At 33.9% G+C, this 72,089-nt stretch overlaps 1 protein-coding gene, 1 long non-coding RNA gene and 1 other non-coding gene across 3 annotated transcripts; 2 read left to right on the plus strand and 1 right to left on the minus strand.

Moving 5' to 3' along the window:
- Window positions 1-12,472: 12,472 nt before the first annotated feature.
- Window positions 12,473-15,097, minus strand: LOC113356584. The gene is made up of 3 exons (XM_026599756.1): window positions 14,772-15,097; window positions 13,616-14,678; window positions 12,473-13,219 (listed from the first exon to the last, which is right to left on the minus strand). The coding sequence occupies exons 1-3, from the start codon at window positions 15,095-15,097 to the stop codon at window positions 12,473-12,475; spliced, it is 2,136 nt and encodes a 711-aa protein (XP_026455541.1).
- Window positions 15,098-20,189: 5,092 nt separating this feature from the next.
- On the plus strand, window positions 20,190-20,262 carry TRNAE-CUC. Its single transcript has one exon. It is a non-coding gene; the product is annotated as a tRNA-Glu (tRNA).
- Window positions 20,263-21,139: 877 nt separating this feature from the next.
- On the plus strand, window positions 21,140-22,331 carry LOC113334750. The gene is made up of 3 exons (XR_003352949.1): window positions 21,140-21,282; window positions 21,454-21,558; window positions 21,851-22,331. It is a non-coding gene; the product is annotated as an uncharacterized LOC113334750 (long non-coding RNA).
- The last annotated feature ends 49,758 nt before the right edge of the window (window positions 22,332-72,089 follow it).

Consider the following 72,089-nt stretch of genomic DNA (forward strand, 5'->3'; position numbering starts at 1 on the left):
ACTGAAAGTAACTTAATTCTTTATAAAGAATGATACTAACAGAATTCCCTACAATAATGAAGATTATCTTTGAATGTTTTCTAAAACCCCTAAAGAGCCCTGAGAAACTCTAAAAATCTCAGGAAGACTCCAAAAATCTTTGAAAAGCTTAAATTTAATTACTCCGTTGCACTGGGAATTACAATCTAGGAGATTGGTTAAAGAATGATAATAAAAAATCCCTACAATAGTGAATATCAACTTTGAATGTTCTCTAAAAAGCCTTGAAAACTCTAAAAAAACCTTGAAATCTCTAAAAAGCCGTAAAATATCGAAAGAGCTCTGAAAAATCTAAAGAACTCTGAAAAACTCTAAAAAGCTCAGAGAAAGCTTTAAGTTAATTATATTTCGCAACACTAGTATCTACTAGCCAGGGGATTCATTAAAGACAATTGAAATTAAATTAATTCTTTATAATGAATGATACTAACAAAATTCCCTACAATAATGAAGATTATCTTTGAATGTTTTCTAAAAACCCTAAAGATCCCTGAAAGAGCTCTGGGAAACTCTAAAAAGCTCAGGAAGACTCCAAAAAGCTTTGAAAATCTTAAATTTAATTATACTCCGTAGCACTAGGATCTACAAGCTAGGAGACTCGTTAAAGAATGATAATAATAAATCTTTATAATAGTGAAGATCAACTTTGAATGTTCTCTAACAAGCCTTGAAAACTCTTATAAACCCTGAAAACTCTAAATAGCCCTAAAATATCTAAAGAGCTCTGAAAAATCTGAAGAGCTCCGAAAAACTCCAAAAAGCTCTGAAAAAGCTTTAAGTTAATTATATTTCGTAACACTAGTATCTACTTGCCAGGGGATTCGTTAAAGCCAACCGAAAGTAACTTAATTCTTTATAAAGAATGATACTAACAAAATTCCCTGAAATATTGAAGATTATCTTTGAATGTTTCTTAAAAACCCTAAAAACACTAAAGAGCCCTGAAAGAGCTCTGAGAAACTCTAAAAAGCTCAGGAAGACTCCAAAAAGCTTTGAAAAGCTTAATTTAACTATACTCCGTAGCACTAGGATCTACAATCTAGGAGATTGGTTAAAGAATGATAATAAAAAATCCCTACAATAGTTAAGATCAACTTTGAATGTTCTCTAAAAAGCCTTTGGAACTCTAAAAAGCCTTTGGAACTCTAAAAAACCTTGAAAACTCTAAAAAGCACTAAAATATCTAAAGAGCTCTGAAAAATCTAAAGAGCTATGAAAAATTCTAAAAAGCTCTGAAAAAGCTTTGAGTTAATTGTATTTTGTAGCACTGATATCTACTAGCCAGGGGATTCGTTAAAGCCAACTGAAAGTAACTTAATTCTATATAAAGAATGATACCAACAAAATTCCTTACAATAATGAAGATTATCTTTTAATGTTTTCTAAAAACCCTAAAGAGCTCTGAGAAACCCTAAAAATCTCATGAAGACTCCAAAAAGCTTTGAAAAGCTTAAATTTAATTATACCTCGTGGCAATGGGATCTACAAGCAAGTAGATTGGTTAAAGAATGATAATAACAAATCCCTACAATAGTAAAGATCAACTTTGAATGTTCTCTAAAAAGCCTTGAAAACTCTAAAAAACCTTGAAAACTCTAAAAAGCCCTAAAATATCTAAAGAGCTCTGAAAGCTCTGAAAAACTCTAAAAAGCTCTGAAAAAACTTTAAGTTTATTATATTTCGTAGCACTAGTATCTACTAGCCAAGGGATTCATTAAAGCCAAGTGAAAGTTACTTAATTCTTTATAAAGAATGATACTAACAAAATTCTCTGCAATAATGAAGATTATCTTTGAATGTTTTCTAAAAACTCTAAAGAGCCCTGAAAGAACTCTGAGAAACTCTAAAAAGCTCTAAAATATCTAAAGAGCTCTGAAAAATTTAAAGAGCTCTGAAAAACTCTAAAAAGCTCTGAAAAACTTTAGGTTAATTATATTTCGTAGCACTAGTATCTACTAGCCAAGGGATTCGATAAAGCCAACTGAAAGTAACTTAATTCTTTATAAAGAATGATACTAACAAAATTCTCTGCAATAATGAAGATTATCTTTGAATGTTTTCTAAAAACCCTAAAGAGCCCTGAAAGAGCTCTGAGAAACTCTAAAAAGCTCATGAAGTCTCCAAAAATGTTTGAAAAGCTTAAATTTAATTATACTCCGTAGCACTGGGATGTACAAGCTTGGAGATTGGTTAAAGAATGATAATAAAAAATCCTTACAATAGTGAATATCAACTTTGAATGTTCTCTAAAAAGCCCTGAAAACTCTAAAAAAACCCTGAAAACTCTAATAAGCCGTAAAATATCTAAAGATCTCTGAAAAATATAAAGAACTCTGAAAAACTCTAAAAAGCTCAGAAAAAGCTTTAATTTAATTATATTTCGCAGCACTAGTATCTACTAGCCAGGGGATTCGTTAAACCAACTGAAAGTAACTTAATTCTTTATAAAGAATGATACTAACGAAATTCCCTACAATAATGAAGATTATATTTGAATGTTTTCTAAATACCCTAAAGAGCCCTGAAAGAGCTCTAGGAAACTCTAAAATGCTCAGGAAGACTCCAAAAAGCTTTGCAAAGCTTAAATATAATTATACTCCGTAGCACTAGGATCTACAATCTAGGAGATTCGTTAAAGAATGATAATAATAAATCCCTACATTAGTGAAAATCAACTTTGAATGTTCTCTAAAAAGCCTTGAAAACTCTAAAAGACCCTGAAAACTCTAAAAAGCCGTTAAATATCTAAAGAGCTCTGAAAAACTCTAAAAAGCTCTGAAAAAGCTTTAAGTTAATTATATTTCGTAGCACTAGTATCTACTAGCCAGGGGATTCGTTAAAGCCAACTTACAGAATGATAACTATAAGTCCCTAGAATAGTGAAGATCAACTTTGAATGTTTTCTAAAAAACCTTGAAAACTCTAAAAAACCTTGAAAACTCTAAAAATCCGTAAAATATCTAAAGAGCGCTGAAAAATCTAAAGAGCTCTGAAAAAATCTAGGCTCTGAAAAAGCTTTAAGTTAATTACATTTCGTAGCACTAGCCAGGGGATTCATTAAAGCCAACCGAAAGTAACTTAATTCTTTGTAAAGAATGATACTAACAAACTTCCCTGAAATATTGAAGATCATCTTTGAATGTTTCCTAAAAACAATAAAGAGCCCTGAAAGAGCTCTCACAAATAATAAAAAGCTCAGGAAGACTCCAAAAAGCTTTGAAAAGCTTAAATTTAATTATACTCCGTAGCACTGAAATCTACAAGCTAAGAGATATGTTAAAGAATGAAAATTACAAATCCCTACAATAGTGAAGATCAACTTTGAATGTTCCCTAAAAAGCCCTGAAAACTCTAAAAAGCCGTAAAATATCTAAAAAGCTCTGAAAAAGGTTTAAGTTAATTATATTTCGTAGCACTAGTAACTACTAGCCAGGGGATTCGTTAAAGCCAACTGAAAGTAACTTAATTCTTTATAAAGAATGATACTAACAGAATTCCCTACAATAATGAAGATTATCTTTGAATGTTTTCTAAAACCCCTAAAGAGCCCTGAGAAACTCTAAAAATCTCAGGAAGACTCCAAAAATCTTTGAAAATCTTAAATTTAATTACTCCGTTGCACTGGGATTTACAATCTAGGAGATTGGTTAAAGAATGATAATAACAAATCCCTACAATAGTGAATATCAACTTTGAATGTTCTCTAAAAAGCCTTGAAAACTCTAAAAAAAACCTTGAAATCTCTAAAAAGCCGTAAAATATCGAAAGAGCTCTGAAAAATCTAAAGAATGATACTAACAAAATTATATTTCGCAACACTAGTATCTACTAGCCAGGGGTTTCATTAAAGCCAACTGAAATTAACTTAATTCTTTATAATGAATGATACTAACAAAATTCCCTACAATAATGAAGATTATCTTTGAATGTTTTCTAAAAACCCTAAAGAGCCCTGAAAGAGCTCTGGGAAACTCTAAAATGCTTAGGAAGACTCCAAAAAGTTTGAAAAGATTAAATTTAATTATACTCCGTAGCACTAGGATCTGCAAGCTAGGAGACTCGTTAAAGAATGATAATAATAAATCCCTACATTAGTGAAGATCCACTTTGAATGTTCTCTAAAAAGCTTTGAAAACTCTAAAAAACCCTGAAAACTCTAAAAAGACCTAAAATATCTAAAGAGCCCTGAAAAATCTATAGAGCTCTGAAAAACTCTAGAAAGCTCTGAAAAATCTTTAAGTCAATTATATTTTGTAACACTAGTATCTCCTAGCCATGGGATTCGTTAATGCCAACCGAAAGTAACTTAATTCTTTATAAAGAATGATACTAAAAAAATTCTTTGCAATAATGAAGATTATCTTTGAATGTTTCCTAAAAACACTAAAGAGCCCTGAAAGAGCTCTGAGAAACTCTAAAAAGCTCAGGAAGACTCCAAAAAGCTTTGAAAAGCTTAAATTTGATTATACTGTATAGCACTGGGATCTACAAGTTAGGAGATTCGTTAAATAATGATAATTACAAATCCCTAGAATAGTGAAGATCAACTTTGAATGTTCTCTAAAAATCCTTGAAAACTCTAAAAAATCCTGAAAACTCTAAAAAGCCGTAAAATATCTAAAGATATCTGAAAAACTCTAAAAAGCTCTGAAAAAGCTTTAAGCTAATTATATGTCGTAGCACTAGTATCTACTAGCCAGGGGATTCGTTCAAGCCAACTGAAAGTAACTTAATTCTTTATAAAGAATGATACTAACAAAATTCTCTGCAATAATGAAGATTATCTTTGAATGATTTCTAAAAACCCTAAAGAGCCCTGAAAGAGCTCTGAGAAGCTCTAAAAAGCTCAGGAACACTCCAAAAAGCTTTGTCTTAAATTTAATTATACTCCATAGCACTGGGTCTACAAGCTAGGAGATTGGCTAAAGAACGATAATAACAAATCCATACAATAGTGAAGATCAACTTTGAATGTTCTCTAAAAAGCCTTGAAAACTCGAAAAAAAACCTTGAAAACTCTAAAAAGCCGTAAAATATCTAAAGAGATCTGAAAAATCTAAAGAACTCTGAAAAACTCTAAAAAGCTTTGAAAAAACTTTAAGTTAATTATATTTCGCAACACAAGTATCTACTAGCCACGGGATTCTTAAACCAACTGAAAGTAACTTAATTCTTTATAAAGAATGATACTAACAAAATTCCCTACAATAATGAAGATTATATTTGAATGTTTTCTAAAAACCCTAAAGAGCCCTGAAAGAGCTCTGGGAAACTCTAAAAAGCTCAGGAAGGCTCCAAAAAGCTTTGAAAAGCCCTGGCTAGGAGATACTAATGTTATGAAATATAATTGACTTAAACCTTTTTCAGAGCTTTTTAGAGTTTTTCAGAGCTCTATAGATTTTTCAAAGCTCTTTAGATATTTTAGGGCTTTTTAGAGTTTTCCGGGTTTTTTAGAGTTTTCAAGGCTTTTTGGAGAACATTCAAAGTTGATCTTCACTAATGTAGGGATTTATTATTATCATTCTTTAACGAATCTCCTAGCTTGTAGATCCTAGTGCTACGGAGTATAATTAAATTTAATTCGCTAAAGCCAACCGAAAGTAACTTAATTTTTTTATAAAGAATGATACTAACAAAATTCCTTGAAATATTGAAGATTATCTTTGAATGTTTCCTGGAAACCCTAAAAACACTAAAGAGCCCTGAAATAGCTCTGAGAAACTCTAAATAGCCCAAGAAGACTCCAAAAAGCTTTGAAAAGCTTAAATTTAATTATACTCCGTAACACTGGGATCTACAAGGTAGGAGATTCGTTAAAGAATGATAATTACAAATCCCTACAATAGTGAAGATCAACTTTGAATCCTTCCCTAAAAACACTAAAGAGCCCTGAAAGAGCTCTGAGAAACTCTAAAAAGCTCAGGAAGACTTCAAAAAGCTTGAAAAGCTTTAATTTAATTATACTCTGTAGCACTGGGATCTACAAGCCAGGAGATTCGTTAAATAATGATAATTACAAATCCTACAATAGTGAAGACCAACTTTGAGTGTTCTCTAAAAAGCCTTGAAAACTCTAAAAAAACCCTGAAAACTCTGAAAAGCCCTAACATATCTAAAGAGCTTTGAAAAGCTTCAAGTTTATTATATTTCGTAGCACTAGTATCTACTAGCCAGGGGATTCGTTAAAGCCAAGTGAAAGTAACTTAATTCGTTATAAAGAATGATACTAACAAAATTCCCTGCAATAATGAAGATTATCTTTGAATGTTTCCTAAAAACCCTAAAAACACAAAAGAGCCCTGAAAAAGCTCTGAGAAACTCTAAAAAGCTCAGGAAGAATCCAAAAACCTTTGAAAAGTTTAAATTCAATTATACTCCGAAGCAATGAGATCTACAAGCTAGGAGATTCGTTAAAGAATGATAATTACAAATCCCTACAATAGTGAAAATCTACTTTGAATGTTCTCTAAAAAGCCTTGAAAACTCTAAAAAACCCTGAAAACTCTAAAGAGTCCAAAAATATCTAAAGAGCTCTGAAAAATCTAAAGAGCTCTGAAAAACTATAAAAAGCTCTGAAAAACTTTGAGTTAATTGTATTTCGTAGCACTAGTATCTACTAGCCAGGGGATTCTTTAAAGCCAACTGAAAATAACTTAATTCTTTATAAAGAATGATAGTAACAAAATTCCCTACAATAATGAAGATGATCTTTGAATGTTTCCTAAAAACCCTATTGAGCCCTGAAAGAGTTTTGAGAAACTCTAAAAAGCTCAGGAAGACTCCAAAAAGCTTTGAAAAGCTTAAATTTAATTATACTCCATAGCACCGTGATCTACAAGCTAGGAGATTCGTTATAGAATGATAATAACAAATCTCTACAATAGTGAAGATCAATTTTGAATGTTCTCTAAAAAGCCTTGAAAACTCTAAAAAAACCTGGAAAACTCTGAAAAGCCCTAAAATATCTAAATAGCTCTGAAAAAGCTTTAAGTTAATTATATTTCGTAGCACTAGTATCTACTATCCAGGGGATTCGTTAAAGCCAACTGAAAGTATCTTAATTCTTTATAAAGAATGATACTAACAAAATTCCCAACAATAATGAAAATTATCTTTGAATGTTTCCTAAAAACCCTAAAGAGCCCTGGAAGAGCTCTGAGAAACTTTAAAAAGCTCAGGAAGACTCCAAAAAGCTTTGAAAAGCTTAAATTTAATTATACTCCGTAGCACTGTGATCTACAAGCTAGGAGATTCGTTCAAGAATGATAATTACAAATCCCTACAATAGTGAAATCAACTTGAATGTTCTCTAAAAATCCTTGAAAACTCTAAAAAACCCTGAAAACTCTAAAAAGCCGTAAAATATCTAAAGAATGATACTAACAAAATTCCCTGCAATAATGAAGATTATCTTTGAATGTTTTCAAGAAACCCTAAAAACACTAAAGAGCCCTGAAAGAGCTCTAAGAAACTCTAAAAAGCTCAGGAAGACTCCAAAAAGCTTTGAAAATCTTAAATTCAATTACACTCTGAAGCACTGGGATCTACAAGCTAGGAGATTCTTTAAAGAATGATAATTACAAATCCCTACAATAGTGAAAATCAACTTTGAATGTTATCTAAAAAGCCTTGAAAACTCTAAAAAACCCTGAAAACTCTAAAGAGCCCTAAAATATCTAAAGAGCTCTGAAAAATCTAAAGAGCTCTGAAAAACTCTAAAAAGTTCTGAAAAACTTTGAGTTAATTGTATTTCGTAGCACTAGTATCTACTAGCCAGGGGATTCTTTAAAGCCAACTGAAAATAACTTAATTCTTTATAAAGAATGATACTAACAAAATTCCCTACAATAATGAAGATGATCTTTGAATGTTTCCTAAAAACCCTATTGAGCCCTGAAAAAGCTTTGAGAAACTCTAAAAAGCTCAGGAAGACTCTAAAAAGCTTCGGAAAGTTTAAATTTAATTATACTCCGTAGCACCGTGATCTACAAGCTAGGAGATTCGTTATAGAATGATAATAACAAATCTCTACAATAGTGAAGATCAATTTTGAATGTTCTCTAAAAAGCCTTGAAAACTCTAAAAAAACCCTGAAAACTCTGAAAAGCCCTAAAATATCTAAAGAGCTCTGAAAAAGTTTTAAGTTAATTATATTTCGTAGCACTAGTATCTACTATCCAGGGGATTCGTTAAAGCCAACTGAAAGTAACTTAATTCTTTATAAAGAATGATACTAATAAAATTCCCAACAATAATGAAAATTATCTTTGAATGTTTCCAAAAAACCCTAAAGAGCCCTGGAAGAGCTCTGAGAAACTTTAAAAAGCTCAGGAAGACTCCAAAAAGCTTTGAAAAGCTTAAATTTAATTATACTCCGTAGCACTGTGATCTACAAGCTAGGAGATTCGTTCAAGAATGATAATTACAAATCCCTACAATAGTGAAATCAACTTGAATGTTCTCTAAAGAGCCTTGAAAACTCTAAAAAAACCCTGAAAACTCTAAAGAGCCCTAAAATATCTAAAGAGTTGTGGACCTACCATCCCCAACAAGAACTTTAGTGTTGCTTTCGAAAAGTTTATACACCCAACGAATACCCGGAAAAATTGTGGATTTATATCCATAATTCTTAACGCAACCATTTCTCCCAAAAAATTTAGCTCTTAGAAAACCTGCCCATTTCTTCTTCGAATTGCGAATACTCCACCACAAATTCATAATAAGAGCCTTGTTCATGGTATCCATGAGAGATAAACCTAAACCCCCCTCCTCAAAAGGGAAACAAACTTTGTCAAACGCCACCACCACAACACGGCTAATGTTAGAATCGCCCGACCAAATGAAGTTACGAATTGCCCTTTCACATTGCAAAGTAAACTTTCTAGGCCATTTATAGACTGCCATGTTGTGTATAGAGTAGCTAGCTATAACAGATTTAACAAGAACAATACGGTCATGAAAAGAAAGAAGTCTCCCTTTCCAACCAGCAAGTTGGGCTTTAATTTTCTCAATCACATTACAAATGTGATGATATCTAACCGTGCCAGGCATAATTTGAACTCCCAAATAACTATCCGGAAAGGTGGCCACACTCATACCCAAGAAATCAGCATGGTAAGTTCTTCTACTCAAAGATCCCCCTCTATAATATATCTTACTTTTTTGTCTACATACAATCTGACCCGAAGTAGCTTGGTATTTTCCCAACAAGTCAACAAGATTATGCATGCTTTTTAGATTTCCTTTGCAAAAAAATCATAATGTCATCAGCAAAAAAGAGATGAGTAGGAGAAATACCATTTCTAGTAACCATCAGAGTCATTTTCTTATCACGAAAGAGCTTCGTAATATTTCTGCTAAGAACATCTTCAATCAAAACAAAAATCAAAGGCGAAAGGGGATCACCTTGACGCAAACCTCTATTAATTTTGAAGTAACCCTCTGGATTGCCATTTAAGAGAATAGAGATTCTAGCAGAACTTAAAATATCAAACAACCACCTACACCACCAATCAAAAGCTCAGGAAGTCTCCAAAAAGCTTTGAAAAGCTTAAATTTAGTTATACTCCGTAGCACTGGGATCTACAAGCTAGGAGATTCGTTAAAGAATGATAATTACAAATCCCTACAATAATGAAGATCAACTTTGAATGTTCTCTAAAAAGCCTTGAAAACTCTAAAAAACCTTGAAAACTCAAAAAAGCCCTACAATATCTAAAGAGCTCTGAAAAATCTAAAGAGCTCTGAAAAACTCTAAAAAGCTCTAAAAAAGCTTTGAGTTAATTGTATTTCGTAGCACTAGTATCTGCTATCCAGGGGATTCGTTAAAGCCAATTGAAAGTAACTTAATTCTTTATAAAGAATGATACTAACAAAATTCCTTACAATAATGAAGATTATCTTTCAATGTTCCGAAAAACCCTAAAGAGGCCTGAAAGAGCTCTGAGAAACTTTAAAAACCTCAGGAAGACTCCAAAAAGCTTTGAAAAGCTTAAATTTAATTATACTCCATAGCATTGGGATCTACAAGCTAGGAGATTGGTTAAAGAATGATAATAAAAAATCCTTACAACAGTGAAGATCATCTTTGAATATTCTCTACAAAGCCTTGAAAACTCTAAAAAATCCTGAAAACTCTGAAAAGCCCTAAAATATCTAAGAGAACTCTGAAAAAGCTTTAAGTTAATTATATTTCGTAGCACTAGTATCTACTAGCCAGAGGATTCGTTAAAGCCAACTGAAAGTAACTTAATTCTTTATAAAGAATGATACTAACAAAATTCCCTAAAAAAATGAAGATTATCTTTGAATGTTTCCTAAAAACCCTAAAGAGCCCTGAAATAGCTCTGAGAAACTCTAAAACTCTCAGACTCCAAAAAGCTTTGAAAAGATTAAATTTAATTATACTCTGTAGCACCGTGATCTACAAGGTAGGAGATTCGTTATAGAATGATAATAACAAATCTCTACAATAGTGAAGATTAACTTTGAATGTTCTCTAAAAAGCCTTGAAAACTCTAAAAAACCCTGAAAACTCTAAAAAGCCAAAAAATATCTAAAGAGCTCTGAAAAACTCTAAAAAGATTTGAAAAAGCTTTAAGTTAATTATATTTCGTAGCACTAGTAACTACTATCCAGGGGATTCGTTAAAGCCAACTGAAAGTAACTTAATTCTTTATAAAGAATGGTACTAACAAAATTCCCTACAATAATGAAAATTACCTTTGAATGTTTTCTACAAACCCAAAAGAGCCCTGAAAGAGCTCTGAGAAACTCTAAAAAGCTCAAGAAGATTCCAAAAAGCTTTGAAAAGCTTAAATTTAATTATTCTCCCTAGCACTGGGATTTACAAGCTAGGAGATTCGTTCAAGAATGATAATTACAAATCCCTACAATAGTGAAATCAACTTTGAATATTCTCTAAATAGCCTTGAAAACTCTAGAAAACCCTGAAAACTATAAAAAGCCCTAAAATATCTAAAGAGCTCTGAAAAATCTAAAGAGCTCTGAAAAACTCTAAAAAGCTCTGAAAAAGCTTTGAGTTAATTGTATTTCGTAGCACTAGTATCTACTAGCCAGGGGATTCGTTAAAGCCAACTGAAAGTAACTTAATTCTTTATAAAGAATGATACTAACAAAATTCCATTTTTTTTGGTAAGTCAAAAAATATATTAATGAATAAAAATAATTACAAGATAGTGTGTAAGAAAAGAGGTCACAGCAACCCCAAAAAACTTACAAACTATTTAAAACGAATATATGATACATTTGGGAGTTCAATAGTTGGAAGAAAATGAGGACGACCCACATACTCTATGCCAACTTCACTAGCTTGATTACAACCTCTCTTTGCCAAATTATCTGCAGAAAAATTTGTTTCCCTAAAGGTATGACCAAAATTAATAACATCATAGTTGCCTTGAATTTCTCTCCAGCGAGCTCTAGCGAACCATGGTAAAGAATCATTGGTGAAAGAAGTCCTTGCTGCTTCCGAATCTGTTCGAACAGCTACTCTTCGCATCCTCCATTTAGTTGCCCACTCCATGCGCACGATGATCCCATATATCTCCGCCAAGTAGTTAGTTGTTATTCCAATACCAATCAAAATCGCTCCTAGCACAACACAACTTGCATCCCTTGCAACCAAACCAGCTCCCGCAATGACTGGATTTCCTTTCTCTGCGCCATCACAACAAAGAAGAAGCTCTCCAGCAATTGGTGGCTCCCAAAAACATTTTATAGCATGATGAAGCTTGACTTTTCTATGACGAACTCTAAAATAATCCAGAATTCTTACATTATCGCAACTGTTCTTCATATTTCCCTTCAGTCTTGTCGAATATTCCTGAATTTGATTCGGCACACGCTTGAAGAATAATGGCCAATTTGGGTTTTTATTTTCAAAGACCTTCTTGTTCCTAGTATACCACAGTTTTGCTCTAATCACCAAAATGGAGAGCAACCACAGATCTTGAATCATTCTACTTCTGTTCTTAGCCTCCTTATAAGACGTCACCAGATTTGGATGTGGCATTAACTCAAAAATATCCGCCAACCATGTACAGGCCTTCACATCAAACTTACAACTCCAAAGAATGTGGTCCAACGATTCATCAGCATCACAGCACAACACACATTTAGTAGGCATTTCTATTTTAAAATGAGAGCGTACCTTATCATGTATAACACAAGCGCCCCTTAAGATCTTCTAATTCTGAGCAGCTAAAGTAGGATGGATACAATTCCTGCAAAGAAGATTCGCACCTTCAAAAGCTCCAATTCTTGTTCTAATAATACTTCTTGCATATTTTACCATAAATTGGACCTTGTACTCAAGCTTCCAAATCCTGATATCTTCCCCTTCCGTCGGTCTTGGTAAATTATTGAGATCAATACCAGCAGCTTCAATCCGTTGTCTGTGTATGCCAGCAATTTACCAAGTCCCATCAACCAGCAGCTCACTAACTCGCACATTCTTGTCCAGTTCTTGGTTTTGAAGAATATTTGCAATACTCTCATATGCATACCAAATGTCAAAATACAAGGAAGTGGAGCGACCATCACCAATTAAGGCTTTGGTATTTTCCTCTACCTGATCATAAACCCAACGAATGCCCGGTAAAATTGTGGACTTAATACCAGTACGTTTCAAAGCTCCATTTCTGCCAAAGAACTTGGCAATGAGATATTTAGCCCATTTCTTTTTAGAAGTATTGATCTGCCACCAAAGCTTCATGATTAAAGATTTATTCATCATTGTCATACTAGTAAGACCAATACCACCTTCTTCATAAGATGTACAAACCTTATCGTAGCCAACCACAAAGGATCTTCTTGTATTAGCATCACCAGTCCAAATGAAATTTCTAATGGCTCTTTCACATTGTAAAACAAATTTTCGAGGCCACTTATAAACTGCCATATTATGGATAGAGTAGCCAGCAACGACAGATTTTACAAGCACAATTCTATCTTGAAAAGAGAGCAAACGACCTTTCCAACCAGCCAACTGATTTTTTATCTTGTCAATGATATTACTAATATGTCTATATCTAACCGTGCCTGGCATGACTTGAACTCCAAGATAACGATCCGGGAATATAGCAAAAGACATACCCAAGAAATCAGTAAGGTATCTACACTTGTTCAGCGAACCAACACTATAATAAACTTTGCTTTTCTGCCGACAAACAGTTTAACCAGAGGCTCTTTGATAAACGCCCAGCAAATCCGCGAGATTATGAACGTTATCTAAAGTACCTTTACAAAAAATCATAATATCATCAGCGAAGAATAAATAAGTAGGAGAAATGCCCTTACAAGTAACCATATGAATCATTTTTCCTTCATTGAACAATTTCAGAATATTCCTTCTTAAAATATCCTCTATCAAAACAAAAATAAGAGAAAGGGGATCCCCTTGATGGAGCCCCCTATTAATACTGAAAAAGCCTTCAGGACTACCATTCAAAAGAACAGAAATACGCGCTGATTGAAGAATATTCAAAATCCAAGAAGACCAATTTTACGAGAAAGCGTAACGTGTAAAGACTTCAAGAACAAACGACCAGCTTACCGTGTCAAAATCCTGAGATATATCAAGCTTCAAACCGATATTGCCATCTTTTCTCTTAATGTGCAGCTCATTAATCATCTCCGAAGCCAAAGTAATATTTTCATGGATGTTTCTACCTTTCATAAAGGAAACCTGTTCCTCCGAGACTAATTTATCCAAGACCTTACCCAAATGAGTAGCAAGGATTTTTGTAAAGATTTTGAAGAAAAATTTACTCAAACCAATTGGCCTAAAACTACGAAGAGAGTTAGCTCCACGTACCTTAGCCAAAAGAATCAAAAGACTAGAATTTGACCCATTAGGAATTTTTTTCACAGTCCAACAATAAGTAATAGCTTGAATAAGATCTTCTTGAATAACATCCCAGCATTGTTGATAAAAACACCCAGAAAAACCATCCGGCCCTGGCGCACTATCAGCACCCAAGTCCCAAACAACCTTTTTAATTTCTTCAGCATCCGGAATGGCATCCATCTCCAGACTTTCCTCCGGAGATATACTTTCATGATTATAATCGAACAAAGTGTCCTCAATAATATCCTCAGGCCCATTAAATTTATCCTCATAGTAGCTAACCACATGATCACGTAAAAGAACATTATCAGTAATGACGTTATCTACATTGTCAACCAATTCAGAAATAACGTTGCTACTTCTTCGAGTTCGAATGCAGTTATGAAAATAGGTCGTATTGCTAGCCCCATCCACCAACCAGTTATTCCTAGCTTTCTGCTTAAGCATAGTAATGTAATGCAAATTAGTATCATGAAGAGTAGACATGGCATCTTTCATGGAATTCAAATTTGGGATATTTGAAGGATCTTCATCAGAAATCCTAGCTGTCATCTCGAACCTGAGTTTGTCTTGCTTAAGCCGAGAATGAATGTTGCCAACAACCCGAAAATTCCAAGCCTTCATCTCTATTTTCAGCCTCTTTAATTTGAATGGGAAAATAAAGTCGGGATTACCAAAAACTGGCATATTCCAATTTTCAGTCACCATTCGCATCAAATCTGCGTGAAGAAACCACATTTTTTGGATGCGAAAAGGAGCACGCTGAGGCCTATCCACCACAAAAGGATAGCCAATTAAGGTAGAATGGTCAGAAACTTCTCTCGGGAGAGCTTTACACCGCCAATTCTCATATTTAGCTAACCAAGCTGGATTGATAATGGCACGATCTAACTTGCTAATAATTCTATGATGACCAGACTGTCCATTTGTCCAAGTGAAATTGCACCCCAACGAATCAGCCTCAAACAAATTATTGTTTTCCATCCAATCACTAAATTCATTGATGACTGAAGTCCTAGTTTCCAAGCCACCTTTTTTCTCCTCATTCCGCAGAATACAGTTGAAATTACCAATTACTAGCCACGGAACTTCATCATTAATACTCTCAAGCTGCTGCCAAAGTCTTCTTCTTGTCACTTGGAGGTAACTTGCATGAACAAAATAAATATGAACTCCATTCACATCCATCGTTATTGCCTGTCTATTCATATTAACAACCAAAGGATCATCAAACACTTCCAACCAGAAAATCCAAATATTTCCAATAGAGCCATTAGAAGTATTATGGATAACCTGTTTTTTAAAACCATTCAAGTTTAGACGAGATATGAAATTATTTGTACAACGAATTTTAGGCTAAGCAATACAAAGAACTTCAGGTTTAAACTCTTGAACTAACTCTCTAAGTTTAGGTTGTGCTTGTGGTTTCGCAACACCATTGATATTCCAAAAGATTATCTTTGAATGTTTCCTAAAAACCGTAAAGAGGCCTGAAAGAGCTCTAAGAAACTCTAAAAAGCTCAGGAAGACTCCAAAAAGCTTTGGTTAAAGAATGATAATAAAAATCCCTACAATAGTGAAGATCAACTTTGAATGTTCTCTAAAAAGCCTTGAAAACTCTAAAAAACCCTGAAAACTCAGAAAAGCCCTAAAATATCTAAAGAGCTCAGAAAAAGCTTTAAGTTGATTATATTTCGTAGCACTAGTATCTACTAGCCAGGGGATTCGTTAAGGCCAACTGAAAGTAACTTAATTTTTTTAAAGAATGATACTAACAAAATTCCCTGCAATAATGAAGATTAACTTAGAATGTTTCCTAAAAACCCTAAAAACCCTAAAGAGCCCTGAAAGAGCTCTGAGAAACTCTAAAAATCTCAGGAAGACTCCAAAAATCTTTGAAAAGCTTAAATTTAATTATACTCCGTAGCACTGGGATCTACAAGCTAGGAGATTCATTAAAGAATGATAATTACAAATCCCTACAATAGTGAAGATCAACTTTGAATGTTCTCTAAAAAGCCTTGAAAACTCTAAAAAACCCTGAAAACTCTAAAAAACCCCTAAAATATCTAAAGAGCTCTGAAAAATCTAAAGAGCTCTGAAAAACTCTAAAAAGCTCTGAAAAAGCTTTGAGTTAATTGTTTTTCGTAGCACTAGTATCTACTAGCCAGGGGATTCGTTAAATCCAACTGAAAGTAACTTAATTCTTTATAAAGAATGATACTAAAAAAATTCCCTATAATAATGCATATTATCTTTGAATGTTTCCTAAAACCCTATAGAGCCCTGAAAGAGCTTTGAGAAACTCTAAAAAGCTCAGAAAGACTCCAAAAAGCTTTGTAAAGCTTAAATTTAATTATACTACGTAGCACCGTGATCTACAAGCTAGGAGATTCATTATTGAATGATAATAACAAATCTCTACAATAGTGAAGATCAACTTTGAAAGTTCTCGAAAAAGCCTTGAAAACTCTAAAAAACCCTGAAAACTCTAGAAAGCCCAAAAATATCTAAAGAGCTCTGAAAAACTCTAAAAAGTTCTGAAAAAGCTTTAAGTTAATTATATTTCGTAGCACTAGTATCTACTATCCAGGGGATTCGTTAAAGCCAACTGAAAGTAACTTAATTCTTTATAAAGAATGATACTAACAAAATTTTCCCTACAATAATGAAGATTATCTTTTAATGTTTTCTAAAAACCCTAACGAGCCTTGAAAGAGCTTCGATAAACTCTAAAAAGCTCAGGAACACTCCAAAAAGCTTTGAAAGGCGTAAATTTAATTATACTCTGTACCACTAGGATCTACAAGCTAGGAGATTCGCTAAAGAATGATAATAACAAATCCCTGCAGCAGTGAAGATCAACTTTGAATATTCTCTAAAAAGCCTTTGAAACTCTAGAAAACCCTGAAAACTCTAAAAAGCCCTAAAATATCTTAAGAGCTCTGAAAAATCTAAAGAGCTCTGAAAAACTCTAAAACAATCTGAAAAAGTTTTGAGTTAATTATATTTCGTAGCACTAGTATCTACTAGCCAGGGGATTCGTTAAAGCCAACTAAAAGTAACTTAATTCTTTATAAAGAATGATACTAAAAAAATTCCCTACAATATTGAAGATTATGTTTGTATGTTTTCTAAAAACCCTAAAGATCCCTGAAAGAGCTCTGAAAAACTCTAAAAAGCTCAGGGAGACTCCAAAAAGCTTTGAAAAGCTTAAATTTAATTATACTCCGTAGCACTAGGATCTACAAGCTAGGAGATTCGTTAAAGAATAATAATAATAAATCACTACAATAGAGAAGATCAACTTTGAATATTCTCAAAAAGCCTTGAAAATCTAAAAAACCCTGAAAACTCTAAAAAGGCCTAAAATATCTAAAGAGCTCTGAAAAATCTAAAGACCTCTAAAAACTCTAAAAAAAATTTTGGTAAGTCCAAAATGTATTAATAAATAGCAAAAGTTACAACGTCATTTGTAAGAAAAGAAGCAAAGCACCCCAAAAAACTTACAAATTAAGTGAAACGAAAATAAGAAACATTAGGTAACTCAATAATTAAAAGGAAATCTGGTCTATTATCATAATTTAAACCTTCACCTTCCTCCAACAAACAACCTCTCTTGGCCATACAATCTGCCACAAAGTTAGCTTCTCTAGAGTGAATGAAACGAATCACATTATACCTTGCTCTCACCGCCATCCATCTAGCACGAAAAAGCTCTGAAAAAACTCTAAGTCAATTATATTTTATAGCACTAGTATCTACTAGCTAAGGGATTCGTTAAAGCCAACCGAAAGTAACTTAATTCTTTATAAAGAATGATACTAACAAAATTCCCTGAAATATTGAAGATTATCTTTGAATGTTTCCTAAAAATCCTAAAAACACTAAAGAGCCCTGAAAGAGCTCTGAGAAACTCTAAAAAGCTCAGAAAGACTCCAAAAAGCTTTGAAAAGCTTAAATTTAATTATACTCCATCACACTGTTAAAGAATGATAATTACAAATCTCTACAATAGTGAAGATCAACTTTGAATGTTCTCTAAAAAGCTTTGAAAACTCTAAAAAACCCTGAAAACTCTAAAAAGCCGTAAAATATCTAAAGAGCACTGAAAAACTCTAAAAAGCTCTGAAAAAGCTTTAAGTTAATTATATTTCGTAGCACTAGTATCTACTAGCCAGAGGATTCGTCAAAGCCAACTGAAAGTAACTTAATTCTTTATAAAGAATCATAGTTATAAAAAGACGTGGTAATTGACTCCTTGATCAAAAAGTCAAAGAGTGGACATGATTGGCCAAAAAGGGTCATCTCATGGTCATTATCGTTTGGATTTCGTTTGACTTGGACGGCTGGGAATGATGGGGGCCACACTTATTAAACCCAAGAGTTTAGCGTTTACTTATAAGTCTGTTTCCTCCCTACGAAGTATGAACAATCAAGATTTGTTAAAATTAAAATCGGTTCTTTCCCTGACTAATCCAGTTTCTTCTCTCCCAGCTTTCGGTACGAACCCTAAACCTTTCTTTTATTTAATTTTTTTTTGATTGTTTCTTTTATTTTGGTTCATATCGAATCAATCACGGTATTCTTTATTTGTTTTTGTTTGATTTCTCCCTATAAAGATCGCAGAAAAGAAAAAGAAAGAGAGGAACTGGTAATTAGGGTTAGCGAGGTATATTTTTACTTTCTCATATGATATATAGGGTTTTTGAGTTGCTCCTGGGTAAAAACACAAACTAACTGAATAGCTCACATTCGTATTATTTTTCTGTGTTCTTTGTTCCTGCTTCTTCGACGTAGTTTGCTGAATTTAATTGTATTGTTCAATTTAATTATTCGTTGAATTTAATTCTGTTACACTCTTCTTTTGTTCTAGCTTGCTTACAACAAAAAAATCGGTGAAACCCTTCTCCTTCATCCTTCATGATTCAGCAAATTCGATGTTCTCATTTTTCTGTCTTAATTCCTCCTACCTGCTCCGAATGGTCACGCACCAGACATATAATTCTGAGAGATGGATCCGTCTGTACGAATACGAGTTGGCGATATATTATTAGGTTTTCAGATGTAATTGTTTCTCAATCATATGTTCTTCATCTTCTCAAGCAGGTAAATCTTCAAGTTTGTTAATTTACTATGACACACTGTTCTGGCTCGAAGTAATTAGGCACGGATGGAAAGTTAAGCAACGTATATTAACAGATTTGTGTGTTTCATCATATAACTATGTATTGGTTAACCAGTTTTCTGTCAGCCACCTATATTAACAGATATTAGGGAAGAGACGGTTTCGTCTCCATCTCTGATGAGTTTCCACGGAAATTCTTACCGATTGAAAAGAAACTCGATTAAGTGTTGTCGCAAGTTCTTACGGAAATTCTGATTGGTAAAGGTTGTTGCAATTTAGATACGTCTTAGGTTTACGAAGAATTGGAATTTTATGGGTTTAGCAAATTTTAGGGTTCATAACTCCTTTGTCTCAGCCATTAACCGTTGGCATGGTTGAAACATCGTTGTGCTTAAAACAATTCAAAGCAGAGGCTTGAATTTTCTGCAATTCAAGGTGAGCTGCAATCATTTTTTTTACATGGATATTACTGGATGATGTGAAGACACCTGCAAAAAACTTGGATGATGCTATGCTGGTGTGAAGTGGTTAAGGGATGCAATCTCGCGTACAACAAGATACCTGCAACAAACTTGGATGATGCTATGCTAGGGCACATGAGTGTGTTTCTGGAGCTAATAGTCATTGGCCATTGCAGCGAATCACAATCCCTGAGATGTTGGAGATATGTGGCTCAAGAAAGTTTTCAAGCCACCGGTGTTTGTGGAGAGCTCTTACAAACCTTGATGATGTCGATACTCTTTTCGAGTGTTGGGAAGTGAGTCAGAGGTAATATTGATGGCATTTCATGTGATATTAATAATTTTTTGTTGACACTATTTAAGTTTCCAGTGGTATCATGCGACTGAAAAGATAGAAGAACAACCAGTAGCTATTAATGCCTTCGAATTCATTTGCATGTCAAAGGGTTTACATCTTGGAAATTAGTCTGGATAACAGGTGTGTTTCAGTCTTATTCTATTTGTAACATTTATTCATTCGCTATTAGGTAGGTGTACAAATGGCCATCATCAAGTCTGATCTAGGATCTAAGTAAATGTTTACGACTAGATGCTCAATCTACTTTATATTATTCATATTAAATTCCATTTAAACTGAAAACGGTATCTGCCGTCTTAGCTCAAAATTCCATTTAAACTGAAAACGGTATCTGCCGTCTTAGCTCAAATGGAAGAGCACATGGTTCTCAACCATGTAGTTGTGGGTTCGACTCCTACAGATGGTGTTAATGTTTGGTGGATTCACTAATCACTTCCTTCTACAAGTCAATAACATCTTCATAGCTTGAAATTCTGGAAAAGCATATATGATGGTTTTCATGCCAAGTTGTGCAGGGGTTGTTTAATCAACTGTAGTAGTTTTACTATGAGCCAAATTGTTGACAAACTGTATCGTATATTGGTATCAATTTAACTAATTGGCTATAACCTAGGAACCTTTAGAGGCAGTATTAGCATTTCTCAATGATTGGAACTTGGAAGTAAGCACCAACCTATTCTTCAGCTAAAAATCTTCTAATAGGATTCTTATTTAAGAAATCATGAAAATCTGGAGCTCTCTTAGGTGAATAGGAAAAGAATTTCCGCAGCATTTTGTGTGGAAGAATTTCCGTATCGGATGATTTATTTGAATAGGGTTTAATTGTCTCTATCCACTTTGCTTTCTTAGTTGAGGATGTCATGGTAATTGGGTGAGTCAGTTCTTTTTTTCTTTTCTTTTTTTTCTTTTTGATAATTGGGTGAAATCGGGATTTATGTTGAAGCCATTACTGCGTGCACTGAATCTCACAAAATCATTGCTGATTTACTTGCACGAAGGGTTGAGGAAGAAAGTAATGGATGTTGTGATAATAGTTCTATTAGTTGTTGCCAGTCTTGCTCATCTAGGCGAAATTCAGCTCCAAGGTAATATCTATGACAAATCACTGATTACTGCAACATTACATGAATAACGAGAAACTGACTTGGGTTTCATGTATCATTGTACGTAGATGAGGCTCATGAAAGAAACTTGAACATTGTTTTTTTGTTGGCCTTGACTGAAGGCTTATTACTCCACATATTTGTCCCCAGGTCCTTCACGATTCGTATGTTTATGTTTCTTGGATTTGTATGCAAGAAAAAGAAGGAATCCTACCTCTGTCTGTTGTAACTATTTAGCTTAATTGTTTTGATAGTTTACTTGATGCTGCTATTTTCCTTGCTTCTTTGCAGCTACAATAAGACTTCTCAAGCAATAACATAAAGTAATCATCTTTGGTGCTTTAATATTGTTTCACTTTCCCACAAGTAGTTATTGAATCTTACAGATGTTTTTATTGAATCTTTGGATGCCCAAAGCCTATTGATGGTCATTTGGATTCCAAGGAGTTTCCCACGAGTTTTGGATTTGACACATCTATGATATTGCATTGCAGGTGTACAGAGAGAACTTCATTTACCAGCTCGCGGTGGTTCTTCAGATTGTGTTCGAGAATCGCTTGCATGGGGAGTAGATCGAATTAAAAGAGATATATGCACGGGTAAGGAAAAATAACTATGAACAAAGTTACGCTACTCTTATTCCGAAGTATCGGTTGTTAGAGTTAATAGAAATTGCCTTTCTTCTTGACCGATATGGAAAGAGTAATCTGCACCGTTAGCAATGTGATTTTCTCATTGCTAACAGAAGTTCCAGAATTACGTGCGGGATCGTGAATATCTGGAATCCTTTTCAATTGCTGTTGAGACGTTTCTTCATGTTTTAACTTTTTGATATGCCTTAATTATTGAATATCCATTAGCGTAATATGGATTCATTGGTGAAATGTGTAGGACAATTTCATATGCTGTAACATTCAACTATAAGCACGGAGCATGTGCAGCACCACGAAACCCCTTCGTTGGCAGAGCCGCCTTAGGTCTGTCCTTTTTGAAGTTTATCTGTAAGCTTAATCCTAAAGCTAAAGTCCTGTTAAATGGGTAACTTATGGATGCTAACAATGAGCAAGAGAAAAAACGTTATGGTGCCCGCCGGTTTCATCCCATCAGCTACTGATACCGAAGATGACGACCATGTCATTAGGTGAGTTTTTGTTAATTTATGGCTTTCATTGACAACACAACAACGTTCTTCTTTTCTAGATATTGAGCTTAAAAGCTTCACCTCTGAACAGTGGAAATATGTGTGATGGCAAGGTCCAAAACCGTCGACTGATTTTAAGTGTATACCTAATTCTCAGTTGTGCCAGGAAACCGTATTGTTAGTCGCTAAGTGATGTCAAAGTAAAATTATTTTCCTTCACTTGCTACTGTTAGCATAATGAATTAGTTTAGTTTATATTGGTTGTACAGTGGTTGTTTATTCATTTAGGTTACTTTATTATTTTCCATTTTTCACAATTTGTCATCGACCCCTATATATCCGGCTACTATTAACCAACCACAAATGTTTACACATATGTATGACCCGACTAACTAACACACTATATTATGATACGACCAATTAAATACGTGGGCACTATATCTTACTTTAAATTTCTCAATGAAAAATTAAGAATTTTTACAGTTAAATATGATCCAAATTTCATTAGTAAGGTCCCATGCCTATCCAGCTACTATGTTTCAACTAATTAAACGTCCTACTGTCACCCGACTAACTAACCCATTATAATATGACACGACCAACTAAATATTGGGACCATTCTGCTATGACCCGACTAACTAAATATGTTCCCGACTATTATAGATAGGACCAATTAACATATTAATTTTAATTTGGGCACTACATCCGCTTTTAATTCTTCTCCACCCCCGAGGCCATAGGCCCCGGCCCTATCCTATTACTATAGTTCAACTAATTAACCACGCTATCATGACTCGACTACCTAACACACTATAATATGACACGAGCAACTAAATATTGGGATTGTTCTGTTATGACTCGACTAACTAAATAAGTTCCCGACTATTATATACATGACCAACTAACACACTAATTTTAATGTGGGCACTAAAATTGCCTTTAAATTTTCTCCACGGCCCGGCTATTATGATCCAACTGATTAAACACGATATTGTGACCTGACTAAGTAACACACTATAATATGACACGACCAACTAAATATGGGAAAAATAAGGTTTAGTCCAAATCCCATCCAAATATACTATTTAGTCCTAACCCATTCAACTAGGTACAAATTAGTCCTTTTTTAAGGAAAGTACACAAATAACTTTCTGGTTTACAATTTAATCCAAATATTTACAGTTTAGTCCAAAGTGACTCATGATGATGTCATCAGTTTTAATAATATAAAAAAATTAAAATCAATTTATCTGTGGAACCGTTCGTCCAAAATTCGCAAATTTTATATATTCGGAAAGCTCTTTCCGAGAGCTACAAAAAGAGTACCCATATGACTGGTGTACAAACATGTACACATCTACAAAAATCCAGAAAAATTGAATTAAATCATGGACATCTTGATCATGCCAGATCAAACCGAGTTCCGAGCTATGGTACAACTGTCTGCTCAAAAAAGAAAAGAAAAAGAGTTGTGAGTATCATCACTTTCACAATTTCACTAATATTTTTGGGTAAGAGTAAGTGATCAAAGCTAAGAAAGAACAAACCTTGCCTGGACGAATATCTTCAATTGCCTCATCCACGAAAGCAAATCCATCCGTTTGTGTATCCTAATCAGGCTCATCCTTGCGCATACACAAATCATCAGCTGTAGGAAGCATATCTGCTGCCAGCGTCTCGAATGCACCTGATAATTTAGCATGTTCATCCCTAGAAACAACTGCATCTCTAACTGTGCTGCCACCTTCACGTGAATTACTCAGTCTAATCATGGGAAAATTCGATTTGTTCCAAATGAGTTCTTACATCTTATCCCACTGAACCAGTTAAAATATTTCTTCCCTCATCATAACAAATAAAGGTAATCAGATTAGTTCCCAGAACAAACAAATTCAAATGAAACCCAAACCTATTTTAACAATTTCACAATACAAAGGCACGTGATACTAGTTGCAAACTCTTATAGAACTAGGCACTCATCTGTTTCACAAAGACATGCATATTTGCTATTTAGAGTTTAGTAAAAATGACATGTATGTTTATTTTGGGTTTAGTTAAAGAAAAATAAAATAGTCTTGTTTCTAGATGAGAATGGCAGTGAAATCCACCATCTCATATCCTAAATAGGCTTGTTTCTAGGATGAAAATAGCAGTGAAATCCACCTGCACTCATCTTGTTACAGGTGCACCAATATGTACACTTGTATTACAGGTGCACCAATATGTACACTTGTAGAAGGATGGTAACCTGAATGCCAACATTTCGTGAAAGTCTACTTCACAAAACATTATTACCCTTTCCTTGTGTTATTTTTATTTATTTTATCTTTATTCGAGTTGTTTGCTCGATGTTTACTAATAACAAAAAAATATATATATACTAAAGAAAAACTAAGGAAGAGAATTGAAAGAAATAAAAAACAATTTAATATCTTTTCAGTTTGATGCTGAAGAACAATTACAACATCCTTACTTGTCCAAACAACTTTCAATTAAAAGGTTCTCATCAATATTAGCCAGTGATAACACAAAGCTGCCAAGTAAAGATAATGTGAATCTTAGTTACAGCCGAAAATAATGCATTTAAATAGTATTATAACACACTAACTACAAAGATCATGTACATCAAAATATAGTTCTGCAAGTGTACAACTATGTACGCCTTAATAACATAACATGTGTACAACTATGTACACATTAGTGCCTTCCTTAATTTTTTAGGCTTCAAAATGAATAACATGTGTACAAGTATGTACACTTAAATACTTAACAAGTGTACAAATATGTACACATTAATAATTCAAAAACAAAATGTGTACAAACTAGTAAAGCAAAAAAGTACACACGCAAAGTTTTCATAACCTTATGCTGTCATTTTTTTTATGAGAATTACACTGGTGTACAACTACATACTTATCCACAAAAGCCTAGTAAATCTGACATTCATACTCACATAACAGACAATATATTCATGAGACGGGGTAATGGTGTACAACTATGTACACCACCATTAACTATGTTTACCTTCAAAAAGAATCAAAATGTGCAAAACTATATGCCCATTAACAAACAACAAGTGTACAACTATGTACACATGTGTACCAAAACATGTATACCTATCCAGTCTAGTTAACGTTTCTTGCACTAAGTTCTATCAAGACAAGGAAGCATCTATGTTGATGTTGAACTTCTTTGTGGCCATCAATTCGAGTTGGACTTTAAGAGCTTGAATGGGACAGACAAAGCATCTAACAATGGAAACTGATTACCTCCTTTAAGGCCAATGATTCTCTGTCATTCTCCAAATGCTTGATTTTCTCCTCCAAAGTGCCCTGCAAGTGAATTTCCAAAACATTTTCATGACTTGATTTGATTGGAAAAACAATATAGTAATACCATGAAAAATGGATATTTTGCCATTGAACATGATATAGCTACATGCATATCTAATCTAACAAATGAACCAACATAAGTAATACACTGACTACTTAACCAATTTCTTTATATTAGCTCGAAAATAGGCTAAAATATCCTAAGAATAGAAAGTACTTTTTTTTTGTGTATGGTACTATTATGTGCACATTAACGATTAACAGGTGTACAACTATGTACACATCAATGATCAACAGGTGTACAACTATGTACACATTAAAAGTGTAGAAGCAACCAGTTCAGCAGTTTATCAGCAAGAGAAGGTCTTCAACTAAACTAGACAATATAAAAATGCCTCCCCTAACACTTAATTAGAATAAACAAACACAAACAATGTGGATGCAACCAATTTTGCTGCTATAAATAAATTTAATAAGATAAAAGTACACAACTAATAGTTTAGACTAGCTAGCAATACAATAAACATCACATTTTCCACGGGAATATTACGACCACTTCTAAAATGAAAACATTAGCTTGCTTTTTGAGCGAGCATCAATAGTAAATCTTAATATACACATCAAAATCTAAGGAAAACGTTAGCATACCAAGACTTGTAGAAAATGAAAAACGAATGTTTACAACATTGAAAACAAAATAAAGAAATTAATTCCTATTGTTTTGTATTTTTTTCTTTCATAGGATATGATGTATATGTCATATACAAATACAATCCTAAAATACCTTTTGTCCACTAACCGCGGCTTAGATAATTAAGGGCACTAAATTAAGGAATTTCTAAATTAATTAATCAAACAAGATAAGTTCATAGACAAATTCCAAATGTTCTTCCTTTTTTGATTTCAAGGAACTGATCCCATCGTCCTCTACCTCCCTGCCATACTGGTATTTCTCTTTAATAGCGTTTACATGACAATAACTTTACAAAGAAAATGAAAATATAGATGATCATTTTGTTTCATCTTCTTATTAATTAGTGGGATCAAAAAAAAAACTTAACTATAACTAGTTCGATCTATGTACCACATTTCTACAGTCACTCAGCAACCATCAGTTGATTAGGACTTTCATCAAAACCGTGTACGTGCATTCAGTCGCAGAATGCGGTATACAGTATATGACTATTTCTTTGTCCCGCCAAAAATTTGCTTTTCTTTCATTTTTTTGATTATTTTTTGTTGGATGATCAACTGCAGTCACATTTTATAGACTTACACTTTATTTAGTGCATGAATGCACAAAAAGAAGCTTATTTTCCCATTTCTTTCTTTTCATTTTAATTATTCTTGGTTTTCCTGAGTCTTATTTCCGTAATCATGCATGGAAAATACTTTAAGAAACAATTCATGCTTTTAGATAGTAATGCACAACGGATCAACACGACACAGATTGGGTCATCAATTCTATATACAGACTGAAACTATGTTAGGACAAGGTAGTACTTACTTCAAGTTGCTTAGATGTCAAATATGACATACCCATTCAAGCATCAACAAATATCTTTTGCATTCTTTGGAACATTTTCGCAACCAATTGTTATGCACTAATGTGTGCTTGAGAAGGTGATTTTGCTGTGTGATTTGGATTCCTTTTTAAGCTTTCTTGACCTGCATCAGTATGTAATCAATATAAAACTTGACAATTGTGTAATACCAATAGATAGAAGCAAACACGTAATTAGTGTAGTATCAATCAATATTCATCATCGGTATTCAAATTGACAAAGCATCTAACTAGTACCAATTAGCAAATGCATAACTAAGTAAAATTGATGACCCAAAATATGGAGATGAATTTGAATTTTTCAGGTGAAAATGATATAGAATTAAAAAAAAGGAAGATGAACTGAGATTGTAGTTGATTGATGGAGTAAGTAAATCAATTTACCCAATGAATAAAAGGTTTCTCACAGTGTTTCCATGGATCGATTATAAAAGACAGATTTGAAAGATTCGAAAAATGAAAAAGAAAAGAGATTACCAATGTTGTAGAACCAGATCGGAGAAGAACAAACTTGTTGTGATCTGATAAAGAACTATTTATCATTTCTAATCAAATCTGAATTTGAGCCATAACAAAAAAATCCAGATCTTAGATGAATACCGTGAACATAAATGGGAATACCGTAAAACTCATCGAAGAAACACCAATTTTCATCACCAAAAGAAGAATGATGTGATGAAGAAAAAACGAAAAATGAATCCCTAATTCATGCCAAAGTCCGGATCAAAGCCATAAGGTTGATTTAAACTGCGATGAACTCGATATGTTGTTGTTTTCAACTGAAGTACGCAGAAACATTTCGAATAATTGTGCTAAAAGAAGGTAAAATTGCTTAACCCTAAATATCATGGTCTTTAAATTTGTTAGCAGAGAAACGCAAGAATGAAAATAGAACGACATTTACATAAAGGGCATTTTCGCTATTAGAAAAATACAGTTTGGACTAAATCGTTAAAAAAGGATTAACTCGTTTTAAAATTTGGATATTTGGATCTTATAATACTAGGCCTGAGAGGGGTGGACTAGAGCGTCCAAAGCCCAACATAGTTGGGACTATATGTTAATTTCTACACTAAATATTGTGACCGTTCTGCAATGACTACAGACTAAAATTGCATGGGAAGATACTGATCGATCGACCAAACAAATTGAATAATAAACAAAACTATAAAATGGTTAAGGGATATGTCTTAGTATTTTCAGTTAACGTCCCATTCTATTATTGTTTAGGTATTAAATCTTTAATTAATATAAAATATACATATTAATTCTTTAAGTGAATCTCCATACTATATTTTTTTTTCATTGGATTATATTATGTTTTAAGCTATATTATATTTTGTCTATTTTATATTTTAAGTTATATAAGCGTAGAATAACTTTTTGCAAATCGACAAGAGGTTGAGCGCCGGCTGCAACATCCGGATTGAGCTTTGACTTGGACGGCTAGGAATGATAGGTTGTATTTTGATCAAATTCTCAAATTCACGAAACCAGGGACACACTTATTAAACTCGGTGACGCTCGGGGACGACCAAATATTACCCCCTCTTTCTGAATTTTTCCACTTCACAACGATCATTTTCCTCTTCTCCTCTCTGAAATACTTCAAAATACAAATTATAATAATTTCTGTTTGATTTCTGAATCTTATTAGTTTCAAATGGTTCGATTATTATTATTTTCAGCAGTATTTCTCGCTTTTGAATTTCGTATATGATATCTAGGGATTTTGATTCATTATTTTAGGGATTTTTAATTTCTCTTATGGAGTTTCTGTTGTTTATGTGTTCTAATAAGATTATGTTGCAATTTAGGATATTGGGTTTAGGAAGAGTTAACGTTTTCTTTAAATTGGGAGTTTTCTCGGTTTAGCAAATTCTATGGCTTTTTACCTTACCGTTTCAGCCATACGTGTAGCTGGAGATGACGTTCCTCCTCTTCCTCCACCATTTGAAACTGTAATTTTAACTACAACATCGGCCTCACTTCTATTTGATTCCTTCCGAAGTAACTCAGTTACATAATTTTTTTTGCTACCAGTTTTTAGATGGTTATAAATTTCTGCTTCTCTATCATGTACTAATTACTTACACTATTTATTTCTGAACATCTAAATAATTTTGGAGTTCAAGCTCTAACTATGATTTTGTGAAGAACAGTTTAAAAATGGAAGGGCTCATTGCGTATGATCTCAATGGGTAACATTGGTTTCACTAATGAGTTACATGGTGGCTGCACAACGGGTATTTTTGCACCATCGAGCAAACTTTCACTGGAAATTGATATCTAGCTACCGGTATCTCATCCATTGATCTGAATTGAGGAGAGCAGAGCATAATTCCTACATGGACTCTACTTGACATGCGGTATTTTTGCAGAAGACGAAAATCTAATGTATATTTGTATTTCAAAAATACCCCAATAACTAAATATTATTGTTATCAAGAATAATGATTTTCCAAATGGTTATACAAAAACTGTGGTGCTTGAAGGCGCTACTAAGAATTCACCACCTATAGATCCAATAGTTTCCCATGAACATGAATTTTTTGGAATGACATGGAGTTTCAGAAATGTCTACATACTCACTCAGTCCCTCATAAATAGGCAGAGAGGGTGAAGTTTATTAGATAAAGAAGTTGCTTGATTTTTATAAATATCCATACCTTCTCCGGTTTTTTAGCTCTATTAACCACCCATCTATAATAAGTAGTTAGTTCAAGATTGTGAACATCAATGGTGATCACTATCGTATGAAAAAGAAAAGATCAAAAGTAAGAAGAATTGCGATTTTAGGGTGAAAAGTCTTGCGACGCTGACTTGGTCAACATCAATCTTCTTCCTCAGACTTGCTCAATCTTTCTAATTTTCTTGTCAATTCAATTAGTAGACGATGATAATCTGCTGAAAGCCGATCTTTCTCATAGTCTTCTTTCTTAAATTAGTTAATGTTTCTTTAATTTTTAGATATTCTGAAAACCCTAGTTTTAGACCTAAACTGTGGTTCTTACTCGGTGGCGGTCTTTTAAGCAATCTTTACAGGATTTGATGTTTTTTTACTAAGTTCTAATATTTGGGTTTCTTTTGGTTTATTGGGTTTTTCTTTTCTCTTACTCGATTGATAATTTTTCTCCTTTCTTTGTATGATTTTTAGGTCATGAGCTTATGAAGGAGCATCCATAGAGTTTCCGTCCATCATCACGAAGCATTAATTTATTATGGGGTTTGGATTTAAATTCGCTTCTGGCAACTGATGGTTTTCTGGTCTGTGGTACGAAATGGTTTTTGAATTCTTTCTTAAATGTTTGGTGAATTGCTACTTTTATAGTCTATTCAGGATGTTATTTACTTTGAAGATGCCTGTTTTATATGAGAATGAGATATGTGAGATCCTACTCTTAGTAGGGATTAGATGAGGAATCATTTACTTTATCGATTTTAATCTTTCCCGGGTTAAGAATATTTTAGAAATGATAAATCTTTGGGTTATCTCTCACCCTGATTTTACATCTCAGTAAAGATGAGTAAATTGGTGTTCAGGAATTGATGTTCTTGTCTGCAGAGAAAGTTAATTAAGCAAATTCTCTCCCCTAAGATCATTAAAAGTTGTGTTAATTTTTAATTAGCAATAAAAAGGATTTCTTTATTTTTAGTGGAAGGATATCTTCAAGAGTATATTAGTTAAATCTGTTTATTCATTATTCAAGCAGAGATTCTTTTACATTTGGCATTGCTTTTCATTGATTGCTCACTGGTTATGAGTTGCTCTGTATGGTTAGAATGAGAATAATTAGCTTCTGACATACATTGTTCCTCTCTGCAAAATATTATTGTCATAATTATTCTGGTTAAATAGCTGCTTTATATATATAACTTGGTGTAACTACATTGAGTAATGGCTGCTCTTTTTGAAGATTTTCTACACTTGGCAGTTGGTTTCTATTCTCTACTATCAATTGGTTTGCTGAAGTAATGATTTAAGTCAGTAAGTCTGCTCAATGTAGATCAGTTAATTGTCACTCCTCAAAGAAGGTGTTGTTAACTCACGCTCTCTTAAGCATGCTTATCATTTATTTCAACTTGTCTAGATTTATCAGATGTGATTGATGCTATTCTTAATTGAGGCTTTATCTTGACATTTCATGATTATCTTTCCTTATTCATTGTCCCTTCTTAGTTATTTCTTCATGTTTATCCATTCCAGAATCCTTTTTCTTGTATAAATAACTTTATTGTTTAGCTTATGCTCACTACAACACACCTCTCAGTGTTCTTAATAAACCTTCTTTTTTCTCTCTTTATACCCCGTCTTCCTTTTCTACTTTCAGCATTCAGCTATGGCTATGCCTACTGCTCAGATTAGAGTGCTTGATTTGGATGAGGATGTGGATGAATTTCCATTTAGGTTTGCTGCACTTCTTTGTGATGACACTAGAAACTATTATAAGAACTCTGTCAAGCACAACCTCAACCGAATCTGGACAATCAATGCTCCAGATTTTAAACTAGATAAGCCCCATATTCAAGGAAATGGAATTCAAAACCTGTTTTTTTTTATGTTCAAAACTGAGAAAGATATGGAGATTGCATATGCTGCAAGGCCAACTCTGCTGTTTGCAGTACAGAGGTTAAGAAATATGGAGTCTATTTTTTATCTGGTTTGGGATAAAACTTTAATGCCAGTTATGATTGACATTCACTCTGACTTGGTTAACAAGGGAAGATCTAGTGAAGTTTTAGATCAAATAGAGGTATTTGTTTCAGCTGACTCTCCTGTGGGTATTCATTACGAAGCTAGGATGATGGTTCCTTTAAAAACTCCTCTGACTAGAAAAGTTGTTATTAACTCCACTAGGAGACCTTATATAATGCGTGTGTTTTACCCTAAGATGCCTTTCAGGGCTTGTAAGAAATGTTTTGTATTATATCACAATGAAAATCAATGCAGAGATATTTTGATGAGGATTTATGTATGGGCTTTGCCAGTGCCAACTAGAAGAGCTTCACATGTTGTTGTTACCAACTTTCAGTCCTCTTCTGAAGCTGGTGAAAGTTCGAATTCGAAGAGTGGCAATGCTCCCTCAACTGTTTTCAATGATGTTTCAGCTCTTGATCACTCTAAGTCGTCTGCCTTCTCTGTCAGTCTTCAGCCAGCTACAGCGTGCATGAATTCGGGTTCTTCTCTTTTCTCTCATGTTGCCTCCTCTGCTAGACCCTTGTTTTCTCCTCTTACTATTAGAGAGTCAGGCATCCAAGGACCTTCAAATGTTGCTCCTCTTCACTCTATTTTGAACCGTGCTGGATTTTCTCAATCTTATGAGAATATTACTTTTGATGTTGATGGTCTATTGCATGATAGGAAGGGTAAAAGAACTAGGACTTCTTTTGAAAGTGTTTTTCATGGGTCTAGCTCAGGTACCTCTTCCTTTACTATGATCCCGACACCACATTGGCCACCATTGGCTTCAGCTCCTCCGTTTTACCCTCCTGCTGATGTTTCTTTCAATATAGGTAACTCAAATTCTACTTCAAAACATTGTAATATTGATGCTAACATGGTTTGGTCAACTTCGACTTCAGCTTATGCTCAGACAGTCTTCTCCACTCCGGATTATATCTTTAGCTCTGCCTCGGAATTGAACTAAAACTCTGATGTGGTTATGCCTTCGAGTTCAGATGTTGGAGGATCCACTACTGATGTTCATGAAGAAACTAACTTGGAGCTTACTTTTCTTGAGCCAATGTCGTTGTCAATGTTACCACCTGAACCTGAAATCACAGTAGAGGAGTTTAAAAAAGAAGTGGATTTGATGATGATGGATACAGACTCTATGGAAGCGTAACCTTCGGATGCTCTTGACCTTGTAAGTTTTCCTAATTTCTCTTTGATTTCTAAATATCATCACTGATATTGTGTTTCTATATAGCTTGCATTACTGCAATTTTCAGTTAGATATCTTGCTTGTTGCTGAAATGAAGTTTTTATGTTGGAATTTCAATGGATGTTGTTCTGACAAAAAATGGCGCCATATGTTAGGTCTGGTTAGGAAATACAAACTAGATAATATCTATCTCTTAGAAACTATGGTTGACATGGATACAGTTTAAAGATATACTCACCATTTACCTTTTGATGCCTAGTCTATTATTCCTGCGGTCGGAAAATCTGGTGGTTTGGCTTTTGGTTATTTTGAAAAATCTAATATAAAAATTCTTGGTTGCTCTTTAAACATGATTCACATCATATGCGACATTTCTCCAACTATAAGGAACTGTGTTATATCTTTTATTTATGGATCTTTAAATTTAGCTTTCTCGAAGAATTAATGGAATTTCCTTAATAATATGTACGACAACAATAATAACCCGTGGTTGATAGTTGGGGATTTTAACTTTATTTTGCATGAGTCAGAGAAATAAGGTGGAAATCCAGTTAATTCCTTTCCCTCTAGTTTTATCAAGGATTCCTTCATCAATATGAATATGCATGAAGTCTACTCATTTGGAAATTCTTTTACTTGGTGTAATAGAAGGTTTAAGAATCCGTCTGAGTTGATTTTTGAAAAGTTAAATAGGGAATTTATGAATGATAATTGGTTGTCGGTTCTTCCTCAAATTAGAGTCAATAACCTTGGTCGTATTTTCTCTGATCATTCTCCGATTCTGGTGAAATTTTTTCATTTTGAAAATCATCTCAACATCCCTTATAAATTTTTTAAGTGTTGGCAATTGAGTCCTGAATTCAAAGATGTTCTGAATAATTCATGATCTATAAAGGTTAAGGGTTCTCCCAGTTTTGTAGTGGTAAATAAATTGAATAATGTTAAGGTTGATCTAATCAAGTGGAACACTAAGTCTTTTGGACATATCAAATCTACTATTGGGAGATTAAATGTTGAGATTGAAAAGCTTCAATCTTTACCTTACTCTCCTGAAATTGGTGGATTTATCTTGAACTACTCTTCTCAGCTTGATTATTGGTATGAAATTGAGCATAGCTTTTATATGCAAAAAAGTATGATAAATTACTTCACAAAGTATGACAGGAATACTCACTTCTTTCATAACTCAGTGAATCTCAGAAATATGTACAATACTATACACACTATTAGGGATGATCAAGGCAACTGGTTAGAAAATCGTGAACAGGTTTCGGATCTTCTCACCAAACACTTTAGAAAAATCTACACTACTTCCAACCCTAGTAATATTGACATTGAGAATGCCCTTAAGTTTGTTCATCCAATTATCTGTGATGATTTAAATGCTTCTTTAATTGCTATTCCTTCGATTAAGGAAATTGAAGACACTGTTAATTCATTGGCCCCTTGGAGTTCACCGGGGCCTGATGGCTTCCCAGCTGGCTTCTACAAAGATAATTGGGACACTGTAAGTAACGAGGTCGTTGCTCATGTTCAGATTTTCTTTCAGTCTAGGTATCTTCTGAAACAAACCAATTTTACTTTTATCACTTTAATTCCAAAAATTAAGAATGCTTCTACGCCGCATGATTTCAGACCCATTAGTCTATCTAACACTGTGTATAAAATTATTTCTAAGATATTAACGAACCGTTTAAAACCCTTAATGGATACCCTTATCTCTCCTTTCCAATCGGCTTTTGTTGCCAACAGACAAATACATGATAATATAATAATTACTCATGAAATACTTCATGCTTTTAGAAAGAAACAGAAAAATGCTAAGAATGATCACATTGCTATTAAACTTGACCTTTCAAAAAGCCTTTGATAGGTTAGAGTGGTCTTTCATCCTTGCTGTTTTCAAAAAACTGGGCTTCTCGGATACTTGGTGTCATTTAATACATCAGTGTATTAGTTCAGTTTCTTAATTAGTGTCAGTTAATGGCTCGCTGGGTTCGATTTTTCTTCCTACCCATGGTATTAGACAAGGTGATTGTCTTTCGCTTTATATATTTATTCTATGCATGGAAGTTCTATCTCAGTTGCTTTTGAAAGCTAAGGAGCATAAATTAATTCAAGGATTCAAGTTTAAGAAAAACAATCCTTCTATCCGCATTTATTTTTTGCTGATGACTGTATGTTGTTTGCTAAAGCCTCTTTAACTTATGCTAGAAACATTATTAAGATCATTAATGTCTTTGCTAAAGCCTCTGGTCAGGCTATAAATTTTGAGAAGTATGGTTTCTTTGCTAGTTGCAAAATGCATCATAAGCATATCAAGATTTGTCTAAAATTCTTAAAATGAAGTTTTTAAGTAACTCTGAGAAATACTTGGGAACTCCACTTTTTATTGGAAGAGATAAAACTAAATCTTTCAGTTTTCTTATAGATAGTTTTTGTTCAAGGTTAAGTTCTTCTAAGAAGACTAATCTTAATGTGGCTGGTAGAACTGTTGTTACTAAGCATGTTTTATCTTCTTTAGCTATTTATCATATGACTTGTTTTCCCCTGCCTAAGACTGTTACCTCCAAAATTGATTCCATTCAGCGTACTTTTTGGTGGTCTAAAAGAAACCCTAAGCATGCTGCCTACTTTCGTTCTTGAGGGGATATAGGTAAGTCGAAATGGGATGGTGGTCTAGGAATTAGAAATACTTATGCTACCAATAGAGTGTTTATAGCTAAACTTGGTTGGAGGATCCTGAAAAATCCTAATTTACTTATGTCGTCTTTCCTTAAAGATAAATACTTCCCCAACCAAAATTTGCTGGAAATAGATAAGGCTGCTGATTTTGCTTCTTGGATTTGGAAGGGCATCATTAATGGTTTAAGATTTATCAAGGAAAACTCTGTTATTAAAATCTGTGATGATGCTTCTACCAATATTTGGAATACTGTTTGGGTTCCTGGTATGAATGTGCCTCTTTTAGATTCTCATCCTTCTTGCTCTGATTATACTTTAGTCAAAGATCTATTTGATCCACTGACTAATTCCTGGAATATTGATGTGCTATCTACTTTGTTCTCTCAAGGTACTGTCACTAGAATTAGGTCTATTAGATTAAATCTTAGTTGCAATGACACTCTAATGTGGGCACATACTAAAAATGGAAAGTATACAATTAAGTCTGCTTATAAAATTTTTGTGAATGATGTTGCCTCATCTGAGGATGCTTGTTTTTGGAAGAAAGTTTGGAGTATTGATTGTTTGCCAAAGATACAGTTTTTTATGTGGAAATTTTTTGCTTGTACTTTCAATTCTTTGATTCATCAATATAATCAAGAAGTAGACATTTTATGCCCCCTTTGCTGCAGTTATGAGGAATCTGTGAAGCATTTATTTATAGATTGTTCTGTTGCTGCTCATATTTGGTTTGGACTTTCTTTGCAACCTTTAATCTCTCCTGATTTTGACTGCATTGATGACTTATTCCTATACTAGCATAGTTCTGTGCTTCCAGATTCTCTTTATAAAGTCTCTTGGCCCTCAATTGGATCAGTTGTGATGTGGAGTATATGGAAGTAAGATGTGATGTTATGTTCAGGAACATTTCTATTGATCTGCCTCGAGTTATTATTAATACTAAGAGTCTGATTAACTCTTATATTTCCCCTCATAATTTTAGTCCTTCTATTTACAGTAATCTTAAAATTTCTGCAGCTGAAGTGGAACATGTCATGTTTATTGATGGTTCTTTAAAGATTTTAATATGGGTTTGGGTGTTATCTGGTGTGACTGCGCAGGAAATGTAAGAAGATCGAGAGCTGACTTTGGAATGATTTCAGATGCGGTAGGTGCTGAAGTTGCTGCGCTAATTTTGGCCATCTCTTGGGAGGAGGAGATGAATCTATCCAAAGTTGCTTTTGTTTTTGACTGCCTTCAATTGGTTCGTTTTGCTAATGGAGTCAGTTGTAATGTGGAATGGCGGAACGAGGATCTTCTTGAACATTGTCGTTTTCTTTTATCCAAGTATGTTTCTTATAAAACTATGTATGTTAAGCGTCTGTTTAATCGTCTAGCTGATAGACTAGCTCGTCGTGCTAGATTAGATAGTCGTAAGAGTCTTTGGGACTCCTTTCCTACTTTTCTGAACTCTTTGGATAGGAAGGAGTCCCTAACTGATGTTTGTAATTCCTTTCTCTCTTAATGCATGGGTGTGTTTTTAAGCAAAAAAAAAAAAAAGTTAGTCAAGATTAGAATTGGGTTATATGAAATTTAATTTTCTTACTATTCTAGGTTATTTTATTTATTAATAATCAATATTTTGCATTTCAGAACGAGTTCATATAAACTAACCTAAGCTGATATTAAGTACATTTTATCTTTTCCATTCTTCTCTGTAAAGAGAGAAGCTTCAGAATCATGAAAGGCTTGGAAAAATATGATATTAGTTTTTAGAATTTAGGGTGTTGTTTCAAATTATAAATACCATAGATTTATGTTAATTACTTTTGATAGCTATTGAAAATTAACAAATACAACAAAAACCAAAAAAGAAAAAAAAAAGAGACAACCCAAGTTACAAACTCATATGATGTTATTATCGGTATTATATTAATATAAAATAAAATTATGGGACTCATCGTTTCCTACGGTGGATCTATGTATTTATGATGAGAGTGTAACTTTAAAGGTGGAAAACTGCTAGATACAAGCAGATAAGATAACAAGATGGAGAATTCACCAAAGATAAGATAACATATGGATATTGCTCAAATAACTTATAAAGTGAGTGCACAAGTATATGCATATAACAAATCAGTTAAAATTTCATCCTGCACATGAGGATCCTTCCCAATCAATATTTTCAATTCCAACTACGTACCAGATTCTCATACTAAGCGCTAAAAATGAATTGGTTTATTTTCATATTTTGTGATCCTGTTTTGATTGGCAATAAAAAAGAGATGTAATGTTGGATATGTGAAGGATGTATTCGAGCATTCGCTCCATGACCTTATAACAATATAAACCAAAAATTTTAATGGAGGGTGGGGAAAGAAAAATTAATGATGTTTGAAAACTTTTCTTAGCTGTGATTTTGGGTGTTTATGGCATGAAAAATATTCAAGGAGGGATGTGAAGAAGGTGTTGTCGTATTAGTTTCACATGAAATTAATGTTGAAACTTTATATGATCAACTCACTTTTTTGTTTGTTTGTTTAGATATTCGATGGATCGTTACTTGCTGTAGTGCGCATGTAGTTGACTTCCAGTGCATAACAAGATTTTGTTTGCATTTATTTTTGCTCAAGATTACTGCTGACTCAAGGAGAATCTGTAATTATCAATAGATTATTCTTATTCAAAATCTGAATTTTTGAAGGAAAAAAAAAGTACTAACTAGGTTCAAATGATGTGGGGTCAAAGTCATGCAATGAGTTATAAGGTAATTACCCATGGCCACGAGTCAAATACTAGCCCAATTTAAACTATCAAATAAATCACACACAAATTCAAGTTCACTTAGGTGTATTAGTTTAGGGAGTCGACTGATAATAAATAACAAAATTGAGTTAGAGTGGGTATAGGAAACCTAATACAAATTTGGTTATTTTAAAACGTTGTTTCCTTATTGGGAAGTTAATACAATTCTAATTATATGGAAACACCGATCTTCTTAACAAGGCCTCTTTGAAATCTATACATAGGACAAAGGACCGCTTACTCTGAACATATACCAAAGACTCTTTTGCGAGACAGAACACATGATTCCTCGGATATATTTCTCTTAATTTATTTCTTTGTATGTCTAATAAAATTGTTCGATTTCGTGATTTTTAATAATAATTAATTTAAATTTTATGCTTATATTAGAAAAAAAAAACGCAGATACAGGTAAACATAACGGGAGAAGATACTCGGAGAAAATCACCAAGGTTTGTGACCATCTTCTTGAAAAATCATTCTTATGCATATAAATATTATATTTTAACCAGTGGTCTAAAGGTTTACTGATTACAATTCTACCTTTGATAATGTAAGCAGATAAAATAGTAGGAAATATGGATTATAATTTGTTTGATTACCTAGATCCTTACCAATTGCTTTATAAGGTGGTCAGGGAAAGGATTTTTAAAGATTTGGAAATTAGGAAATTGAAAGACAAAGGAAGTGTATGCGCTGAAACTACACTTAATGGATGAAAAGGTAAGAAAATCCCCTCTTTGGATGCATATCTCTTGAATTATGTAAGGAAACATATGTTTATTGCAAATTACAAAAAACCCAGAGGCATGCAAAGGTACAAAGCAGCTGATCGAAATATTAGAAACCAGCTGGTGGAAAGGAATTTATATTCCATCGAAAGGTTTAATCTCTCTGCCTCAAAGGGAAATTTCCGAATTGTTAACTATAAACATGGGCTGTGGTTTATCAAGTTCAGCAAAGTGAAGCAACTATACATTGGTGAATCAGGATCTCCTGACAAAAAATTTAATTTTATAAATTTCAAAAGTGCGAAAAAAATGAAGGAAACCACACTCCATCTAAGTAAGAGCCAAGATACCTTTGTATTTTCCATGCGACATATATAAGATACATATAATTGACAACATTGTTACTTGCAGATACTATTAAAAGATTGAAATCTTTTTTAGGTATTGCTATGGTTGCATTTAATGGCCAAAAAGGGTCTGGCGAAGTTCATAAAAGAGAGATAGTCATCAAAGATGCAAAGTAAGTAACTTTGATTTAAAAGGTATATTATTTATAAATTATGAACTGAGATCCTTAATAATTTGACGATTAATCTTATGACGTTGTTGTTTGGGTTGAATGGTGCAAATCATTAGAAGAGGGTGTTCTAGAGGAACATACAAATACTCCGATAATTTTAATTATTACTGGAACGTTTTTAAGCGAGTTCCAAGGTTAGATGTATGTTACTAATTAACTGCAGAAAGTGCTAACGTTAGCATTTATTCACATAACTGACAACTATACCTTGCAATAGGTGCACTTGAATTAGCTACTACCGCTTCCTATAGAGTGTTAATCAATTTGGATATAACAGAAGTCAATAAATTCAAGAAAAAGTAAGCGCGCGAAATAATATTAGGACTATATGCCTTTTACCTTTCGTGAGTTGAATTTTTATTTGAATCTAAATAGTGTACTTGCTTTCACTAGATTCAATTTTATCTTTTTTATCTGAGGAAGATAATAATAAATCCCTACAAGCTAGGAGATTCGTTAAAGAATGATAATAATAAATCCCTACAATAGTGAAGATCAACTTTGAATGTTCTATAAAAAGCTTTGAAAATTCTAGAAAACCCTGAAAACTCTAAAAAGCTCTAAAATATCTAAAGAGCTATGAAAAATCTAAAGAGCTTTAAAAAACTCTAAAAAAGCTTTAAGTTAATTATATTTTGTAGCACTAGTATCTACTAAGGAGGGGATTCGTTAAAGCACACTGGAAGTAACTTAAGTCTTTATAAAGAATGATACTAACAAAATTCCCTGCAATATTGAAGATTATCTTTCAATGTTTCCTAAAAACACTAAAAAGCCCTGAAAGATCTCTGGGAAACTCTAAAAAACTCATGAAGACTCCAAAAAGCTTTGAAAAGCTTAAATTTAATTATACTCTGTAGCACTGGGATCTACAAGCTAGGAAAGTCGTTAAAGAATGATAATTACAAATCCCTACAATAGTGAAGATCAACTTTGAATGTTCTCTAAAAAGCCTTGAAAACTCTAAAAACCCCTGAACACTCTAAAAATCCCTAAAATATCTAAAGAGCTCTGAAAAATCTAAAGAGATCTGAAAAACTCTAAAAGCTTTGAAAAAGCTTTAAGTTAATTATGTTTTGTAACACTAGTATCTACTAGCCAGAGGATTCGTTAAAGCCAACTGAAAGTAAATTAATTCTTTATACAGAATGATACTAACAAAATTCCCTACAATAATGAAGATTATCTTTGAATGTTTCCTAAAAACCCTAAAGAGCCCAGTAAGAGCTCTGAGAAACTCTAAAATGCTCAGGAAGACTTCAAAAAGCTTTGAAAAGCTTAAATTTTATTATACTCCTTAGCACTAGGATCTACAAGCTAGGAGATTGATTAAAGAATGATAATAACAAATCCCTACAATAGTGAAGATCAACTTTGTATGTTATCTATGAAATCCTGAAAACTCTGAAAAGCCCTAAAATATCTAAAGAGCTCTGAAAATGCTTTAATTTAATTATATTTCGGAGCACTAGTATATACTAGCCAGGGGATTCGTTAAAGCCAACTGAAAGTAACTTAATTCGTTATAAAGAATGATACTAAAAAAATTCCCTGCAATAATGAAGATTATCTTTGAATATTTCCTAAAAACCCTAAAAACACTAAAGAGCCCTGAAAGAGCTCTGAGAAACTCTAACAAGCTCAAGAAGACTGCAAAAAGCTTTGAAAAGCTTAAATTTAATTATACTCCGTAGCACTGGGATCTACAAGCTAGGAGATTCGTTAAAGAATGATAATTACAAATCCCTACAATAGTGAAGATCAACTTTGAATGTTTTCTTAAAAGCCTTGAAAACTCTAAAAAACCCTGAAAACTATAAAAAGCCCTAAAATATCTAAAGAGCTCTGAAAAACTCTAAAAAGCTATGAAAAAGCTTTGAGTTAATTATATTTCGTAGCACTAGTATCTACTAGCCAGGGGATTCGTTAAGCCAAATGAAAGTAACTTAATTCTTTATAAAGAATGATACTAACAGAATTCCCTACCTTATTGAAGATTATCTTTGAATGTTTTCTAAAAACCCTAAAGAGCCCTGAAAGATCTCTTAGAAACTATAAAAAGCTCAAGAAGACTCCAAAAAGCTTTGAAAAGCTTAAATTTAATTATACTCCGTAGCACTGGGATCTACAAGCTAGGAGATTCGTTAAAGAATGATAATTACAAATCCCTACAATAGTGAAGATCAACTTTAAACGTTCTCTAAAAAGCCTTCAAAACTCTAAAAAACCCTGGAAACTCTAAAAATCCCTAAAATATCTAATGAGCTCTGAAAAATCTAAAGATCCTTGAAAAACTCTAAAAACATCTCAAAAAGCTTAGAGTTAATTATATTTCGTAGCACTAGTATCTACTAGCCAGGGATTCGTTAAAGCCAACTGAAAGTAACTTAATTCTTTATAAAGAATGATATTAAAAAAATTCCCTACAATATTGAAGATTATCTTTGAATGTTTTCTAAAAATCCTAAAAAGCCCTGAAAGATCTCTGAGAAACTATAAAAACCCCAGGAAGACTCCAAAAGGCTCTGAAAAGCTTAAATTTAATTATACTCCGTAGCACTGGGATCTGCATGCTTGGAGATTCGTTAAAGAATGATAATTAAAAATCCCTACAATAGTGAAGATCAACTTTGAATGTTCTCTAAAAAGCCTTGAAAACTCTAAAAAACTCTTAAAACACTAAAAAGCCCTAAAATATCTAAAGAGCTCTGCAAAACTCTAAAAAGCTATGAAAAAGCTTTGAGTTAATAATATTCGTAGCACTAGTATCTACTAGCTAGGGGATTCGTTAAAGCCACTTAAAAGTAACTTAGTTCTTTCTAAAGAATGATACTAACAAAATTCCCTACAATAATGAAGATTATTTTTGAATATTTTCTACAAACCCTAAAGAGCCCAGAAAGAGCTCTAGGAAACTCTAAAAAGCTCAAGAAGACTCCAAAAAGCTTTGAAAAGCTTAAATTTAATTATACTCCGTAGCACTGGGATCTACAAGCTAGGAGATTCGTTAAAGAATGATAATTACAAATCCCTACAATACTGAAGATCAACTTTGAATGTTCTCTAAAAAGCCTTGTAAACTCTAAAAAACCCTGAAAACCATAAAAAGCCCTAAAATATCTAAAAAGCTCTGAAAAACTCTAGAAAACTTTGAAAAACTCTAAAAACATCTCAAAAAGCTTAGAGTTAATTATATTTCGTAGCACTAGTATCTACTAGCCAGGGGATTCGTTAAAGCCAACTGAAGTAACTTAATTCTTTATAAAGAATGATACTAAAAAAATTCCCTACAATATTGAAGATTATCTTTGAATGTTTTCTAAAAACCCTAAAGAGCCCTGAAAAATCTCAGAGAAACTATAAAAAGCTCAGAAAGACTCCAAAAAGATTTGAAAAGCTTAAATTTAATTATACTCCGTAGCACTAGGATCTACAAGCTAGCAGATTCGTTAAAGAATGATAATAATAAATCCCCACAATAGTGAAGATCAACTTTGAATGTTCTCTAAAAAGCCTTGAAAACTCTAAAAAGACCCCGAAAACTCTAAAAAGCCCTAAAATATGAAAGAGCTCGGAAAAATTTAAAGAGCTCTGAAAAACTCTAAAAAGCTCTGAAAAACTTTAAGTTAATTATATTTTGTAGCACTAGTATCTACTAGCCAGGGGATTCGTTAAAGCCAGCCGAAAGTAATTTAATTCTTTAAAAAGAATGATACTAACAAAATTCCCTGCAATAATAAAGATTATCTTTGAATGTTTCCTAAAAACCCTAAAGAGCCCTAAAATAGCTCTGAGAAACTCTAAAAAGCTCAAGAAGCCTCCATAAAGCTTTGAAAAGCTTAAATTTAATTATACTCCATAGAACTGAGATCTACAAGCTAGGAGATTCGTTAAAGAATGATGATTAGAAATCCCTACAATAGTAAAGATCAACTTTGATTGTTCTCTAAAAAGCCTTGAAAACTCTAAAAAACCCTGAAAACTCTAAAAAGTCGTAAAATATCTAAAGAGCTCTGAAAAACTCTGAAAAGCTCTGAAAAAGCTTTAAGTTAATTATATTTCGTAGCACTTGTATCTACTAGCAAGGGGATTCGTTAAAGCCAACTAAAAGTAACTTAATTCTTTATAAAGAATGATACTAACAAAATTCCCTGTAATAATGAAGATTATCTTTGAATGTTTCCTAAAAACCCAAAAGAGCCCTGAAGAGCTCTCAGAAACTCTAAAAAGCTCGTGAAGACTCCAAAAAGCTTTGAAAAGCTTAAATTTAATTATACTCCTTAGCACTAGGATCTACAAGCTAGGAGATTGGTTAAAGAATGATAATAACAAATCCATACAATAGTGAAGATCAACTTTAAATGTTTTCTAAAAAGCTTTGAAAACTCTAAAAAACCCTGAAAACTCTGAAAGCCCTAAAATATCTAAAGACCTCTAAAAATACTTTAAGTTAATTATATTTCGGAGCACTAGTATCTACTAGGCAGAGGATTCGTTAAAGCCAACTGAAAGTAACTTAATTCTTTATAAAGAATGATACTAACAAAATTCCCTGCAATAATGAAGATTATCTTTGAATGTTTCCTAAAAACTCTAAAAACACTAAAGAGCCCTGAAAGAGCTCTCAGAAACTCTAAAAAGCTCAGGAAGACTCCAAAAAGCTTTGAAAAGCTTAAATTAAATTATAATCCGTAGCACTGGGATCTACAAGCTAGGAGATTCCTTAAAGAATGATAATTACAAATCCCTACAATAGTGAATATCAACTTTGAATGTTCTCTAAAAAGCCTTGAAAACTCTAAAAAGCCTTGAAAACTATAAAAAACCCTGAAAACTCTAAAAAGCTCTAAAATATCTAAAGAGCTCTGAAAAATCTAAAGAGCTCTGAAAACTCTAAAAAGCTCTGAAAAAGATTTAGGTTGATTATATTTCGTAGCACTAGTATCTACTAGCCAGTGGATTCGATAAAGCCAACTGAAAGTAACTTAATTCTTATAAAGAATGATACTAACAAAATTCCCTGCAATAACGAAGATTATCTTTGAATGTTTCCTAAAAACACTAAAAATACTAAAGAGCCCTGAAAGAGCTCTGGGAAACTCTAAAAAGCTCAGGAAGACTCCAAAAAGCTTTGAAAAGTTTAAACTTAATTATACTCCGTATTTTTTTTTGATAAGTCAAAATTTGTATTAATGGATAACAAAATTTACAAGAAATAGTTTACAAGAAAAGAGGTTACAGGAACCCCAAAAACTTGAATCTATTTGAACCGAAAATAAGCAACATTAGGATGTTCAACAGAAATTAAGAAAGGTGGTTTCCCATTGTAGTGAACTCCCACTTCATTACTCAATAAACAACCCCGCTTTGCCATTGCATCAGCTGAAAAATTCACCTCTCTAAAAGTGTGAATGAAACGTATAGACGTATAGTGTCTACAGATCATAATCCATCTATTCCTTGCAAACCAAGGAATTGAGTCATTATTGAAAGCTTCAACAACTCCCATAGAATCAGACCGTATACAAATACAAGAAAAACCCCATTGCATAGCCCATTCCAAACCAACAATAATGCCGTACAATTCTGCTAAATAATTCGTCGTGACTCTTAGCCCAATACTCATAGCACCAAGAACTGAACAATTATCATCCCTAGCTACTACACCTGCACCTGCAACGCCTGGGTTACCTCTCGCCGCTCCATCACAACAAATTTTTAATTCATTAGCCTCAGGCGGTAACCAAAAACAAGCCACATGATGATGCAACTTCACACTACGGTGCTGAACTCTAAAATAGTTCAGAAGAACAACATCATCAGCACTATTTTTCATATGACCCTTGAGCCGAATTGAATAATCTTGTATCAACTTCATAATACGCTTATGAAAGATACTCCAATTAGGCTTTTTATGCTCGAAAACAGCCTTGTTCCGCAACTTCCATAGCTCCGACCTAAGAACAAGGTTGGCAATAAGCCACAGATCACGAACAATATGACTCATTCCTTTTGCTGCTTTATAAGAAATAAGGTTAGCATTAGGTTGTAACTTGAACACATCAGCTAGCCAATTCCAGGCTCTTGTAGCAAAGCAACACTCATATAACACATGAGTAAGAGTTTCCTCTTGAACACCACACATGCAGCATTTGTTAGCAAGAGAGATCTTGAACCTGCGCCTGATAAGGTCATACGTAGCACAAGCTCCACGTAAGAATTTCCAGTTCTGAGCAGCAAGAACAGGATGAACTTCTTTTCTCCACAGAATCCGCGTACCTTCTAACCGAGAATACTTCTGCCGAAGCAACTCAGTTGCAGACTTAACACTGAACTCACCCTTCAACTCCGGCATCCATACCCTAACATCAGCTCCACCCATAGGAATTGGTTAATTAATTATACTCCGTATCACTAGGATCTACAAGCTAGGAGATTCGTTAAAGAATGATAATATCAAATCCCTACAATAGTGAAGATCAACTTTGAATGTTCTCTAAAAAGCCTTTGAAACTCTAAAAAACCATGAAAGCTCTAAAAATCCCTAAAATATCTAAAGAGCTCTGAAAAATCTAAAGAGATCTGAAAAACTCTAAAAATCTCTGAAAAAGCTTTGACTTATGTGTATTTCGTATTACTAATATCTACTAGCTAGGGGATTCGTTAAAGCCAACTAAAAGTCACTTAATTCTTTATAAAGAATGATACTAACAGAATTCCCTACCATATTGAAGATTATCTTTGAATGTTTTCTAAAAACCCTAAAGAGCCTCAAAAAATTCTGAAAAACTACAAAAAGCTCAGGAAGACTCCAAAAAGCTTTGAAAAGCTTAAATTTAATTATACTCCGCAGCACTATGATCTACAAGCTAGGAGACTCTTTAAAGAATGGTAATAATAAATCCCTACAATAGTGAAGATCAACTTTGAATATTCTCTAAAAAGCCTTGGAAACTCTAAAAAACCCTGAAAACTCTAAAAAGCTCTAAAATATCAAAAGAGCTCTGAAAAATCTAAAGAGCTCTGAAAAATTCTAAAAAGCTCTGAAAAAGCTTTAAGTTAATTATATTTTGCAGCACTAGTGTCTACTAGCCAGGGGATTCGTTAAAGCCAACTAAAAGTAACTTACTTCTTTATAAAGAATGATACTAACAAAATTCCCTGCAATATTGAAGATTATCTTTGAATGTTTCCTAAAAACCCTAAAAACACAAGAGATCCCTGAAAGAGCTCTGAGAAACTCTAAAAAGATCAGGAAGACTCCAAAAAGCTTTGAAAAGATGAGATTTAATTATACTCCGTAGAACTGGGATCTACAAGCTAGGAGATTCGTTAAAGAATGATAATTACAAATCCCTACAATAGTGAAGATCAACTTTGAATGTTCTCTAAATAGCCTTGAAAACTCTAAAAAACCCTGAAAACTCTAAAAGCTCTAAAATATCTAAAGAGCTCTTAAAAACTCTAAAAAACTCTGAAAAAGCTTTAAGTTAATTATATTTCGTAGCACTAGTATCTACTAGCCAGGGGATTCGTTAAAGCCAACTGAAAGTAACTTAATTCTTTATAAAGAATGATACTAACAAAATACTTAGCGAAAAAATACTAACAAAATTCCCTACAATAATGAAGATTATCTTTGAATGTTTTCTACAAACCCTAAAGAGCCCAGAAAGAGCTCTGAGAAACTCTAAAAAGCTCAGGAAGACTCCAAAAATCTTTGAAAAGCTTAAATTTAATTATACTCCGTAGCACTGGGATCTACAAGCTAGGAGATTCGTTAAATAATGATAATTACAAATCCCTACAATAGTGAAGATCAACTTTGAATGTCTCTAAAAATCCTTGAAAACTCTAAAAATCCCTGAAAACTCTAAAAAACCCTAAAATATCTAAAGAGCTCTGAAAAATCTAAAGAGTTCTGAAAAACTCTAAAAAGCTCTGAAAAATCTATAAGTTAATTATATTTCGTAGCAGTAGTATCTACTAGCCAGGGGATTCGTTAAAGTTAACGGAAAGCAAATTAATTCTTTATAAAGATTGATACTAACAAGAGTTCCTACAATAATGAAGATTATCTTTGAATGGTTTCTACAAACCCTAAAGAGCCCAGAAAGAGCTCTCAGAAACTTTAAAAAGCTCAGGAAGACTCCAAAAAGCTTTGAAAAGCGTAAATTTAATTATACTCCGTAGCACTAGGATCTACAAGGTAGGAGATACGTTAAAGAATGATAATATCAAATCCCTACAGTAGTGAAGATCAACTTTGAATGTTCTCTAAAAAGCCTTTGAAACTCTAAAAAACCCTGAAAACTCTAAAAAAGCCCTAAAATATCTAAAGAGCTCTGAAAAATCTAAAGAGCTCTGAAAAACTCTAAAAAGCTCTGAAAAAGCTTTGACTTAATTGTATTTCGTATCACTAGTATCCACTAGCCAGGTTTTTTTCTTTTTTGGTAAATCCAAAATGTATTAATAGAGAGCAAAAGATACAACATAGTCCATAAGAAAAGAGGTATGGAACCCCAAAAAATTTACAAACTATTTAAAACGAAAATAGATTACATTTGGTAATTCAATGGCATTTAGAAAATCCGGCTTATTATCAAAACTAAGACCTTCTTCATTTTGTAGCAAGCATCCCCTTTTTGCTGACGCATCAGCCGAAAAATTTGTTTCTCTATAAGTGTGAATAAAACGAATGTTGTTATACCTTGCTCTAACAGCTACCCACCTACTCCGAATGAACCAAGGAAAAGACAAAATGTTACTTGAGAAAACCATAACATCAGCCAAAGAGTCAGTGTGAATGCAAACATTTCCTATACCAAATTTAACAGCCCACTCCAAACCAATAATGACACAAAATATTTCTGCCAAATAATTTGTTTGGATCCCAAAACCAACACACACCGCTCCCAACACACTTAAATCAGCACAATTAGCTATAACACCAGCCCCGGCTATACCCGGATTTCCCCTAGACGCTCCATTCCAGCAAAGCATAATTTCATTAACTTCAGGAGGTTCCCAAAAACATTCAACAGGCTCCAACACTTTAATCTTCCTATGTACCACTCTAAAGAAATTCATGATACGTAATTCATCATGAATATTTAAAGAGCTCTAAGAAACTCTAAAAAGTTCAGGAAGACTCCAAAAATCTTTGAAAAGCTGAAATTTAATTATACTCCATAGCACAGGAATCTACAAGCTGGGAGATTCGTTAAAGAATGATAATTACAAATCCCTACAATAGTGAAGATCAACTTTGAATGTTCTCTAAAAAGCCTTGAAAACTCTAAAAAACCCTGAAAACTCTAAAAATCCCTAAAATATCTAAAGAGCTCTTAAAAACACTAAAAAGCTCTGAAAAAGCTTTAAGTTAATTATATTTCGTAGCACTAGTATCTACTATCCAGGGGATTCGTTAAAGCCAACTGAAAGTAACTTAATTGTTTATAAAGAATGATACTAACAAAATACTTAGCAAAAAAAAATACTAACAAAATTCCATACAATAATGAAGATTATTTTTGAATGTTTTCTACAAACCCTAAAGAGCCCAGAAAGAGCTATGAGAAACTCTAAAAAGCTCAGGAAGACTCCAAAAATCTTTGAAAAGCTTAAATTTAATTATACTTCGTAGCACTGGGATCTACAAGCTAGGAGATTCGTTAAAGAATGATAATTACAAATCCCTACAATAGTGAAGATCAACTTTGAATGTTCTCCAAAAAGCCTTGAAAACTATACAAAACCCTGAAAACTCTAAAAAGCCCTAAAATATCTAAAGACCTCTGAAAAATCTAAAGAGCCCCGAAAAACTCTAAAAACATCTGAAAAAGATTAAAGCTAATTATATTTCGTAGCACTGATATCTACTAGCCAGTGGATTCGTTAAACCCAACTGAAAGTAAATTAATTCTTTATAAAGAATGATACTAACAAAATTCCCAACAATATTGACGATTATCTTTGAATGTTTTCTACAAACCCTAAAGAGCCCAGAAAGAGCTCTCAGAAACTATAAAAAGCTCAGGAAGACTCCAAAAAGCTTTGAAAAGCTTAAATTTAATTATACTCCGTAGCACTAGGATCTACAAGCTAGGAGATTCGTTAAAGAATGATAATATCAAATCCCTACAATAGTGAAGATCAACTTTGAATGTTCTCTAAAAAAGCCTTTGAATCTCTAAAAAACCCTGAAAACTCTAAAAAGCCCTAAAATATCTAAAGAACTCTGAAAAACTCTAAAATCTCTGAAAAAGCTTTGACTTAATTGTATTTCGTATCACTATTATCTACTAGCCAGTTGTTTTTTTTTTTTTGGTAAATCCAAAATGTATTAATAGAGAGCAAAAGATACAACATAGTTCATACGAAAAGAGGTATGGAACCCCAAAAAACTTACAAACTATTTAAAATGAAGATAGATTACATTTGGTAATTCAATGGCATTTAGAAAATCCGGCTTATTATCAAAACTAAGACCTTCTTCATTTTTTCGCAAGCATCCCCTTTTTGCTAACGCATCAGCTGAAAAATTTGCTTCTCTATAAGGGTGAATAAAATGAATGTTGTTATACCTTACTCTAACAGCTACCCACCTACTCCGAATGAACCAAGGAAGAGACAAAATGTTACTTAAGAAAACCATAACAACAACCAAAGAGTCGGTGTGAATGCAAACATTTCCTATACCAAATTTAACAGCCCACTCCAAACCATTAATGACACAAAAGATTTCTGCCAAATAATTTGTTTGAGATCCCAAAACCAACACACATCGCTCCCAACACACATAATCAACACGTCTAGCTATAGCACCAGCCTCGGCCATACCCGGATTTCCCCTAGACGCTCCATTGCAGCAAAGCATAATTTCATTAACTTCAGGAGGTTCCCAAAAACATTCAACATGCTCCAACACTTTAATCTTCATATGTACCACTCTAAAGAAATTCATGATACGTAATTCATCCACGTTGTTGTACATATTAACCTTAAGTCTCTTAGAAAAATCATGAACCTGACTGAAAACACGTTTCTGAAAAAAACCCAGCTAACCTTCTTGTTATTATAGATATAATTATTGCGCATCATCCACAACTCCGCTCTTATTACCAGAATCCCTAACAGCCACAAATCCTTGAGCATGCGACTCATGCTCTTTGCAGCTTTACACGCTGTAACTAAATTTGGATGAGCCTTAATGCCAAACGTCTGTTCCAACCAGTTCCAAGCTTTTCCTGCAAAACTACACGACCACAGAATGTGGTCCAAGCTCTCTTCCGCCACATTACATAAACAACATTTGTTTACAACCGAAATTTTGAATCTGCTCTGCACATTGTCCAAAGTAGCACACGCACCACGTAGAAGCTTCCAGTTCTGATCCCCAAGAGCGAGATGTATAGCTGATCTCCAAATCAAGTTTGCACCCCCCAACTTGTCATATCTCTTCCTTACCAATTCCCTTGCCGAACGAACAGAAAAGGCACCACTATATCTGGAATCCACACTCTATAATCTTCACCACCCAAAGGAGCAGGTAAGTTATGAATGTCAATACCTGCAGCAAGCATGTTAGTTGTACAAGTAGTATTCAGATTCCAGTTTCCATTATCCAGAACATCACTGACCATAACAGTCCGACTCAAAATCTGATTATTGCACAGATTTGCAATGGAGTCAGTCCCCCGCCAAGTATCAAAGTATAATGACGTGGACCTGCCATCCCCAATAAGAACTCTAGTATTAACGTCAACATCTTGGTAGATCCATTTAATACCCGGGAGAATGGTGGACTTCAGATAACCAACAATATTTCCATCTTTCTTCAAAATTTAGCACGAAAGAACCTAGCCCAAACTTTATTAGAGGTACGAATATTCCACCAAAGCTTCATAAGTAAAGCTTTATTCATGCTGGTCATGCTAGATAGACCCAAACCCCCTTCTTCATAAGGTACACAAATCTTATCATAAGCCACCACAAAAGCTCTACGAATACTGGAATCCCCCGACCACAAGGAATTCCGAATAACAACTTCACATTGATGGACAAACTTGCATGGCCATTTACAAACTGCCATATTATGAATAGAATGGCTTGCAATAACTGATTTCACCAAAACAACTCTATCTTGAAAAGACAAATGCCAACCTTTCCAACCCGCGAGATGATCTTTTAATTTCTCCACCACATTAGAAATATGTTGGTATTTCATAGCTCCAGGCATAATCTGGACTCCCAAATAGCGATCAGGAAAAGTAACCACATCCATTTGTAAAAAAAGAGAAATAGTTGTACGTCTACTCAAAGACCCCCCACCATAATACAACTTACTCTTTTGTCTACTAACATATTGACCAGATCCACGTTGGTAAGAACCCAACAAATCTACTAAATTTTCCAAGATTTTCATGTTACCTTTACAAAAGATCATTATGTCATCAGCAAAGAAAAGGTGAGTAGGGGAAATACCTTTTCGAGTAACCATATGCGTCATCTTTCTCTCCATAGAGAGTTTAGTAATGTTCCTACTTAAAACATCCTCGATCAAAATAAATATCAAAGGAGAAAGAGGATCTCCATGACGAAGACCCCTATCAATCTTGAAGAAACCCTCCGGACTTCCATTAAACAGAACCTAAATCCTGGAAGATTGAAGAATATGAAGAATCCAATTACACCAATCATTTGAAAAACCATATCTTCGAAACACCTCCAAGATAAACGACCAACTGACTGTATCGAAAGCCTGAGTAATGTCAAGTTTTAGACCAACATTTCCTTCCTTCCTCTTGATTTTGAAGCTCATTAACCATTTTAGAAGCTAAACTAATATTCTCATGAATATTTCTACCTTTCATAAAAGCAACATGTTCCTCGGAAACAAGGTTACCCAAAACTCTTCCCAAACGAGTAGCTAGGATTTTTGTAAAAATCTTAAAAAAGAAATTACTTAATCCTATTGGTCTAAAAAATTCTTAAAAGTATAAGCACCATGTACCTTAGGAAGTAGAAGAATCAGACTTGAGCTAACTCCGAGAGGCACATATTTGTTTTGCCAACAAAAAAGAACTTCTTTGTACAAATCTTGACATATGATCTCCCAACAATGCCTATAGAAAAAACCCGCAAAACCATCCGGCCCTGGGGCACTGTCAGCATCCAATCCAAAAACAGCTTCTCTTATTTCTTCCTCCATAGGAATTGCATCCATCATAGTACTCTCATCTTGAGAAATAGACGGATGCTCCATATCAAAAAGAGTCATCTAACACAGAATTATCATCGTTGAATTTGGAAGTATAATAGTTGACTACATGAGCAGCCATCTGATCCCCATCAGTTATAGTGACCCCATTATCATCCACCAATTCTGATATGGTGTTACTGCTCCTTCTAATGCGAATACTAGTGTGGAAAAAATTGGTATTACTGGAACCATCCACTGACCACTTGTTCCGAGACTTTTGTTTAAGCATAGTATCTAACTGAAGCCTTGAATTTGTCAACACTACTATTGCATCCTTCATTGCGTTCAGTTTAGCTAAATTGGTAGGATCCTCATCATATTCACGTAAAGCAATCTCATGTCTCAACTGGTCTTGCTTTAATCACACATAAATATTACCAAAAACCAATTTTTTCCATTTTTTCATATCTGCTTTAAGTCTCTTTAACTTATATGGAAAAATATATGCCGGAGAACCCACCACAGGCTGATCCCAACTATGTTTAACCATATGCATAAAGTCAGGATGACTAAACCACATTTTCTGAACACGGAAAGTAGCACGTCTCGGCCTTGAATTGACAAAAGGATAACCTATAAGAGGAGAATGGTCAGAAACTTCTCTAGGAAGAGCTTTACACTGCCAATTCTCGAAATTATCCAACCAAGCTTCATTGATAACCGCACGATCAAGTTTACTCAAAATTCTTTTAGAACCCGCTTGACGATTAGACCAGGTGAAGTTACAACCAAGAGCATCAGCTTCAAAAAGCCCATTGTCATCCATCCAATCACTAAATTCATTTATAACTGAAGTACGCGGCTCAGCTCCACCCTTATTTTCCTCACCACGCAAAACACAATTATAATCTCTAATTGCAAGCCAAGGAACCTGAGAATGACCCATATTCAGTTGCTTCCAAAGAGCTCTTCTAGTCACTTGCAAATATCTAGCGTGAATAAAAGAAACCTGGACACCCTCAACACCAATAGTAATGGCCTGTCGAGTCTTATTTAAAACCACCGGCATAGAAAAATTTGAAGACCATATTACCCATAAGTTTTCAACATAAGAAGACGTGGAATTGTGAATAACATCTGTACAAAAACCCACAACATTAAGTTTGCGCATGAAACTTGGAGAGCACGCCACCATAGGTTCAGCCAAACCGATGAGATCAGGTTTATGATCCTTAACTAACTCATAGAGTTTTGCTTTAGCTTCTTTTTTAGAAATCCCATTAATGTTCCAAAAAAAGACACGCATTAATGACTAGTATGTTTAAGGTTTGATACCTTAACCCTGGCTGAAGAACCAGGGACATTATTCTGACGTATGATGGTTGGTGATCGCCCATTCAAAACCTTATTACCCAGACTATTTAATCCAGAACCTGAGACCATATTCGAAGTATAAGAGGAAACCAAAGTCGAGCTAGAAGAGGAAACCATATTCGAAATATTAGAGGAAACCATTCCAGATGAGGAACCCGTACCAACTGAGTAAACTATTTCACCCACTTTAAATCTAACTGCCCGTCTTTTCTTTTTCGTTTGACCAAGCTTTTCATCACCCCACTTATCAGCCAAATTAGTATTATGAGGTATATTAACATCCTCAGGCAAGTCATCATCAGAATGACCACTCTCTTCAGTCAAAACTTCCTCATCATTAATACCAATTTCAGAGTTAAGAACTTCAAACCTGTTATGAGCCAAACACTGTTCCTGACTTAACAGATCATTGCTCAAAGGAGAATTGGAAAAAACCTTGTCCATCTTATCAACATGAGAAATATTAGCACCAATATTCCCATTTGACTTAGTTTGCTCAGACCAAGTTCTTGCCAATTTAGCCTGAGCAACTAATGCAGCGTGCTCAGCAGCAACCTGCTTGGACTTCGCCAAAGCCAGAGTTGCATTGCGATATTCTGTTTCATATTTAGCAAGGTCATCATTCAGCTGCTTCGTTTTATCCAGTTCAGCTTCCTCAATATCATCTACCGCAACCTCCCCAGAAAAAATTTGTTGTGTTTGATCTATAGTTTGATTTTGAGCCTCAGATGAAACCCCCTTTTTCTTAGTCTTCACCTGCTTCCAACCACCTTGATTATCAGCCTGAGATGACTGTTTCACATTCGTTTTACCATTCTTATTAGCCTTCTTCTTTCTGCATTCAATCTCAGTATGACCAATAATCTTGCAATGATTGCAAAACTTAGGTCGTTTTGGGATATCAAAAGGTTGCCAAAATTTCCTATCATTCACAGTAAGAAGAATGCCCTCATAGTGGAGTTCTGCAAAATCAATATCAACAAGTACAGATGCAAAATACCCATACTCATGATTTAGGGTTCTTTTGTCCACTATTATTGGTGTTCCAATAGTTTGTCCAAGAGATAGCAACGTCTTCTCTACCCATAACTCCACTAGCAGTCCCGGGAATTTAACCCAAACTGTAGAACGAGATGTCACCTGTTTATCCGCATCAAAGCCAGGGTACCATTCCTGAAGTTTCAAACTTTGGTGTGCTACCAACCAGGTTTTATCTTCACGGTAAACTTTTTCTTTATCATCCTGAGTCCATAACTTAATGATGAAGAAACCATGATTCATAGGAACGAACTGCAATCTCCCATCATCTAAACCCCATTGTAATAACAAATTTTTCTTAACATCATTAAAATCTAGGTCTTTAAAATCCAGACGCGCAATGAGACTGTACTTCCAGATTTCACAACCTTCCATGAAAAAATCTTGAGGAATAACCAACGCTAGCTTACCATCTTTAACAGTTGATTTAGGTAAAATACTCAAATCAACAGTTGTGGTTGGCATCTGTTTTTTACCTTTAAGCATATCAGCAAACGCGAGAACCTTATTCTGACCGGAATCAGATAAGTCCCCCATCCCAGATCACCAAAAAGATGATCCAAAGAGATGCGCGGAAAAAAAATTAAAAAAAAACAAAACCCTAAAATCGCCAGAGTAAAAACTAGGAGAGAGAAAAAAGGATGGTTAACTTAAAACATAGGTGAATGGTTAGTTTCATAGTAGGGTTTTTATCAATAAAGAATGATACTAACAAAATTCCCTACAATATTGAAGATTATCTTTGAATGTTTTTTAAAAACCCTAAAGAGCCTGAAAGAGCTCTGAAAAACTACAAAAAGCTCATGAAGACTCCAAAAAGCTTTGAAAAGCTTAAATTTAATTATACTACGTAGCACTAGGATCTGCAATCTAGGAGATTCGTTAAAGAATGATAAAAATAAATCCCTACAATAGTGAAGATCAACTTTGAATATTCTCTAAAAAGCCTTGAAAACTCTAAAAAACCCTGAAAACTCTAAAAAGCTCTAAAATATCTAAAGAGGTCTAAAAAAACTCTAAAAACATCTGAAAAAGCTTTGAGTTAATTATATTTCGTGGAACTAGTATCTACTAGCCAGTGGATTCGTTAAAGCCAACTGAAAGTAACTTAATTCTTTTTAAAGATTGATACTAAAAATATTCCCTACAATATTGAAGATTATCTTTGAATGTTTTCTAAAAACCCTAAAGAGCCCTGAAAGAACTCTAAGAAACTCTAAAAAGCTGAGGAAGACTCCAAAAAGCTTTCAAAAGCTTAAATTTAATTATACTCCGTAGTACTAGGATATAAAAGCTAGGAAATTCGTTAAAGAATGATAATAAAAAATCCCTGCAACAGTGAAGATCAGCTTTGACTGTTCTCTAAAAAGCCTTGAAAACTCTAAAAAACCCTGAAAACTCTAAAAAACCCAGAAAACTCTAAAAAACCCTGAAAACTCTAAAAAGCTCTAAAATATCTAAAGAGATCTGAAAAATCTAAAAAGCTATGAAAAATCTTAGTTAATTACATTTCGTAGCACTAGTATCTACTAGCCAAGGGATTCCTTAAAGCCAACTAAAAGTAATTTAATTCTTTATAAAGAATGATACTGACAAAATTCCCTGCAATAATGAAGATTATCTTTGAATGTTTCCTAAAAACCCTAAAAACACTAAAGAGCCCTGAAAGAGCTCTGAGAAACTCTAAAAAGCTCAGGAAGACTCCAAAAAGCTTTGAAAAGCTTAAATTTAATTATATTCCGAAGCACTGGGATGTATGAGCTAGGAGATTCGTTAAAGAATGATAATTACAAATCCCTACAATAGTGAAGATCAGCTTTGAATGTTCTCTAAAAAGCCTTTGAAACTCTAAAAAATCCTGAAAACTCTAAAAATCCCTAAATATCTAAAGAGCTCTAAAAAACTCTAAAAACATCTGAAAAAGCTTTGAGTTAATTATATTTCGTGGCACTAGTATCTACTAGCCAGTGGATTCGTTAAAGCCAACTGAAAGTAACTTAATTCTTTATAAAGATTGATACTAAAAACCTACAATATTGAAGATTATCTTTGAATGTTTTCTAAAAACCCTAAAGAGCCCTGAAAGAGCTCTAAGAAACTCTAAAAAGCTCAGGAAGACTCCAAAAAGCATTGAAAAGCTTAAATTTAATTTTACTCCGTAGTAATAGGATCTAAAAGCTAGAGATTCGTTAAAGAATGATAATAACAAATCCCTGCAACAGTGAAGATCAGCTTTGATTGTTCTCTAAAAAGCCTTGAAAACTCTAAAAAACCCTGAAAACTCTAAAAATCCGTAAAAAAATCTAAAGAGCTCTGAAAATTTAAAGACCTCTGAAAAACTCTAAAAAGCTCTGAAAAAGCTTTAACTTAATTATAGTTCGTAGCACTAGTATCTACTAGCCAGGGCATTCGTTAAAGCCAACTAAAAGTAACTTAATTCTTTATAAAGAATGATACTTACAAAATTCCCTATAATAATGAAGATTATCTTTAAATGTTTTCTAAAAACCCTAAAGAGCCCTGAAAGAGCTCTGAGAAACTCTAAAAAGCTCAGCAAGACTCCAAAAAGCTTTGAAAAGCTTAAATTTAATTATATTCTGTAGCACTGGGATCTACAAGCTAGGAGATTCGTTAAAGAATGATAATTACAAATACCTACAAGAGTGAGGATCAACTTTGAATGTTCTCTAAAAATCATTGAAAACTCTAAAAAACCCGAAAACTCTAAAAATCTGTAAAATATCTAAAGAGCTCTGAAAAACTCTAAAAATCTCTGAAAAAGCTTTAAGTTAATCATATTTCGTAGCACTAGTATCAACTAGCCAGTGGATTCGTTAAAGCCAACTGAAAGTAACTTAATTCTTAATAAAGAATGATATTAAAAAATTACCTACAATATTGAAGATTATCTTTGAAAGTTTCCTAAAAACCCTAAAGAGCCCTGAAAGAGCTCTGAGAAACTCTAAAAAGCTCAAGAAGACTCCAAAGAGCCTTGAAAAACTTAAATTTAATTATACTCCGTAGCACTGGGATCTACAAGATAGGAGATTCATTAAAGAATGATAATTACAAATCCCTACAACAATGAAGATCAGCTTTGAATGTTCTCTAAAAAGCCTTGAAAACTCTAAAAAAACCCTGAAAACTCTAAAAATCCGCAAAAAATCTAAAGAGCTCTGAAAAATCTAAAGACCTCTGAAAAACTCTAAAAAGCTCTGAAAAAGCTTTAAGTTAATTATATTTCGTAGCACTAGTATCTACTAGCCAGGGGATTCGTTAAAGCCAACTTAAAGTAACTTAATTCTTAATAAAGAATGATACTAACAAATTTCCTTCAATAATTAAGATTATCTTTGAATGTTTCCTAAAAACCCTAAAGAGCCCTGAAACAGCTCTGAGATACTCTAAAAAGATCAGGAAGACTCCAAAAAGCTTTGAAAAACTTAAATTTAATTATACTCCGTAGCACAGTGATCTACAAGCTAGGAGATTCGTTATAGAATGATAATAATAAATCCCTATAATAGTGAAGATCAACTTTGAATTTACTCTAAAAAGCCTTGAAAACTCTAAAATACCCTGAAAACTCTAAACAGCCCAAAAATATCTAAAGAGCTCTGAAAAATCTAAAGACCTCTGAAAAACTCTAAAAAGCACTGAAAAAGCTTTAAGTTAATTATATTTCGTAGCACTAGTATCTACTAGCCAGGGGATTCGTTAAAGCCAACTTAAAGTAACTTAATTCTTAATAAAGAATGATACTAACAAATTTCCTTCAATAATGAAGATTATCTTTGAATGTTTCCTAAAAACCCTAAAGAGCCCTGAAATAGCTCTGAGATACTCTAAAAAGATCAGGAAGACTCCAAAAAGCTTTGAAAAACTTAAATTTAATTATACTCCGTAGCACCGTGATCTACAAGCTAGGAGATTCGTTATAGAATGATAATAACAAATCCCTATAATAGTGAAGATCAACTTTGAATGTACTCTAAAAAGCCTTGCAAACTCTAAAATACCCTGAAAACTCTAAACAGCCCAAAAATATCTAAAGAGCTCTGAAAAATCTAAAGAGCACGGAAAAACTCTAAAAAGCACTGAAAAAATCTTTGACTTAATTATATTTCGTAGCACTAGTATCTACTAGCCAGGAGATTCGTTAAAGCCAACTGAAAGTAACTTAATTCTTTATAAAGAATGATACTAACAAAATTCCCAGCAATAATGAAGATTGTCTTTGAATGTTTCCTAAAAACCCTAAAAACACAAGAGATCCCTGAAAGAGCTATGAGAAACACTAAAAAGCTCAGGAAGACTCCAAAAAGCTTTGAAAAGATGAAATTTAATTATACTTTGTAGCACTGGGATCTACAAGCTAGGAGATTCGTTAAAGAATGATAATTACAAATCCCTACAATAATGAAGATCAACTTTGAATGTTCTCTGAAAAGCCTTGAAAACTCTAAAAAACTGTAGGATCAGAATCTCGCACAGAATAATATGCTTGCGAAATTATTGACAGGACATCGCGAAGACATCGCAGGATGATTTCAGAAACGACATAACAGATGACATCAACTTAAACATGAGAAAAGTGTGATGATCTTGCGATAATTAGGAATGTTGCGAATGTTACATTTGTAAGCTTGCGAAAATACCGCAAGCCAGATCCGAAATTATGGGAAATGTTAGCTCTACATTAGCTGTAATCCACTATGTAAACACCTATATAAATAGAAAGGCAAGAGAGAGAAAGAGGGAGAATCAAAAAGAAAAAAGGAGAGAGACACTTTAGGGTGGACACATTTGTAGAGAGAGAGAGCAGAATTTGTATTATTTTCTTCTTCTTCCTTCTTCAACCAAGAGCTCCAAATACTCATTAATGGAGTCTCAATTGTAATCCATATGTAATTACAAACAACCATAGTGAAGATCCCTAACCCCGTGGATGTAGATCACATTGATCGAACCACGTAAATCTTGTGTCTTATTTTCTATTTTCATTATCTTTATCTTTATTTTCATATCAAATAAGTTTAGATCTAGAAATCATAGTCATGATAATACAAGGGTGTGTTGTAGGATTTCATGCAACTACATTTTGGCGCTAGAAACATGGACGAGTAAAGGATTTATCCTTCCTGTAACTTGTTGATTCAAGAAATTTTCATGAAGATTAGCTACTGTTCATATTTTTCTAGATTTACAAAATTTAGGTTCAAAAATGGATATTTTATGGAAGAAATTACACTTTCAGGGAGTAAACATCATTAACAATTCAAAGACATGAAAAGAGTGAGAGAAAAAATTAGTTATTATGGTGAAATTTAAGGAAAAAATGGAAGTTTCAGTGGAAGATTTTCATGTTCAGGAGATGAAGGAAAATGTGAAAGAAGTTAAGGAAAGACGAAGATAATGATAAGAGTCAGAAGTTGTGATTTCTGTCACAAACAGAAATTCGCACAGATGGTTCAAGGCTGAGCGAACAACAAATAGGTCACGGGTTCGAATTCGCAGATACACATATTTTTTGCATTTTCTTCTCATTTGCATGGGAGAATAAAAGAATAAGGAAAAAAGTTATGCGTTAATTTCGCAGATAGGTTCTTGCACAATTGGTCAAGAGAACAATATGTATGTTCGTGGTCGCAAGTTCGAACTTCCCTGCGAGCATAGTTTTCTTCTTTTTACAGATAGCGAAAAAATGAATAATTTCGCAATATTGTTTCATTAGTTCGCAAACAAGAGGTAGCACAGTTGGTCAAGCTTCGCTAGAGTGAGTTATAAGTCTCGAGTTCGAATCCCTCATCAACCTTAATTTTTCGCACATTTTTGAAATCCTAAAGGCGAAGAAATGGAATAAAGTACAACATTGTGTGTTTCTTTCGCAAGCAACAAGTAGTGCAGATGGTCAGAGAAGGAGTATGCAATCTAGAGGACATTGTTTTGATTCTCCCTGCGACCAAATAATTTTTTCTTCGCAAATATTCATTTCGCAGAGTTGATATTTGATTACTTCGCACAGTCTTTGATTATTTCGCAAGAGAGGGTTAGCACAGTTGATCAGGAGGCATGAATGCAAGCAGCAGGTCGCGAGATCAATTCTTGCTTCTCGCATGTTTATTTTTATTATACGAAATTTATACAGAATTGCCTGCAGGTCAAGGGTTCAAGTCTCACTTCTCACACTTCTTTTTGCTGCGCGAAATTCATACATTTCAAGGCATTTATTCACTTCTTTGACAACAACAGCGACTCACATGAAAGATAAGTACCACTTCCTTGAACATTTTACTTTATACTAAGAACGAATAAAAAGATTTTTGATTTGATTTATGAAAAGCGATTCAATCGCACGATTACAAAGATTTCAAGATCTCAAAATTATAGATTACTAGATTTCAAAATTACAGAAAACTGAGAAAATTCAATTTATATATTTCTCTAGAATATTTCTTTTGCAGAGAATAAAAAGATTTTGATTTGATTTACAAAACGTGATAGAATTTCACAACTACAAAGATTTCAGAGTTACCATGTATTAGAATTTCTCTTGAATATTTATTTTGATTCAAATGATATGATATTGAGAATGAAAAGATGAATGAAAGAGATGACAGAAATGAAAGATGAATGAGAGAATAAAGAAACGCGAACATTTCGCAGAAACAAAGAGACGCGAAAATTTCGCAGAAACGCGAATAAAATTTCGCAGATAGGGCGAACCTTTATGGCGTACACCCTAGTTCGCGAATAAAATTTCGCAAGAGGCAAATGTAAGACCTAAAGTACGTCATATAAGGGGGTACCTGTTGCATGGCTCAGGGAAAAGGTTACACCGCCCCAACCTGAGTCATGGAGATTTGGGGTCAATAAAGCCCATCCGGGAGAGGCACCTTGGATTCTCAGCTAAGCATATGACTTAGGTTGGGCGACTAAGGTAATAAGGACTCTCCCAAGGAGTGCAAATCTGATCAAGGCGCCGAGGTACACGGTTGAGTCAAGAGTGCCAGGGGCGTTGAGCGTCCTTGCCATTCTTGACAAGTCTTGGCTTATACTGCACTCGGCCCGAAGAAAACCCCACTTAGGGTGCAGTCTCGTAACCATAAGCCCTATAGGTAAAAGGGATAAGAGGCTGCGAAAACAACTGGTTGTTGTTAAGACTGGATGGGAGGAGCTAACCTTGTATGGTAGAAGTACGCCTCCTTGAAGGGGCAACCAGGGGGAGATAAGGGCGGCACCCTCCATTAGGGAGCTGATAAGTGTCTTAAGACGCAAATGTCATGAGGCTTTTTACTCGCAAGGGTATTAAGGCTTGTCATATTTGTGCAACAATCCTGAAGAGGCAATAATACTAGAGAAAAAGATAAGACGAGATCAATGGGTCATTACATGAAAGTGTGAAGACGTCCTGCGATTTCGTCGCAAGACGGCAATGTCATGGGGCTTTATTTTCGCAAGAATATTTAGGCCTGTCATATTGTCGCAACAATCCTGAAGAGGCAATAATACAAAAGAAAAAGTTAAGGCAAGATCAATGGGTTTTTGCATGAAAGTGCAAAGACGTCCTGCGATTTTGTCGCAATGACAAGAGGTGGCAAAATAAGACCTTTAACTAGGAAGGCAAAATAAGACCACATAAGAAGAGTAAGCAAATAAGCTTGCGAAATGATTATATGTAAGCAAAAGCTTGCGAATATGTACATGGAAATGAAACTGAGGCAGTGAAAATGCCGCAGACTTGATATTGATCATACTGTTATGAGATACTAATAGTGCAGGAAAGGAAAGATGAAACAAAGTAAGAACTTGTGAGAACAATAACTACACGAAGAGGAATGCATACACTAAAGAAAAAGCCAGAGAAATGAAAATGGAGCAATTTAAAGCTACATCAATTTTAGATGCAAAATGAGCTAAGTAACACAAACATTATATACATTGCAATAGATAAGCATTCTCATCATACAAGCATCATACTCGCATCATAAAAGCATTGCATAAGCATTTCATGCATAAACATCGCATACACATTTCATAACATAATCATCACATAAGCATTATATTCGCACAAGTACTTTACAAAACTGTACGAATAATATTGCAGAATTTCGCAATTATCGCAGAATTTCGCAGAATTATTCAGAATTTCAGATATTCAGAATTTCGCAGATTATTCAAATTTCGCAGATTATTCAGAATTCGCAGAGATTCAGAATTTCGCAGTGATTCAGAATTTGAATGTGTCAGAATTTGCAGAATGTGATTATTTCGAGATGTGATTATTCGCGATATGATTATTTCGCTCATTATTTCGCACAATTAAGCAACTTGAAGAGATTATACTATCGCATGAGCACAAAACATGAGACAGAGGCAAGATAAGAATGAAGAAACAATTCGCACATTCAACATTTTCTCAAGGATTCTACCCTCATAGATAAAGAACAGAGGCAACTATGGATTACCAAGAAAACATTTTATGTTCTTTATCTTCTCGGCAAGAATCACCAAAAATGGAGTAATAATTTCGCATGAATAGAGGCAATACTTATTATTCTCATTCAAGGACGGATACTTCTATATTTCGAGATTGAATATTCTTATACTTCATCAAGGATACTTCATGCTTCTTATACTTCTTCAAGGATACTTCATACTTCGCATACTTCAAAAGATGATACTTCTTATTTACTTCGCAACATTCCGGAACTTCACAAAAGAATAGAGGCAAGTACGTACTTTTCAAGTCCAGTATTCTTTCGCTCGTTCCTTCATCAACAAAGATCAAAGACTACTCCAACAACACGTATCTCTCCAACAATACAACAATGGATTTTTTCCTGAAGATCGCTCTTCAAGCAATATTCAAGAAAAAAGAGGCAAGATGTAGGATCAGAATCTCGCACAACGAATGCTTGCGAAATTATTACAAACATCGAAGACATCGCAGATGATTTCAGAAACGACATAACAGATGACATCAGCTTAAACATGAGAAAAGTGTGATGATCTTGCGAAATTAGGAATGTTGCGAATGTTACATTTGTAAGCTTGCGAAAATACCGCAAGCCAGATCCGAAATTAGGGGAAATGTTAGCTGTACATTAGTGTCATCCACTATGTAAACACCTATATAAAGAGAAAGGCAAGAGAGAGAAAGAGGAGAATCAAAAGAAAAAGGAGAGAGACACTTTAGGGAGGACACATTTGTAGAGAGAGAGAGCAGAATTTGTATTATTATCTTCTTCTTCCTTCTTCAACCAAGAGCTCCAAATACTCATTAATGGAGTCTCAATTGTAATCCATATGTAATTACAAACAATCATAGTGAAGATCCCTAACCCCGTGGATGTAGATCACATTGATCGAACCACGTAAATCTTGTGTCTTATTTTCTATTTTCATTATCTTTATCTTTATTTTCATATCAAATAAGTTTAGATCTAGAAATCATAGTCATGATAATACAAGGGGTGTGTTGTAGGATTTCCTGCAACTACAAAAACCCTGAAAACTCTAAAAAGCCCTAACATATCTAAAGAGCTCTGAAAAACTCTAAAAAGCTCTCAAAAACTCTAAAAACATCTGAAAAAGCTTAGAGCTAATTATATTTCGTAGCACTGATATCTACTAGCCAAGGGATTCGTTAAAGCCAACTGAAAGTAAATTAATTCTTTATAAAGAATTATACTAAAAAAATTCCCTACAATATTGAAGATTATCTTTGAATGTTTTCTAAGAACCCTAAAGAGCTCTCAGAAACTATAAAAGCCTCAGGAAGACTCTAAAAAGCTTTGAAAAGCTTAAATTTAATTATACTCCGTAGCACTGGGATCTACAAGCTAGGAGATTCATTAAAGAATGATAATAACAAATCCCTACAACAGTGAAGATCAACTTTGAATGTTCTCTAAAAAGCCTTTAAAACTCTAAAAAATCCTGAAAACTCTAAAAAGCCCTAAAATATCTAAAGAGCTCTAAAAAACTCTAAAAATATCTGAAAAAGCTTTGAGTTAATTATATTTCGAGGCACTAGTATCTACTAGCCAGTGGATTCGTTAAAGCCAACTGAAAGTAACTTAATTCTTTATAAAGATTGATACAAAAAAAATTCCCTACAATATTGAAGATTATCTTTGAATGTTTTCTAAAAACCCTAAAGAGCCCTGAGAAACTCTAAAAAGCTCAGGAAGACTCCAAAAAGCTTTAAAAAGCTTAAATTTAATTATACTCCGTAGCACTAGGATCTACAAGCTAGGAGATTCGTTAAAGAATGATACTAAAAAATCCCTGCAACAGTAAAGATCAGCTTTGACTGTTCTCTAAAAAGCCTTGAAAACTCTAAAAAAAACCCTGAAAACTCTAAAAATCCGTAAAAAATCTAAAGAGCTCTGAAAATCTAAAGACCTCTGAAAAACTCTAAAAAGCTCTGAAAAAGCTTTAAGTTAATTATATTTCGTAGCACTAGTATCTACAAGCCAGGGGATTCGTTAAAGCCAACTTAAAGTAACTTAATTCTTAATAAAGAATGATACTAACAAATTTCCTTCAATAATGAAGATTATCTTTGAATGTTTCCTAAAAACCCTAAAGAGCCCTGAAATAGCTCTGAGATACTCTAAAAAGATCAGGAAGACTCCAAAAAGCTTTGAAAAACTTAAATTTAATTATACTCCGTAGCACCGTGATCTACAAGCTAGGAGATTCGTTATAGAATGATAATAACAAATCCCTATAATAGTGAAGATCAACTTTGAATGTACTCTAAAAAGCCTTGCAAACTCTAAAATACCCTGAAAACTCTAAACAGCCCAAAAATATCTAAAGAGCTCTGAAAATCTAAAGAGCACGGAAAAACTCTAAAAGCACTGAAAAAATCTTTGACTTAATTATATTTCGTAGCACTAGTATCTACTAGCCAGGAGATTCGTTAAAGCCAACTGAAAGTAACTTAATTCTTTATAAAGATGATACTACTAACAAATTCCCAGCAATAATGAAGATTGTCTTTGAATGTTTCCTAAAAACCCTAAAAACACAAGAGATCCCTGAAAGAGCTATGAGAAACACTAAAAAGCTCAGGAAGACTCCAAAAGCTTTGAAAAGATGAAATTTAATTATACTTTGTAGCACTGGGATCTACAAGCTAGGAGATTCGTTAAAGAATGATAATTACAAATCCCTACAATAATGAAGATCAACTTTGAATGTTCTCTGAAAGCCTTGAAAACTCTAAAAAACTGTAGGATCAGAATCTCGCACAGAATAATATGCTTGCGAAATTATTGACAGGACATCGCGAAGACATCGCAGGATGATTTCAGAAACGACATAACAGATGACATCAACTTAAACATGAGAAAAGTGTGATGATCTTGCGATAATTAGGAATGTTGCGAATGTTACATTTGTAAGCTTGCGAAAATACCGCAAGCCGATCCGAAATTATGGGAAATGTTAGCTCTACATTAGCTGTAATCCACTATGTAAACACCTATATAATATAAAGGCAAGAGAGAGAAGAGGGAGAATCAAAAGAAAAAGGAGAGAGACACTTTAGGGTGGACACATTTGTAGAGAGAGAGAGCAGAATTTGTATTATTTTCTTCTTCTTCCTTCTTCAACCAAGAGCTCCAAATACTCATTAATGGAGTCTCAATTGTAATCCATATGTAATTACAAACAACCATAGTGAAGATCCCTAACCCCGTGGATGTAGATCACATTGATCGAACCACGTAAATCTTGTGTCTTATTTTCTATTTTCATTATCTTTATCTTTATTTTCATATCAAATAAGTTTAGATCTAGAAATCATAGTCATGATAATACAAGGGTGTGTTGTAGGATTTCATGCAACTACATTTTGGCGCTAGAAACATGGACGAGTAAAGGATTTATCCTTCCTGTAACTTGTTGATTCAAGAAATTTTCATGAAGATTAGCTACTGTTCATATTTTTCTAGATTTACAAAATTTAGGTTCAAAAATGGATATTTTATGGAAGAAATTACACTTTCAGGGAGTAAACATCATTAACAATTCAAAGACATGAAAAGAGTGAGAGAAAAAATTAGTTATTATGGTGAAATTTAAGGAAAAAATGGAAGTTTCAGTGGAAGATTTTCATGTTCAGGAGATGAAGGAAATGTGAAAGAAGTTAAGGAAAGACGAAGATAATGATAAGAGTCAGAAGTTGTGATTCTGTCACAAACAGATTCGCCGATGGTTCCAGGCTGAGCGAACAACAAATAGGTCACGGGTTCGATTCGCAGATACACATATTTTTGCATTTTCTCTCATTTGCATGGGAGAATAAGAATAAGGAAAAAGTTATGCGTTAATTTCGCAGATAGGTTCTTGCACAATTGGTCAAGAGAACAATATGTATGTTCGTGGTCGCAAGTTCGAACTTCCCTGCGAGCATAGTTTTCTTCTTTTTACAGATAGCGAAAAAATGAATAATTTCGCAATATTGTTTCATTAGTTCGCAAACAAGAGGTAGCACAGTTGGTCAAGCTTCGCTAGAGTGAGTTATAAGTCTCGAGTTCGAATCCCTCATCAACCTTAATTTTTCGCACATTTTTGAAATCCTAAAGGCGAAGAAATGGAATAAAGTACAACATTGTGTGTTTCTTTCGCAAGCAACAAGTAGTGCAGATGGTCAGAGAAGGAGTATGCAATCTAGAGGACATTGTTTTGATTCTCCCTGCGACCAAATAATTTTTTCTTCGCAAATATTCATTTCGCAGAGTTGATATTTGATTACTTCGCACAGTCTTTGATTATTTCGCAAGAGAGGGTTAGCACAGTTGATCAGGAGGCATGAATGCAAGCAGCAGGTCGCGAGATCAATTCTTGCTTCTCGCATGTTTATTTTTATTATACGAAATTTATACAGAATTGCCTGCAGGTCAAGGGTTCAAGTCTCACTTCTCACACTTCTTTTTGCTGCGCGAAATTCATACATTTCAAGGCATTTATTCACTTCTTTGACAACAACAGCGACTCACATGAAAGATAAGTACCACTTCCTTGAACATTTTACTTTATACTAAGAACGAATAAAAAGATTTTTGATTTGATTTATGAAAAGCGATTCAATCGCACGATTACAAAGATTTCAAGATCTCAAAAATTATAAAGATTACTAAGATTTCAAAATTACAGAAAACTGAGAAAATTCAATTTATATATTTCTCTAGAATATTTCTTTTGCATAGAATAAAAAGATTTTTGACTTGATTTACAAAACGTGATAGAATTTCACAACTACAAAGATTTCAGAGTCACCATGTATTAGAATTTCTCTTGAATATTTATTTTGATTCAAATGATATGATATTATGAGAATGAAAGAATGAATAAAAGAGATGACAGAAATGAAAAGATGAATGAGAGAATAAAGAAACGCGAACATTTTGCAGAAACAAAGAGACGCGAAAATTTCGCAGAAACAACGAATAAAATTTCGCAGATAGGGGCAAACCTTTATGGCGTCCACCCTAGTTCGCGAATAAAATTTCGCAAGAGGCAAATGTAAGACCTAAAGTACGTCATATAAGGGGGTACCTGTTGCATGGCTCAGAAAAAGGTTACACCGCCCCCGAAACCTGAGTCATGGAGATTTGGGGTCAATAAAGCCCATCCGGGAGAGGCACCTTGGATTCTCAGCTTAAGCATATGACTTAGGTTAGGCGACTAAGGTAATAAGGACTCTCCCAAGGAGTGCATAATCTGATCAAGGCGCCGAGGCACACGGTTGAGTCAAGAGTGCCAGGGGCGTTTGAAGCGTCCTTGCCATTCTTGACAAGTCTTGGCTTATACTGCACTCGTCCCGAAGAAAACCCCACTTAGGGTGCAGTCTCGTAACCATAAGCCCTATAGGTAAAAGGGATTAGAGGCTGCGAAAACAACTGGTTGTTGTTAAGACTGGATGGGAGGAGCTAACCTTGTATGGTAGAAGTACGCCTCCTTGAGGGGGCAACCGGTGGGAAGATAAGGGCGGCACCCTCCTTTAGGGAGTTGATAAGTGTCTTAAGACGCAAATGTCATGCGGCTTTTTACTCGCAAGGGTATTAAGGCTTGTCATATTTGTGCAACAATCCTGAAGAGGCAATAATACAAAAGAAAAAGTTAAGACGAGATCAATGCGTTTTCACATGAAAGTGTGAAGACGTCCTGCGATTTCGTCGCAAGACGGCAATGTCACGGGGCTTTATTTTCGCAAGAATATTTAGGCCTATCATATTGTCGCAACAATCCTGAAGAGGCAATAATACAAAAGAAAAAGTTAAGCCCAGATCAATGGGTTTTTGCACGAGAGTGCAAAGACGTCCTGCGATTTTGTCGCAATGACAAGAGGTGGCATAATAAGACCTTTAACTAGGAAGGAAAAATAAGACCACATAAGAGAGTACGCAAATAAACTTGCGAAGATGATTATATGTAAGCAAATAAGCTTGCGAATATGTACATGGAAATGAAACTGAGGCACTGAAAATGCTGCAGACTTGATATTATGATCATACTATTATGAGATACTAATAGTGCAGGAAATAGGAAAGATGAAACAAAAGTAAGAAATTTTGAAGAACAATAACTACACGAAGAAGAATGCATACACTAAAGAAAAAGGCAGAGAAATGAATAATGGAAGCAATTTAAAGCTACATCAATTTTAGATGGCAAAATGAGCTAAGTAACACAAACCTTAATTATACATTGCAATAGATAAGCATTTTCATCATACAAGCATCACACTCGCATCATCAAAGCATCGCATAAGCATTTCATGGCATAAACATCGCATACACGTTTCATAACATAATCATTACATAAGCATTAGATTCGCACAAGTATTTTACAAAACTTTACAGAATGATATCGCAGAATTTCGCAGGATTATTCAGAATTTCGCAGAACTATTCAGAATTTCGTAGAACTATTCAGAATTTCGCAGAACTATTCATAATATCGCAGAACTATTCAGAATTTCGCAGGAGTATTCAGAATTTCGCAGGGTTATTCAGAATTTTGCAGAGTGTGTCCGATTTTGCAGAATGTGATTATTTCGCAGAATGTGATTATTCCGAACGATATGATTATTTCGCTCAATTATTTCGCACAATTACAAGCAACTTGAAGAGATTATACTATCGCATGAGCACAAAACATGAGACAGAGGCAAGATAAGAATGAAGAAATAATTCGCACATTCAACATTTTGTCAAGGATTCTACCCTCATAGATAAGAACAGAGGCAACTATGGATTACCAAGAAAAAATTTATGTTCTTTATCTTCTCGGCAAGAATCACCAAAAATGGAGTAATAATTTCGCATGAATAGAGGCAATACTTATTATTCTCATTCAAGGACGGATACTTCTTATATTTCGAGAATTGAATATTTCTTATACTTCATCAAGGATACTTCATGCTTCTTATACTTCTTCAAGGATACTTCATACTTCGCATACTTCAAAAGATGATACTTCTTATTTACTTCGCAACATTCCGGAACTTCACAAAAGAATAGAGACAAGTACGTACTTTTCAAGTCCAGTATTTTTTCGCTCGTTCCTTCATCAATAAAGATCAAAGATTACTCCAACAACACGTATCTCTCTCCAACAACTACAACAATGGATTTTTTCCTGAAGATCGCTCTTCAAGCAATATTCAAGAAAAAAGAGGCAAGTTGTAGGATCAGAATCTCGCACAGATGAATATGCTTGCGAAATTATTGACAGGACATTGCGAAGACATCGCAGGATGATTTCAGAAACGACATAACAGATGATATCAACTTAAACATGATAAAAGTGTGATGATCTTGCGAAAATTAGGAATGTTGCGAATGTTACATTTGTAAGCTTGCGAAAATACCGCAAGCCAGATCCGAAATTATGGGAAATGTTAGCTGTACATTAGTTGTCATCCACTATGTAAACATCTATATAAAGAGAAAGGCAAGAGAGAGAAAGAGGGAGAATCAAAAAGAAAAAGGAGAGAGACACTTTAGGGAGGACACATTTGTAGAGAGAGAGAGCAGAATTTGTATGATTATTATCTTCTTCTTCCTTCTTCAACCAAGAGCTCCAAATACTCATTAATGGAGTCTCAATTGTAATCCATATGTAATTACAAACAATCATAGTGAAGATCCCTAACCCCGTGGATGTAGATCACATTGATCGAACCACGTAAATATTGTGTCTTATTTTCTATTTTCATTATCTTTATCTTTATTTTCATATCAAATAAGTTTAGATCTAGAAATCATAGTCATGATAATACAAGGGGTGTGTTGTAGGATTTCCTGCAACTACAAAAACCCTGAAAACTCTAAAAAGCCCTAACATATCTAAAGAGCTCTGAAAAACTCTAAAAAGCTCTCAAAAACTCTAAAAACATCTGAAAAAGCTTAGAGCTAATTATATTTCGTAGCACTGATATCTACTAGCCAAGGGATTCGTTAAAGCCAACTGAAAGTAAATTAATTCTTTATAAAGAATTATACTAAAAAAATTCCCTACAATATTGAAGATTATCTTTGAATGTTTTCTAAGAACCCTAAAGAGCTCTCAGAAACTATAAAAGCCTCAGGAAGACTCTAAAAAGCTTTGAAAAGCTTAAATTTAATTATACTCCGTAGCACTGGGATCTACAAGCTAGGAGATTCATTAAAGAATGATAATAACAAATCCCTACAACAGTGAAGATCAACTTTGAATGTTCTCTAAAAAGCCTTTAAAACTCTAAAAAATCCTGAAAACTCTAAAAAGCCCTAAAATATCTAAAGAGCT

Source organism: Papaver somniferum, chromosome 1 (genome assembly GCF_003573695.1).
Source record: "Papaver somniferum cultivar HN1 chromosome 1, ASM357369v1, whole genome shotgun sequence".
NCBI classification, from domain to species: Eukaryota; Viridiplantae; Streptophyta; class Magnoliopsida; order Ranunculales; family Papaveraceae; genus Papaver; species Papaver somniferum.

Excerpts from the sequence above, each read along its gene's own strand:
- LOC113356584 (XM_026599756.1), bottom strand. The coding sequence starts at position 15,097 with ATGGATGTGAATGGAGTTCATATTTATTTTGTTCATGCAAGTTACCTC. Across the intron at positions 14,679-14,771 it reads GCCATTATCAATCCAGCTTG|GCCTCAGCGTGCTCCTTTTC; the intron begins GTTAGCTAAATA and ends TGTGGTGGATAG. Across the intron at positions 13,220-13,615 it reads TATCTCAGGATTTTGACACG|AAAAGCAAAGTTTATTATAG; the intron begins GTAAGCTGGTCG and ends GTTTGTCGGCAG.